Raw genomic sequence first — 72,089 nt, 5'->3', positions numbered from 1 at the left:
CATTTGATCCTAACCTAGAAAAATCACAAGCTTTTTGACTAGCAAGCAAAACATCATCCAAAACCATAGATCTATGATTACGCATTTTGATGCCTTTCACAATTTTATCAACTTCATTAGACAAACGATTGATTTCAAAATCTTTAGCAACAATCTCAATTTAAATTTTTTTAAAAAGAGAGTCAAGTTCTTCATTTCTCATCTTGAGAACTTTGTTATTGTTTGCCATCAAGCGATTATCTGAACATACTTTCAACCATTGATCATACATGTTTTTGTATGATTCTTTCAAGGATTCCTCATCCAAATTGGATTCATCCGAATCACCATGGGAACCCTCATCTATTGAAATAGTATTATTTAAACAAACAAGGTTCTCATTCACTTGCACAGAAAGAGGTAAGCAAGAAAAAATAGAAGTTAAGGCCAGATTAGAATTTTCTTCCTCATCACTACTTTCAGAGTCCTGGTCAAGTGACTGTCATGACCTTATTTTTCTTTAAGCTATTGGCACATTTAGATTGAATATGTCCAAAACCTTCACACTCCCTGCATTGAATACATTTTTTATTAGTCGATTCAAAAGGTTTTGAAAAATTATTACCTTTGGAGAATTTAGACATGTTTTTCTTGTTACCAATCTTTTTCATAAACTTCTTAAATTTTTTTGATGACAAGATCATCTCATCATCATCTTCCTCATCTGAGCTTTCCATTTTCTCTTTGGAAGATTTCAGGGCAATCGATTTCTCCTTCACAACAATTATTTTCTCTTGTTGGTGGATCTTTTGATTTAGTTCAAAAGTTCGAAGAGATCCCATCAATTCCTCAACTTTCAAGGTGTCAAAGTTTTTTACCTCCTCAATGGCTGTGATTTTGGATTGAAACCTGCAGGAAGAGATCTAACAATTTTCCTAACCAAAACAGAGTGAGACAACTTTTCTCCTAAAGCAAAATACTCATTAGCAATGTCAGACAATTCTTCATAAAACTCAGTGAGGGTTTCTATTTTAGACATGCGAAGGTTTTCAAATCTTATGGTCAACATTACAAGCCTAAATCGCGTAACATCAGCGGTTCCTTAAAATTGAGTTTGAAGGATTTCCCAAGCATCTTTGGTAGACTCACAAGATGAAATCAATTTTATATAACTCTCACCAACACCATTAAAAATTGCATGTAAGGCTTTATTATTATAAATTGACAATTTATCTTCTTCATTAGACCATTCAAGTTCAGATTTTACGTGTGTTGAATCTGTCTTGACAGGTGGTGTCCAACCGATAAATATTGATCTCCAAGCCTTTTCATCAAGAGATTTGACAAAAGCTTTCATCCCTACTTTCCAGTATGGATAGTTAGTATCATTCAGCAATGGAGGGCGAGTTATAGATACACCTTCTGTAAAGAAAGACATTTCACAAGAAACAAAACAAACGGAAAACCATAAAATCTCACTAAGAGTTTAGTGACCCTCTCTGATACCAATTGAAATTTCGTTTTTAGTAATTACCAAATTAATTAAACCATGTAAATTAATTAAAGTGTAGAATTGTAATTAAATGTTTAAACAGATTTCAGTTCTGTCGCGAAAGAATCCGAACTTATCACGACAGAAACTGAACACAATAAAAAGACATTGCAAAAACAATAAATAACACAACGAATTTTTACAAGGTTCTGAAACCCTTTCAGATAACCTACTCCTTGGGGCCACGCCCAGAGAATAAAACCAATTAATAAAGAATCACAAGTACAAAATATTGACTTAAACAAAACAAGACTCCCTCTTGAGATTTGCTGCAACTTTGTTGTACTTCTCTTCACTAATCTGATTCTGATTGAAACGCTCAACCACTTGAACTCCCTTCAATGGCCAGCGAGAGCTTGCATCCTCCTGACACAAGGCTTGTAAAAATCCTCTCCCAAAGACTATAAAAGTTGTGTTCAAATTACAATGTGTATTCACTCATGAACGTGGTATAAACTCACATTAAAAACTAAACACTCATTTTTCTACAAGATCACGTGAATACTATGATCTTGAATACAAATAAGGAACTCTCACAATTATTACAATACACTCACAAATTATGCACCAATGAGTTCACTTTTTTCTCAATGCCTTATAAGCCTATTTATAGAGTCCATTTCGTGTTCATAAAGGCTGAGAAAGAATCTCCTAATAAAAGCAAGAATATTTGAAGATATTCTTAATTGATGAAGAATTGCCTTTTTTAGAAGATTCAGATCCAACAGATACGATTTTGGTGGGGACAGCTAATACCTGTGTCAAATCAAATTTCTCAAGATAGAAATAATGATTAATTACATCAAAGATTCAGTTTTGTTGAATTTTATAATCTTGAGCTGCACGAAAAAATTAAAGACAAATATTCCAGAAACGATTTTGAGTAAGTACAAAATATTTGCTTTATATAAACAAGATACATTTTCCCTTTATAATCATATTGTGATAATATGAAATGTAATATCACAATAATGGGAAAGTAATATTCCGAAAATTACAATAGTGGGAAAGTAATATTCCAAAAATTACAATAAAGGGAAAATAAAAATTATCTTTTAAATAAAAATATATTTCTATAAAATATGCCAATTTTAGGATTTACAATATTGTATATATATTTGTTGCATGATTAATAGTATTTTATGATAATGTTTCTGGATTGTTTTCTTGGTCATATAAACTGTTTATATGATTAATGATTTTGTTTATTATTGTTGTTCTTAAAACTAAAAACAACGGGCCCACCACGCCAATTCCGCTGCGTGCTCTGAATGTTTTTCCAACAATTGGTACCAGACCAGGTCATTAATCTATACATATTATTAATTTTTGTGTAGGGTTATATGCATTTTTATATTATATGTGATATATGTTTGAATGGATGGATATTTATTTTTAGGATGATATATTCTTAAGGGTTGTTTATTATGGTGTTTTTGGGTTTAGGATTTGTTCTTAAAATTTCTAGATGAAATATGTAAAGCCATTTTGGGGCGTAGGAATTTTGTAATTTTTTGTTTATAAATTATGGGAAAAAATTATGTTGGAGCCCAACCTCGAGCCCCAGGCCTGAGCTTGACCCCGAGCTGCTTCCTGCGCACCAGCCCAGTCGCGCCCCTGCACGTGCCTCCCTGCTGCCTAGCCGCACCTCCTGCACACCTCAGCCACGAGCCGCCCCACTCCCAGTCGAACCCCCTGCTGCCACCGCCCCATGGTACAACTCCTAGTGTGTTGTTACCATAATTAAAATTTTTAATTATTTGTTTAATTAAAAATAAAAATTGAATTAACATGGTTTTAATTTAGAAATTTCTTTAATTGAAATAATGGTGATTATTTACCTTAATTAAAAATGTTTTAATTGTTGTCTTCCATAATTAAATTTTTTTAATTAAAATATCCAATATTAAAATTATCTTGAATTTTAATTTATTAAAATTAAATTGTTTGATTTTATTTTTGAATAAAAATTATCCAAATTCATATTGGGCCTTAGAAACTTTTGGGTGTTAAAACCCAAAATTTAATTATTTTAAAAATTTTGTTTAAAATAATCAAAAAATTGTATAATTCAAAATGGGTATGGAAAAAGGGCGACATTGGCTAAACAAGACTACATCTCAAGGTTGAAGATCAAAGTGTTCTTTATCAAGCCTTAATTAGTCTAGGTTACATTTTTCATGTATATTTTTGCAAGTGTTGTAATTTTTTCTAGAAATACCCAAAAGTTATTATTTTATTTTATTTATTTATTATAAATGTTTGAATGTGATTAAAATATTTAATATTCTATCATGCATTATAACATGCCATTCATATACCCACACAGTATGCAACTAGCATGCATTACATTCGTGTAGAAAACGTCCTATATATTGTTATATGCTTATATTTGATAATTCATATAATAATAAACTTAGTCTTAAATTAGTTAAGATGGTAAATCAAAATTTAAGTTTTTTAATTTGTTATTTTAATGAAAAATGTTTTATTAAAATAAAAATGATATTCTCTTAGTTAAAGCAATTAGAATTAGAATTAAGGGCACAATTTTGTTTTGTTTTGCATAATTGAATTAGTAATTATTTGAATATCATTTGGTAAAAATAATTAAATTTATTTTTACAACTAAATTAAAAAATATTGATTTTGTGAAAAACACACTTTTAAAAAAAAATGAGTGGGAGAGGGAGTTATGACAATAAGTCCCATGGTCTCGTGAATTTATTGTATATTTATATATATATATATATGTTACATGATTATAATATTGTATGATAATGTTTCTCGATTGTTTTCTTGGTCATATAAATTGTTTATATGATTAATGAATTTTTTTTATTGTTGTTGTTCTTAAAACTAAAAACGATGGGCCCACCACTCCAATTCGATGTGTACTCTGAATGTTTTTCCAACAGAATTACTGTAGCAACAACGACAACCTCAGCCAGCGACTCAAGCATCCCAACAAGAGCAGAATGGAGGATATCCGTATGGGGGATGGTCGATTGAAAATTACACTCTGTATCCAGCTTAGTACATATAGCCAGTCTACGAGTGTTTCCGTAAGTAGCACGCTCCAAATTTTGAAGGGACACCCAACCCCTTTGAGGCTAAAGAATGGCTCAGGAATGTAGAGCTGATTTTTGGCACACATGAACTTTGACAACTCAGATCGTATATCCTGCGTTTGTTCTCTACTAAAAAAGGTTGCCAGAATATGGTGGGATCTGGTGCATCAAACTCACGATATCACCACCATGACTTGGGCTAGATTTGTGGAGCTATTTCACAAAATGTACTACAACTCAGAAGTCATCGCTACAAGGGTGGAAGAATTTGCCAGTCTGAAACAGGGTGATTTGTCGATAGTCCAGTATGCTCGACAATTTGATCAGCTACCCAAGTTTGCACCAAACTTACTCCCAAATGACTTCTTGAGAGTAACCAAGTTCACTAGGGGACTCAGACCCAAGATTGAATTGGGGGTCAAGCTTGCAAACCCCGGAACCACTTCTTACACTGATGTTCTGGAAATGACTATAGAGGTGGAAAGGCTCCAAGAAAATGTTAGTAAGGAGGAGGCAAGCAAGTCAGAACCCAAGCAGCAGAATCAGACTCAGAACGGTCGAAACCACAACAACCAGCATAAAAATAATGGGTAGAAAAGAAGGCATCTCGATAATAAGCAGACCGACGCTGACAAAAGAGCATGAACTAGCAATGGTAATAACAAGCCAGGTTATGTGGAGTGCTTCAAGTGCCAGAAAAGACATATTGAGGATGTCGTGCAAACAGCAAGGGTTACTACAATTATGGCCAAGAATCAAATCAGAAAAGAGAATGTCCACAGCTCATAATAGAAGAGAAGAAGGACAACAAGATGGTTCTAGTAAGAGTCTTCGCCTTGACCTAGGGAGAAGCCAAAACTAGTAACAAGGTTGTCACAGGTCAGGTTCCTTTCCTCGATAATATATGTTCAGTATTATTTTATTTGGGAGCAACACACTCGTATATCTCGTTAGGAATGATAGAGAAAGTGCACAAACCTTGTGAAAGATTTAGAAATAGGTTTGTTAGGGAACTACCTTCGAGCAAAATCATTCTATCATCACGAATAGTACGAGGAGTGCCAATCAAAGTTGAGGGCACGGAGCTAGAAGGAGACTTGATAGAGCTAGAGATCAAGGACTTCGATGTAATACTAGGCATGGACTGGTTAGCAAGACATGGTGCAACCATCGACTGTCGACGCAAGCAAGTGACGTTCGAAACCCCTGAGGGTTAGAAACTATGTTTTATGGGAAAGGTTTCAGGATTATAGACATCATTTATTTCATGTCTCAAAGCTCAGAGGATGATAGAGAAAGGATGTGACACATTCTTAGCAAGCGTCACGGATGTGGCATAGGAAACACCATTAAGGGTTGGAGACGTCTGCATTATAAAGGAATTTCTAGAGATATTTCCCTATGACTTACCAGGGTTACCCCTACTCTGGAAATTGACTTCACAGTCGAACTAGTACTGGGAACCGAGCCTATCTCAAAGGCACCATACCGAATGGAACCTATCGAACTAAAGGAGTTAAAAATGCAGTTACAAGAGCTCTTAGACTTGGGATTCATCAGACCGAGCCAATCTCCATGGGGGACACCGCTTTTATTTGTGAAGAAGAAGGATGGAAGCATGCGGATGTGTATTGAGTTGAACAAGGTGACAATTAAGAACAAGTACCCGTTACCCCAGATCGATGACTTATTTAATCAACTTCGAGGAGCGACTGTATTTTCCAAGATTGATCTACGACCCAGTTATCACCAACTCAAGGTGAGGGAAGAAGATCTACCAAAAACATCTTTTAGGACTCGATACAGCTATTACGAGTTCCTAGATAGGTATTTTGGTCTTACCAATGCTCCAACTACATTTATGGACGAAATGAATCGGGTTTGTTAGGGTTTTATGCCCTAATTAAAACCCAATTTCTTTGTAATCTCATTTTATTATCAATAAAAGAATAGAAATAAATTTTTGACTTGGTCAACCACTTTGCTCGCAGGTTTTATTTTCATGATTATTTGTTTAATATAAACTTCTATTAAATCTCGAGCATATAGCTAATCGTATCTATAGTGATGTAATCACAGTGGAATATAAATATGATTATATGTTCAAAATATGTTAGTCCTAAGAATAGTCAGTGCACATGATTTACACTGACTTGCCAATCTACGATATGATCTACTTACACATTGTGGTGTTATGTTCTTTCCAGAACATTAGCAAAGTAGATAAGATCAAATGTATTTGTTACATTGGACTTGACCGATATTGACAGTCGGTAGGATAAGTAAACATACATTTATTATCTATTCTAGTCATATCATATAGTTGACCATAGGTCAATTCAATCTTAATTCTGAGTGGTTAGTATTCTAACTGATTGTATTATTTGAGTTCTTTGACTTGTTCGTTACCAGCTTACCCTACGGACTTGCCCATACTTACATCTTGGGAACTCGGTAATATAGTTGAGTGGGAGTGTTAATCATAGATATGAACATCTATAGCTTCTGATGAAGAAGTGAAACGATGATTTCCTTTTAGTTTGGTTCAAGGAGTTAAATGATAGAGATCTCATTTCAGTAATTAATAATAGTTTACTGAAATATCATTTACAAGGAACTAAGTGTTTTAATGATAAAATACAATGAGGGGTAAAACGGTATTTTAGTCCCATCTCATTGAAGACCGTCTATAGAGGATTGAGTGAAAATTATGGTCGTAACAATGGATAATTAATAGCGTGTGTAAATGTGGAAATATTTCCTTATGAATTCTATTCACGAGTGAAGCTCTATACCACGAGACATCCTAAAAAGGCGTTATATGATGATAGGAGAGTTGGGCTAAGAGGGCCACCCTCGCTGGGTGAGGGCCTTCGGCCGCTTGCCAACCCAAACTTCACCCTTGCTATGCGAGGGTCCCCCAGCTGGTCGTCCGCATGCGCCCCGTTCCATCAGGCATCAAGCCTCGCCTACACTCGGGAGAAGAAGGTCAGCCTCGCCACGCAAGGTACCCTCGCTATGCGAGGGTGAGGCTTTGTTGAGGCATCCGTGCCCCTAGCCTCGCGACGCCTGCACCCGGAGGAAAGGCAGCCTCGCTATGCGAGGGTGCTGCCTTGTTGTGACGCCCGTACCCCTAGTCGTACCTACACCCAAGGGAAAAGGGCCAGCCTCGCTACGCGAGGTACCCTCGCTATGCGAGGGTGAGGCCTTGCCATGGCACTCATGCTGCGAGCCTCGTGTCAATGCGATCCGCATAAGCTGGTCCTGACCCCTGACGTCTTGACTTCTCAGGACACGCATAGGTTGAGGCCTCCTTGACATAGGCACGGGATCACTTGGAGGAACCTTGTCGATATGCTAAACGAACATGGAGCATTGAACGGGGATTGATGAGGGCGACTGAGTATGGAACACGTGCGCTGACACGGGGCGTACGGTTATGGAGAGAACAGAGGCACGACCCTGTGATCTGCGTCTGAGGACTAGTGGCGGTACGACCTTGTACGAAGAGTAGTGGTACCACTTGGACACCCCCGACCATAAGCCAGAGCTGACAGTACTATGTCCTAGGCCACGACTCTGACACCCCCAGGGTAGACACCACTACACCCTGAGCCACAACACTATCAGAGTACCTGTGTACGTCCCTGGGACTTGTTTGTATTCAGGGCCAATAGAGCCCCCCCCCCCCTATAAATAGACTCCAACCCCTCAGGCTAAGGGGTTGGAAAACTGAATGTAAAAACGAGACTTAAGAAATACATGTTTCTGGTATTCATGGTTGCCTAAGTTTTCTCCTGTTGTTTAGAGTTCTTTCTATCTGATTCATAGCTTCCTATAGCATAGAGATCAAAGTTTTCTAACCATCAACCGTTGACGAGTTCTTACCGTCAACAGTTTGGCGCCGTCTGTGGGAAAGTAAGCACCAAGCTACTGTTCTACCATTACTACCGGCAAGGAGAAATGCCAAGACGTTCAAAGCGACTCAAAGAGCCTCGAGAGGTGGAGGTCCACCTTACCGGATTCCAGCTGAAGGCCTCCATGAAGGATCCACCTCCACCCCGAGACGTAGACCCCCTAAGGGACCCTGAGGTTCACGAGAATGACAGGGAGGCCTCGTCTCTGGCCATCCCGCCCGGTGAGAATCCTCCAAGGACAACTACTGCAACACCCGGGAATGCCAACGAGTTCCCTCCTCCCAAACCACCAAAGGTACCGAACTCCGGCCGGCAAGACCCGGGCCCCTCAACGCATAGACGTGATAAGCAACCTCGGGTCCATTCCGTGAGCTCGAGTTCTAAATCTCGTTTCTATGAAGAGGAGATTCGTGAACTGCACCGTAAAAATCAAAGACTGGAGACTACCCTGGAGAACATGCAGGAGGTGCTGAATGGCCTGTTGCAAGGTAAGTCGAACGTGACCCTGCCCAAGAGGAAAGAGAAGGGTCGGGAAACCACTGTACCAGTAGACGACGGGAGGACCAGACACTCCACCAGTAACACCCCCAAGGAAAAGTCACAAGAGCATCCTCGACCATCGATGCCACCCCAGGAGCCAAGGCAAGGGAACAATGGTGGCTCTCGCAACGACATCGAGGTCACCTCAAAGAGGACGCCCTCAGACCTACGAGAGGAGCTCAACAAGAAGAGGGCAGATAAGAGAACTACCCCTCCTACTGTTCCCCGGGACGGCAAAGGAAAGGAAGGTGTCAACCCGTCCATGTTGAGGGACTCCCTGAAGAAGAGGAGGCAAGACCTCGATACGGAGATGAAGAGCCTGCAGAGTAAGATTGTCACTGCGTCTGGAGGGCAAAGCCTTGAGGAAGAGTTCGACTATGAATCACCTTTCACCAAAGAGATCCAAGCCATTCGACTCCCAGCCAACTTCAAGGAGCCTCATATGACCCCGTATGAAGGAAACACCGACCCCAAGTACCATCTAGACGCATTCAATGACTTAATGAAGCTGAGGGGGATAAGTAGCGGGGCTAGATGCCACTGTTTTGCGGTCACGTTGAAAGGGCCCGCATACAAATGGTTTAAGAGACTTCGACCGGGGTCCGTCAGGTCTTGGCAACAATTTTCAGACGAATTTCTCCAGCAGCATCATGCCGTGCGTGATTATACAATGCCAGGAACCAGCCTAGCCAATGTAAAACAGGGCGAAAATGAGAGCCTAAAAAACTACATCCATAGGTTCAACATGGAAGCAGCTAAAGTGGGGAGCCTGACCCGCAGAGAGTTAAAAATGGCCATCACCGCCGGGGTGCTTCCGGGAAGTAAATTGTGGGATAATATGCTCAAGAGGGAAGCCACAGATCTAGATGACTTCTACGAGAGAGCGCAGAAGTATATTCGTGTAGAGGATGGTCACGCAAACTTGAAGGCGGGAATGGGCGAGTCCCCTGCACAGCCCTCAACCAACGAAGGGTCGAATGGTGCGAAGAAGAAGAGGGCATACGAAGGATCGAGGGATGATCAACATAGAAAGCCCAAGCGGGAAAGCGACCATAGGCAAACGGCTTATACTTTCTATACGGACCTGACGGATACAAGGGAGCATATCTACATCACCAACGAGAAGCGGGTTCCCTTCAAGAAGCCCCCCACCAATGAGGAAGGATCGGTCCCAGAGGGATCCCAATAGGTACTGCCAATACCACAAGGATATTGGTCACACCACAGCAGAATGTATCCATTTGAAAGAAGAAATTGAGGAACTCATCCGCAGGGGGCACCTAGGTCGGTATGTCAGGAGGGAAAGGCTGAAATCGGAGGACGAACCAGTGCTGTCTAAGATGCATAGAGAAGCTCCAGAGATCCAGGGAGAAGTGAGAACTATTTTCGGAGGTCCAGGGCTTGGGGGAGACTCCCGGAAAGGACGAGATCGGTATGCTAGAGAAGCTAGGCGAAGTCCACCACCCTGTGTTATGAGTTTAGAACAACGACCCCCGAAAAGCTTCAAGGGAGAAAATGACTCGATCACTTTCACTGAGGAGGACGCGCGGGGGGTACACTTCCCCCACAATGATCCGCTGGTGTTGACAGTTCAGTTGGTCAACCAGCGGGTGCATCGAGTCCTCGTAGACAATGGAAGTTCCGTAGATATCTTATATCGCCCCGCCTTGGAGAAGATGGGTTTGGGCATCAGGCACTTGAAGCCTTGTCAATCCTCCCTATACGGGTTCGCAGGGGACTCGATACAACCTTTAGGGATGATCGAATTAGCCCTCACTATGGGAGAACAACCTCGACAAACCACGATCATAGCAAACTTCATCGTAGTAGATTGTGCCTCTGCTTTCAATGCGGTATTGGGGAGACCATCCCTAAGAGAATTGAAAGCAATCACTTCGATATACCACCTCACCGTCAAGTTCCCAACTCCTGGTGGGGTAGCGAGTATGAAGGGAGAACAAAGAGAGGCGAGGGAGTGTTATAACACCTCCCTTCACACATCTGCGAAGCCATCAGAACCAACGGCGATGGTGGTGCATGGAGGTACAGACCCACAGGGACGAGACCCCAGAATCGTGAAGGGCCCAATCGGGTGAGACTAGCAGTAAAGCTCCCACGCCTGATACAGGTAGAAGCTATGTTTGGTTTGTTGCAAGTTATGCTATTTTAGTAGACAAGAATCAAAGAGGTTACCTAGATAACCTCCCAAGTAGATGTAAGCCTTTTATCTATTTATATATCGTTGTAATCTGACTACTATGAATGAAACTGTTTTCCACTTCGTATGTTATTTACTTCTTTGTGCAAGCATCAACTAAAGTCCCCGCCAAGATAAATCTCATCAGGTACTTGGGGGGGTAGGACGACAAAAGTAAAAAAAAAAAAAAAAAAAACTCTCTTATATTCAAAAGGATTAGCTACCCTTATGAATATCAAGGGAACAGTTTAAAAGGATGACCTCCAACGAAAGGTCGACACCCCAAGAGGTGAGGCTGTAAGGAGAGAATCACCCAATAAGTCTAGATCGGCCATTAAGCCGGCTAGCCCAAAAAGGGTCTTACAAGGAACCCTTGGAAAAAAATAGTACTATGTATAAGGACGAGAAGGACACTTCTCGCAAAAAGTAATAAGCGCGCGCAAAGAATATAAAAGGACCCCAACAGCCCAACGGGTTAAAGTGTCCTTACAAGTATAATCAAGGTGCACCAGAAATATTATCTCCATCAGATAAAAGAAAAATGTAATCCATGAACAACAGCAACAAGGGGGACTCACCAAAGCCCCTTAAGTTTGACAAAAAGAAAAAAAAGAGAAGAAATGGTACAAGGGATTACATAGCAAAAGCATACATAGACTGAGTACAAGGGGATCTACGAATCTCCACCTTGACCTTTCCACTCAGAAATCTTCTCGACGGCATGGTCCCCGAAAGGAGATAAGTCAACGGTGGGGTAAGTCCTCCAAACAGCATGCAACGTTTTCCCGATTATGCGATCCTCCACGTTCGTAAGCTCAGCCTCAAGCACAGCGATCCTCCCGTTCAGAGTTTGGATGGTAGCCTCCAGCTGAATGTTGCTCTGAGAAGTTGAGGCAGCCCGGGCCAAGGCGGTATCCCTCTGGCATACCATCTCGGCCAGTTGGCTGGACAAGGCATCCTTCGCAGTCTGGGCCACCGATAGGTTCCTCAGCGCCTCCTCAAGCTCGTGTTGCAACCGTTGGGCCGATGAAGAGTGGGAGGCGAGCAGCTGATGGTTCAAGATAGAGGCCTGAGTGAGGACGAAGACATGAAACAAAGCCTCAAGGGTCAGATGATACACCAGAAATAATATAAAAGGTATTTATATGGCCATCATAAATTAACAAACCAAGTATCGCGACAGTCACCTGCAGGGAGGCTCGGATATAGGCATTCTCTAGCTCAGCCTCGGGGACATCGTGCAGCGTCCCCCATTCATCCTTGGGAAAGTTTCCCAAGTGATAGCTCATGGCTTCCCCATATTGGCTCGCCAGGGGATGATCTTTGGGAATAGAAACAGGAGCTGGGCCGGGGGAGGCGTGAGTGCCTGCCGAGGCCCGCTTTGGCAAGGATGGGGACCGAGAAGGCCCTGACCCGTCCACAGTAGTGCGAGGAGCAGAAGAGTGCGGGGTCGTCTCCTGGGGTAAAGAGACGCCTGTGGATGCCCACCTGGAATGCCCCCTCGGGGGTGAAGGAACCCCATCAAAAGAGGGAATGACAAAATTCTTTCTAGGCACAGAGGGGCAAGGAGCAGGGGCATCAAAGGAAAACTCGCCGCCAGGCGCTAACGGCGACATCCGAGAGGTAGCACCACTAGTATGACCGTCATCGGCTACACCCTTAGCCCTGCCAGCAACAGAGTACAAGCAGGAGTAGTTCTCAGACACCACGGTCTCCTCAACATCCATATGGTCACCCGGGGAGTAAACATAATCCCTATTGGCTGCTTCATCATAAGTCCTTTCATCGTGACCATATACCCACGAACTCTCAAGTACGGGTACCACTGGGGGTAAATCAACAAAGTCGGGTGACGCGGGGCGTGGATCCTCAGATTCAGGGGAAATTGAGCATAAGGTAACTTTCTGGTCCAGGGTCAACAGCCCGCACGAGTGGAGATTGCTCTCCGTGAAAAGGGCGTTGGCTTGTTTGCGTTCCTTCGGCATAGCCAGGATTTGTATTACCCGGTCATGAGCTGCCCGTTTCAGATTAGGACCAACGACCCCTAAGAGACCTGCCATCGAACGAAAGGAAATAACCACAGTTACAAGAACTATAAAAAAAAAAAAAAAAGGTCAAATACTAAGAGAAATTTCTGGTATATGGGATCAAAGTGAGGATAGCCTTACGTGGGGTGTTGAAGTTAGAGTATCGGGTCTGCCCACTATAAGTATAGAAGTAGCCTGACTTCCACGCCCCCCTATTGGAAATAGATCCCTCCAAGAGGGAACTCCCTTTAAGGGCCGCGGCTTTCTGGAGTTGGTAGAACCCGAGGGCTGATGTATTCTCCCTCAGGGTGAAGAAGTAATGAACCTCACTTGTGGAAGGCCCCCTAGAGTACACCTGATGGTACAACACATACAAACAGCTGAGCATCACCCAGGAGTTGGGGGACAATTGTAATGGCGCCAATTCAAAGTAGTCCAGCGCTTTGATGAAGAAAGAGTGGAGTGGCAGAGCTCCACCAGATCAGATTATGGCATCACTAAATGCCACGAACCCCTTTTGCGGTGCAGACGCGCGTTCCTTGCGCTCTGGTATAACGAACTTGAGGTTCAAGGGTAACTTATGGGCTTTCAGCATGTTGCCCAATTTCTTCAGGGTAACGGTAGACCTTCCAACTTCATCAGAAGTGTCCAAGACTCTCTTCGGCATCTCGGGTACCTGGACAAAGTAAGGCAGTTTATGAGCAACAGACTTTCTTAGGGTCCTAGAAGATCCCCCACATGTCCTATGTCTACCAGCTCTTTGCTTGACCCTAGGGCGCAAGACAGGGGATAGGAGAGGGAACACAGGCGGCACCATGGAAAGGAACTCCGGCTCAACCAATTCATGTCTACCGCCTTCAAAGGAGGAATCCACGTAATCGGGAGACTCGTCACGACAAAAGGAAAAAGGCTCAGGGGGCAAGTTTTCTTCTAGGCAAGAAATTTCGGAAAGCCAATCCTGGAGGGTGGATTGTAGCTGGGAAATGTATGTCGCTTGCCGGGGGAAGAGATCAGAACCCGCGTCCCCGGGATGGGATTCTAGCTCCCTCTCTAGACAGTACGCCTTATGTCTAAGGTAAGATAGTCTCCTGAGGTAGAGCGCCCGCACACCCCCGCGGTTAGAGGGTTTACATGCGTCGACCTCTGAGTCGAAGGAGGACAACTCAATAAATTCAACATTAGACGGACCTTCGGGACATCGCCTAGACGCCATGGACAAGCTAAGACTCGAGGGCGTGTACGCATAAGGGCGACTCAATATCTACAACACGAGTGTGAGGGTATAAGAAAAGGGCCAGTGTATGGGTACTGGAAAGGCTATGCGAAGAAAATGCTAAACTCTGAAGGTTGAGTGTCATGCAACCATCAATTCTACCCTCATATAATCAATGCAAAACAAAAGGGAGAAGAGATGAAGGAGACATACCTGTGGGAATACGAAGCTGAGGGGACGCAAGGACAGACTTATGAAGGAGCAGGAGCAAGACCGTAGGAGCGAGGTAATGCCCAGCGTCACCACGAAGCTAAAGAAAAAAAAATTATTAAAACAAAACAAAAAAAAAAGAGAGAGAGAAGAAAGGAGAATGGAAATAAAAGAAGGGGTACCTCAAAAATGCTTCTATTGAGAATAGAACCTTGGAGCTCTTGGAAGAGGCTTAGAGGGAATACCACTAGGCTAAGAAAGTCTTTGTGTAGAGAAGTGGTTTCAAGCCTTGGAGTATTTATAGGGAAAGTCAATGCTCCCTAGCCCTTGGATCTATTTCCCAATAAATGGTGGAGATCAAGAGTATGGGTAACCTTGGGATCCGCGATGGAGGATGATTGGTCCTTATGCAATCTTAGGATCTTTCATGGATCCCCCAAGTGTTGGGTGACTTTTGTGTTTCTTTGGACACTAAAAAGAAACACAACCCCAAGCCTCACCTCATGCTTCTTCAAACGGCGTTGGAAAAATTGCCAAGGCAAAATCCCCCAAGATTGGCCGTGCATGTCAGGCAAGAGAAGTGGAGAGATTCTACAAACACACTTAAAAGTGTACTTATAGACTCGGGGGGAAGTGTAAATGTGGAAATATTTCCTTATGAATTCTATTCACGAGTGAAGCTCTATACCACGAGACATCCTAAAAAGGCGTTATATGATGATAGGAGAGTTGGGCTAAGAGGGCCACCCTCGCTGGGCGAGGGCCTTCGGCCGCTTGCCAACCCAAACTTCACCCTCGCTATGCGAGGGTCCCCCAGCTGGTCGTCCGCATGCGCCCCGTTCCATCAGGCATCAAGCCTCGCCTACACTCGGGAGAAGAAGGTCAGCCTCGCCACGCAAGGTATCCGTGCCCCTAGCCTCGTGACGCCTGCACCTGGAGGAAAGGCAGCCTCGCTATGCGAGGGTGCTGCCTTATTATGACGCCCGTACCCCAAGTCGTACCTACACTCGAGGGAAAAGGGCCAGCCTCGCTACGCGAGGTACCCTCGCTATGCGAGGGTAAGGCCTTGCCATGGCACTCATGCTGCGAGCCTCGTGTCTATGCGATCCGCATAAGCTGGCCCTGACCCCTGACGCCTTGACTTCTCAGGACACGCATAGGTTGAGGCCTCCTTGACATAGGCACGGGATCACTTGGAGGAACCTTGTCGATATGCCAAACGAACATGGAGCATTGAACGAGGATTGATGAGGACGACTGAGTACGGAACACGTGCGCTGACACGGGGCGTACGGTTGTGGAGAGAACAGAGGCACGACCCTGTGATCTGCGTCTGAGGAGTAGTGGCGGTACGAACTTGTACGAAGAGTAGTGGTACCACTTGGACACCCCCGACCATACGCCAGAGTCGACAGTACTATGTCCTAGGCCACGACTCTGACACCCCCAGGGTAGACACCACTACACCCTGAGCCACTACACTATCAGAGTACCTGTGTATGTCCCTGTGGTCTGGGACTTGTTTGTATTCAGGGCCAATAGAGCCCCCCCCCCCTATAAATAGGCTCCAACCCCTCAGGCTAAGGGGTTGGAAAACTGAATGTAAAAACGAGACTTAAGAAATACATGTTTCTGGTATTCATGGTTGCCTAAGTTTTCTCCTGTTGTTTAGAGTTCTTTCTATCTGATTCATAGCTTCCTATAGCATAGAGATCAAAGTTTTCTAACCATCAATCGTTGACGAGTTCTTACCGTCAACAGTATCTATATTTATTATAGAGTGTTCTATGAATTCAAGAGTGCAATTCCGAGTCTTTAGTGGAGTCACGAGGAATTAATAAGTTGGTATATTTATTTGTTAGATTTATGATAACTTAGTGGAGCTTGATTTCATAGGCCCATGGTCCCCACTGTACCTTGGATAAAATCATCTAGATAGTCTATATTAATTGATCTAATTATCAAAGTTGACTAGGTCAATTTTGGATAGTTTCACAAAGTTATGTAATTTAGAGAAGAAAAGAGAAAATATGGCAAATTTATTAATTAATATAAATTTGTATCCAAATTAATAAATAAGTTTAAATCAAGGTTCAAATTATAAATAATTAATTTGATAAAGGATTTAAATATTTATTTAAATCAATAAGAACTATTACAGGACTTGATTTTAAGTCCAATGGGCTTATAATCAAATGGGAAATTTCATGGGCCTAAAGCCCATGATAATTTGGACCTAATGCTGTTAATTGGATATTATTTTATTGCCTTTTTAATTAAATTAAATGACCTAATTTAGTCTATAAAATGAGTGCTAAGTGAGAGAAGAAAACCTAAGTCACAAGACGACAAACACTTGTTTTCTAATAATTTTTAGATTCTCTCTAAACACAAGTCATTTTCTATGCCTCTTTTTTATTTACTCTTCTTCTCTCTATATCTATCTCATGTGTTAAGAATTGCCCACTCTAGTCTAGGTGATTCTAAAGATACTTTGGAAGAATATGAAGATTATAGAAGATTGGTTCAGATTCTTGGTAATACTCTATGATAGAAAGGATACAAGGGTTAGAGAAATGGAAGGAATGACTCATTCATTCTGCTACGTATACTGTAAGTATTCTTATCATTGTTTCTCTGTGAATTCAATTTTAGAAACATGTTCTAGGTTATCTCATATGAACTACATGAAAATAAATAAAGATCCTATATGAGTTTCCCAACAATTGGCCTCAGAGCCTTTGGTAATGTTTATTTTCATGCATGAATATGTTAAAAATTAGATTATTTGATGCGTTTGAATAATTTGATGGAATTTCATGTTTTTATGAAGCATATTGATTTTATGTGATTATTAGAAATTTTTAGGTTATTTTGTAGTGTTTTATATGCCATTAATTTTTATATATACTTTATTTTGTGTAAAACATGTTAAAAATTAATTAGAAAATAGTTTTGGTTTAAAAAATTGCACAAAAAAAAAATTTCGAAAAAATTTGGCCTGCCTGCCATTGCGTGGGCACACACGCACGTTTGCCTGCACCTCTGCGCACGCACCCGTGCACTGCCCCTTCTGCACTCGCGTCCGTCACCAGGCCACTGTGAACAGTACCGTTCGGGTACTGTTCATCCCATATATTTTTTAATTAAAGAAAATTAAAAATTGTGAAAATTAATTATTTATAATCAAAACCAAAAATATCAGATTTGTTTTTGTATTTAAAAATATATTTTTTAAAATAAGATATTTTTGTTAGTTGAGATTTAAATAATTAGATTACAAAGATTCAAATCCAAATTTAAAAATAGACTAAACTTAATTTTAAATTTTCTAAAATATTAAAATATTAGAATTAAGATATCAAATATCAGATATTTAAGATATTTTCTTTTAAATACTTGATATTTTGTTATTAAATATTTATTTGAAAATATAAATATCTTTTTATTCTATAGTTTTTAATGTTTCAATTATTTGAAATTTGTTAGTTAGATATTTTATGGATATTGGAATTCGATTAATTGTTTTGAGATATTTTAGGGTTATTATAACTATTAATATTTTTTTTAAATGGTTAAAATATTAGCTAATAGTTCTAACAACACAAGGTATTTTTTGATAAACAGTTATGATATTGATTTTAAAGTTTAAAATTTCTTAAATTTTGAAAAATATCATCTTTTTCAATCAATTAATAAAATATTTTTTATAATAAATGAGATTTAAATTAACTTTGGTTAATTGTTGATAAATCCTATTTAAATTAAATTAATATCTTTTTTTTCAAATTAACCTAAACCAAGTTGATTGTTGATAAATGAAATTTAAATTAACTATTGTTAATTGTTGATAAATTTCATTTAAATTGACTCATTTTTGTAAAAATTTAATTAATTTGATTTTTTTTTATAAATTCTAGATAAATAATTGTGGTATTTTTGCAAATCAAATCAATTATGGCATTTTTGCATAAATTCATAGAATTGCTCATATAGTAACATGATTAGGCCCATCCAATTATAACATGTGTGTTTGCACTATATGTAGTATTTTTGCAATTGAGCTTAGATGCATATAATGGCCCATATGTTTGTTAGATATATGGATTTTGCCAAATAAAATATTCATAAAATGATAGGTTTTATTTGGGCCCATTAGAAAATGTAAAGTTAAAATTCCTCTCTTGTGAGTGATTCCACTTGTGACGGGCCATTTGCTTTGCATGACTATAGTGGACCTAATCAATTAATAACAATTAATAAAATGAAGGTTTAAATTCCTGTCTTTTGGACCTTGTATGGAAGATTGGGGGCCTTTGAAGTGGGAACGACATACTGGACCCAACCCTCCTCCATACAAGCCCAATTGTTAAGGCCCATTTACTTGAGTTAAACTTAATTGTATAGGTTAATTATATTAGTTAAACCTAAATATTGATTAGCAACAAATTAATTCTAAATTAATTGAATTTGTTTTAATGTGACACTTTATAATTAATATGAAATTATAGGACTTTGGTTTTAAAAATTCTAATCTTATTTTTTTTTAAGAACCATAGTCATTAATTTTCTAAACATAAATAATAAAAATACTATTTTTTAATTTTAATAATGAGCTTATTTTTAGAATTATATTTGATCTCCACCGTTGATTTAACCCAGTCTATAACTTAATGGGGCCTTGAGAGGCTTTTATTCGCCCGCCTACAGAAGATGTTCATTAGTTATTTTGACATGGTTAGATTTTGAAAGATAGATAATTATAGGTCAAATTCTAGTAGATTCACCCGTACGGTGACTACTAGGACTAAATCTATGATTATCAAAACCGTGGGTCTAGCTCATAAAATAAGAGATTTTGTTTTCTTATTTTGATCGAATAGTAGGTTGTTAATAATGGTGTTCATTATTAAATAAGTTTACAACTTTATTTAATTAGTGGTATTTTTTATTCTCGCCAACCGGGACAAGGATATCATAGATTAGTTAAAAACCTAAAGAAATAGAGATATGCTTGTTTTTGGTATTTTTTTTCCTCATATCTTACATATTTTTTGTATATGTTGTGCTATTTCTTGAAATTTTGTGAATAGAAGTTTTATTGAGCAAATGTGATTGATTTCTATTTTATTGATAATTTGTAGTTTTAAGTTAAGCAGTGTTTGTGTCTACTCCCATCCTTTCTCAACTTTTGATGGAGAAACCCACTGGAGAAAACTTCCTTAAGTGGAAGCAGAATATCAACATAGAGTTGATTGGTGACAACTCTGAATTCGTCATAATTGAGGAATCCCCAGAACGAGCACCGTCTCCACACATACATGATGACACCGTGTATGATCGAATGGCACCGTGTCTACACGTTCGTGATCAACTCAACTATGGTCTGACGCAACTCATGAACGAGCTTCAGACTTTTGAGCCTATCATGGGTGGACCTAGTAAAGAGAAAATAAGACTACTGCTATTGTTGCTGATCCAGCTAAGGCTGAAGCTAATCAAGCTTCATCTTCGAAAGCTGGAAACAAGAGGAAAGGTGGATAGAACAACAACCCCAAGCCTACAAAGGCTACAAAGATGAGTGCACAACCAAATGCACAAACACCTAAGGGGAAGAACAAGAAAAACAAGAAATGTAAAAATAAGTGTTTTCACTGCAAAGAGAATGGGCATTGGAAACAGGATTGCCTCAATTTTCTAGCAGCAAAAAACAAAGGTAATGATTATAGTTCATTTATCTTAGAAATATGTGTTTTAGAGAATGATAAATCCGTTTGGATTATTGATTATGGATCTACCAACCATGTTTGCAACTCTTTACAGCTTCTTGAATCATGGGAGGAAGTGGATGAAGGTGGCTTAAAGCTTAGAGTTGGGAACAGAGCGTTCATTGCAGTCCAAGCTAGAGGAAGAGCTCGTCTGAAGTTCAGAAATAAATTTTTAATTTTAAATGATGTATTTTTTATTCCAGATTTTAGTAGAAATTTAATTTCAGTTTCCAAGTTGCAATTAGAACAATTTGTTATGACTTTCACAAGTTCTAATATATCTATTTATTTCAATGGATCACAATTGTGTATTGCATGTTTGGAAAATGGGCTTTATATTCTGCGACCTAACGAACCCCTCACTCTTAACAATGATTAATTCAAAGTAGCTAAACCTAGGACCAATAAACGTCAAAAGACTGATAACGATAATATGACGTATTTATTTCACTTGAGACTAGGTCACATTTGCTATGATATGATTCAAAGACTTACAAAGGACGGGCCTTTGAGGGAACTCACCTTAGGTGAATTACCTGTCTGTGAATCTTGTCAAGATGGGAAACTGACCAAGCGTCCATTCTCTACAAAGGGTGATAACGCCAAAGAACCACTTGGACTGGTTCATTCATAATTTTATGGACCTTTGAATGTACAAGCCAGGGGTGGTATTGAGTATTTCGTCACTTTCATTGAAGATTACTCTAGATACTCATGTCTTTACCTAATGCAAAGGAAATCAAAAATATTTTCAAAGTTTCAGGAATTCCCAGTGATGGCTCAGAACCAATTAGGTAAAACGTTAAAGATCTTGTGATCTGATAGGGGTGGAGAGTATTTGAATATGCAGTTCCAAAATCATTTAACTAAACTTGGGATTTTATCACAACTTACTGCCCCAGGTACTCCACAACAAAATGGTGTGGCAGAATGCCAAAATAGAACTTTATTGGAACTGGTTAGATGCTTGCTTAGTTACTCAACTCTACCTACTTCATTCTGGGGACAGGCAATTGAAACCGCGAATGACATTCTCAATGTCGTGTCGTCTAAATCAATCCCCAAAACACCTTTAAACCACTAGAATGGTCGTGAACCTAGTTTATGCCATTATAGAATCTGGGGGTGTTCTGCTTACGTCCTGAGGAAAAAGGAAGGAAATCTAGAAACGTGAACTGAAGTTTTCAAGTTTTTTGGCTATCGTAAAGGTACTCGAGGTGGACTTTTCTATAGTCATTCAGAAAAGAAAGTGTTTACTTCTACGAATGCTACTTTTATGAAAAATGACTATGTCCAAAACTTCAAACCATGCAGCAAAGTAGTTTTAGAGGAGATGGTTAACAAATTTACTCCAACCAATGTTCTATCGTCATCAACGCGAGTTGAAGATGAAATTCCCACTCTTCATGTCCAACCGATGCAAGTCGATTTAAATGAAGAAAGTACCATTATTCCTGAGCAGACAGTCATGGAGCCTCGTAGTACGGGGAGGGTTTCTAGGAGCCCAATTCACTATGGTTTGGATCGTGAAACCAATATGGTTGTTGGATACACTAGTGATGATGATCCGTTGTCTTTCAAACAGGCAATGGCAAATCATGAAAATGAACTATGGCTCGTAGCCATGAAACAGGAAATGGAGTCCATGTACTAAAATTCCGTCTGGGATCTTGTGGAAGCACCTAGTGACTTTAGGGCCATTGGGTGCAAGTGGATCTACAAGAAGAAATGAGGTATTGATGGAAATATCGAGACTTACAAAGCTTGATTAGTGGGAACGGGTTATACCCAAGAGAAGGCGTGGAATATGAGGAAACTTTTAGTCCGATAGCCATGCTCAAGTCCATTTGCATCCTCCTATCCATAGCAACCTCTCTCGACTATGAGATCTAGCAAATGGATGTCAAGACAACTTTTCTTAATGGAAAGCTTCACGAAGTCATTTATATGGATCGACTAGAAGGATTTAAAGTAGATGGACAAGAAGGAAAAGTTTGTAAGTTGAATAGGTCAATCTATGGACTTAATCATGCTTCTCATTCCTGGAATCTTAGGTTTGATGAAATAATCAAAACCTATGGCTTTGAACAAAATATTGATGAGCCTTGTGTTTACCAACTGACGGAAAATCAAATAGTAGTATTCCTAGTTCTTTATGTAGATGATATCTTACTCATTGGAAACAATGTTAAGAAATTGTCAGATGTGAAGAATTGGCTGAGCACTCCATTCCAAATGAAGGATTTGAGTGAAGCAAGTTATGTTCTAGGTATCCAGATCATTAGGGATAGAAAGAACAGACTCTTAGCTCTATCTCAAGCAGCTTACATAGATAAAGTGCTTGAACGTTTCTCAATGACAAATTCCAAGAAAGGACGTTTATCGTCCCGCCATGGAATTCATCTTTCAAAGAAGCAGTCTCCCCAGACTCCTGAAGAGGAGGATGCAATGAGAAAATTTCCTTACGCATCTACAGTTGGAAGTCTGATGTATGCCATGTTGTGTACTAGACCAGATATCTGCTATGCAGTGGGAGTAGTGAGCAGGTATCAGTCAAACCCAGGACCAGAACATTGGATAGCAGTTAAGCATATCCTAAAGTATTTAAGGCGAACTAGGGATTATATGTTAGTTTACAAGGGTGGTGTTCTGAACCCTGTAGGCTACACCGATTCAGATTTTCAGACTGATGTCGATGACAGGAAATCTACTTCTGGAATGATGTTTACTCTTGGGGGGAGCTGTGATATGGAGAAGCGTAAAGCAGTCTGCAATCTCAGATTCCACAATGGAGGTTGAGTACATAGCCGCGTCAGAAGCAACTAAGGAAATAGTCTGGCTAAAGAAGTTCTATTCGGATCTTGGTGTTATTCCAGACATGGATAAATGGCTTGTGTTGTTTTGTGACAATATAGGAGCGATAGCCAACTCGAAAGAACCTTGTAGTCACAAGAGTAAGTATATAGAAAGAAAGTATCATATTATAGGAGAATATGTGGCCATGGGAGATGTGGAGGTTATGAAGATTGCATCTGAAGACAATCTTGCAGATCCGTTTACAAAGACACTACCAGAAGCTACATTTGATAAGCATATCAAGGAAATGGGATTAGTAGAATTAAGGCATTAGTTTCAATTAGTGCAAGTGGGACTTTGTTAGGGTTTTATGCCCTCATTAAAACTCAATTTCTTTGTAATCTCATTTTATTATCAATTGAAGAATAAAAATCATTTTTTGTCGTGGTCAATCACTTTGCTCACATGTTTTATTTTTATGATTATTTGTTTAATATAAACTTCTACTAAATCCCGATCATATAGCTAATTGTATTTACAGTGACGTAATCACAGTGGAATATAAATATGATTATATGTTCAAAATAAGTTAGTCCTAAGATTAGTCAATGCACAGGATTTAAACTGACTTGCAAATCTACGATATGATCTACTTACATATTGTGGTGTTTAGTTCTTTCCAGAACATTAGCAAAGTAGATAAGATCAGATGTATTTGTTACATCGGATTGGACCGATATTGACAGTTGATAGGATAAGTAAACATACTGTTATTATCTATTATAGTCATATCATATTGTTGACCATATGTCAATTCAATCTCAATTCTGAGTGGTTAGTATTATAAATGATTGTATTATTTGAGTTCTTTGACTTGTTCGTTACCAGCTTACCCTATGGACTAGCCCATACTTACATCTTGGGAACTCGGTAGTATAATTGAGTGAGAGTGTTAATCATAGATATGAACATCTATAGCTTCTAATGAAGAAGTGAAATGATGGTTTCCTTTTAGTTTGGTTCAAGGTGTTAAATGATAGAGATCTCATTTCAGTAATTAATATTAGTTTACTGAAATATCATTTACAAGGAACTAATTGTTTTAATGGTAAAATACAATGAGGGGTAAAATAGTATTTTAGTCCCATCTCATTGTAGACCGTCTATAGAGGATTAAGTGACAATTATGGTCATAACAATGGATAATTAATTGCGTATCTATATTTTTCATAGAGCGTTCTATGAATTCAAGAGTGTAATTTCGAGTCTTTAGTGGAGTCATGAGGAATTAATAAGTTAGTAAATTTATATGTTTGATTTATGATAATTTATTGGAGCTTGATTTCATAGGCCCATGGTCCCCACTGTACCTTGGATAAAATCATCTAGACAGTCTCAATTAATTGATTTAATTATCAATTAGAATTATCAAAGTTGACTAGGTCAATTTTGGATAGTTTCATAGAGTTATGTAATTTAGATAAGAAAAGAGAAATCATGGCAGATTTATTGGTATCCAAATTAATAAATAAGTTTAAATCAAGGTTCAAATTATAAATAATTAATTTGATAAAGGATTTAAATAATTATTTAATTAATTAAATCAATAGAAAATAGTATAGGCTTTGATTATAAGTCCAATGGGCTTATAATCAAATTGAAAATTTCACGGGCAAAAAGCCCATGATAATTTCAACCTAGGGTTGTTAATTGGCTATTATTTTATTGATTGTTTTATTAAATTAAATGGCCTAATTGAGTCTATAAAAGGAGTGCTATGTGAGAGAACAAAACATAAGTCACAAGACGACAAGCACTGGTTTTCTGATAGTTTTTAGATTCTCTCTAAACATAAGTCCTTTTTTAACTGTCTTTGTTATTTTCTCTTCTTCTCTATGTATCTATCTCATGTGTTAAGAATTGCCCACTCTAGTCTAGGTGATTCTAAGGATACTTTGGAAGACTATGAAGATTATAGAAGATCGGTTCAGTTTCTTGGTAATACTCTACGACAGAAAGGGTACAAGGGTTAGAGAAACTGAAGGAATGACTCATTCATTCTGTTGCGTATAGTGTAAGTATTCTTATCATTGTTTCTCTTTGAATTCAATTTTAGAAACATGTTCTTGGTTAAATCATTTTAATTTGTTTAATGTTAGATCTACAAGAAAATAAATAAAGATCCTGTATGAGTTTCCCAACAAGGTCTTCAAGGATTACTTTACCAATTCTTCATGGTGTTCATTTAGGATATATTGGTGTACTCCAAGGACGAAGTCAAGCACAAGGAACACTTAAGATTGACCATGCTATGACTAAATGAGCACCAACTTTATGCCAAGTTTAAGAAATGTGAATTTTGTCTATCGCAAGTAGTGTTCATTGGGCAATAATATCCAAGGATGGAGTCGCAGTAGACCCAACTAAGGTAGAGGTTGTGAAGGATTGCCCAAGACCTAAGAATGCGTCAGAGGTTAAAGGTTTTCTCGGGCTAGCAGGCTATTACCAGAGATTTGTAAAAGGCTTTTCTAAGATAGCCACTCCGCTTACCAACCTGACCTGGAAACAACAAAAGTTCAACTGGATGGATAAATATCAAGAAAGCTTCCAATTGCTCAAAGATAAATTGTGTTCAGCACGAGTACTTTGTGTACCGATACCCAACGACAAGTTTGTAGTATACTGTGATGCGTCCTAGAAACGTTTAGGCTCTGTGTTGATGCAAAATGACAAAGTGATAGCCTACACCTCAAGACAACTGAAGGAACGAGCAATGCTATCCAACACACGATATGGAATTGGCAGTAGTGGTCTTCGCACTGAAAATCTAGTTGCACTATCTATATGGAGAATGGTCTGAGATTTATACGGACCACAAGAGCTTAAAATATTTCTTCACACAAAAGGAGCACAATATGAGGCAACGTAGGTGGTTGGAACTAGTAAAGGACTATGACTGCGAAATCATATACCACCCAGGAAAGACGAATGTAGATGCAGATGCATTAAGTTGGAAGAGTTATGGAAATGTGGCAGCATTATCCAGAATTGGAAAGCCACTATAGCAGGAGTTGATTAATGATGGGATACAAATAGTCATGGGTCAATTGGCTAACTTGTCCATCTAGTGGAGTTTACTAGAGGATATACGGATCGGACAAGGGTATGATGACACACTATTATCGCATATGTTTGTAGTCAAAGAAGGCAAGACTATGAATTTCTCTATGTCAGGATAGGGGTTCTTGAAATATAAAGGTCGAGTATGCGTGCCAAATGGCCATGGGATTAAGACGAAGATATTAGAAGAGGCACACACTACCCCATACTCTGTTCACCCAGGGTCTACCAAGATGACTCACGACCTTAAGGCACTATATTTGTGGCTGGGAATGAAGAAAAACGTAAAAAAGTATGTGTCCAAATGCCTAATATGCCAGCAATTAAAGGCAGAACATCAGCGACCCACAGGCTTATTGCAACCGCTTAGTATTTTAGAATGGAAGTGGGAAGACATAGCCATGATCTTTGTGACATGATTACCATGAACAAGTAAGCAACACAACTCGGGTTGGGTTGTGGTTGATATACTCACAAAGTCAACTCACTTCTTGTTTTTTAAGACAATGTACACTACAGACCAATACGCAGACATCTATGATCGAGAAATTGTACGAGTGCATGGAATCCCTAAGACCATACTATCCGACAGAGGTTCGGTGTTCACCTCGAGATTTTGGGGAAGCTTGTAGCATGCCATGGGTACCAAGCTAAGTCTCAGTATGGCATTTCATCCTTAGACCGATGGACAGTCTGAGTATACCATACAAATTTTAGAAGATATGTTGCACGCTTGTGTACTAGACTTCAAAGGATCATGGAATAAGTATTTTCCTCTTATAGATTTCTCCTACAATAATAGCTACCAGGAAAAGATTGATATGGCGCCCTATGAGCTACTTTATGGAAGGAAATGCCGCTCACCATTACATTGGGATGAGGTAGGAGAAAGATAACTTCTTGGACCCGAGGCTGTTAGAGAGGCTCAAGACGCAGTGGAACTGATTAGAAACTGTATGCCCGTTGCTCAGAGTCGACAAAAGAGTTATGCAGATGCCAAGCAATGAGATGTGGAATTCAAAGGTGAAGATCAAGTCTTCTTAATAATATCTCCAATGAAAGGAGTGAAGCAGTTCAGGAAGAAAGGCAAACTTAGTCCCCGGTACATAGGTCCTTTTGAGATATTGGACAAGGTCGGACCGGTAGGGTATAGAATAGCCTTACCGTCAGCTCTGGTAGATAACCACAATGTGTTTCACACCTCGATGTTGTGTAGTTATGTGCCAGACCCATCCCACGTTCTCAAGTACGATACCCATCCCACGTTCTCAAGTACGATACGTTAGCACTTCAGAAAGACCTAAGTTACAAGGAATGACTGGTTCGCATCTTGGGGAAGGGGTGAAGGAATTACGGTCAAAGAGTTTTCCAATAGTCAAGGTCTTATGGAGAGGGTGGATGCCTCATTGGAGATGGTTGTGGCCTCCCATTATTTTGTCTGGAAGGTCCAGAGTTAGCCCGAGCACGCTCTGGGGTATTCCTGGCAAATTTTGGGTTATCATTCCGAGCTATCGAATGAGCTCGGTTATTCCTAGTTCCAGTAGGGGCGTTTCTCGTAGAATTGTTCCTAAAAGGGTTTGGAGCATTTTCTCCAGCTCGATCGTTGTTAGTGTTTGTCTTGGGCCTTGGCTGAGCCTGTTGGGCCCTTTGCTCGGCCATCCTTGTAGCCGTACACCCTTGGGGTCATCTTATGGCCCTTCGAGGCGGTACCTATACACCAATGACTTAACTTGCCAACTCCTTGTTTCTCCGTGTAGCCTCGCATGCAATCTGTGATTTTCCAATTCCCTGATCGGTATGTATCTTTCAGGATTATAATATAAGTCTTCATCAAGCATGGCGGTCTGATCAAGTCGTCCCCTAGAGGCCGATGATGCACTCCCCTCTTTGGGGCTCTGACACACCACAAGCTGCTTTCCATGCCTCCAAGGGTGGTTCTGAGTCTGAGTAATACGATCCTAGGGGATTTGAGGTAATGGTCGCCCACTAGTTCCGGGGATGTTCAAGGCGGCCATTGATGTTGTACAGGAGGTTTTCACTAAACAATATAATTAATTGCTTAATGCTCTCAATGAAAGCATCAAAATGTTGCCGTTGTTTTTTGTCAACTTAACTATGTTAAGCAACAAGCAACGATTTAGAAGAAAAGAAGAAATCAGAGATTTTCACGTGGTCAAGTAGTTAAAATTTGCCTATGTCCATGAATCACTATTATTATGAAAACTCTTTCAAAGTTTCGAATGAAAGCAATTTGGTAGAGTTTCTTCTCAGTACAAATTTCTATGTGAATACAAATGACCTACTCCAGGCTATTTACAGACCAAGTTGTAAGAATATCTTACCCCCCAATTCAGGGAAGTTATAATCAAATGTTTAAATTCAAATAAATATCTGCATTAATGATACAAATTAAATGTGTTAATTAAGTAATATCCCACAAAAATATGGATTCAATACACGGCTTAACGAATCCTTATGAAATAGGGATTTCCTAATAGCTTTTTCGTGTGGTAAACGCATCATTGAACTCGAACGATGTGTTAACACACTTTCGATACTAACCACACTTCAAGCTCATCATTCTAGTTATTGCTTCGTCCTTATTAATTTGGTCAAACTCATTCCCCAGAGAAAGTGTTGGTTTTTACATATCAAATCAGAGATTATACGCAGCAGAACAACAATCAAAATTGTTAATTTAATCCCACAAGATTTCTAGATCTACTTCTTCACATGCATATATATATTGAATCAAAGATATGAATAGAAAATTACCTCAGGTCCTTCCTCGCTGCTATCTTTTTGTATGGAAAAAATCCTTGAGATCTCACACCAAGATCTTCCAAAATGTTCTCAGCACACAAAGAATGAGTGTGGGCTCGCTATACAAAATAATAGGCAAAATCTATTTATCAGATGTTCTCAGCACATGAGATCTGATAAAGTTTGGACCTAAGTATTTGAAGAACAGTGACCTATGCTTGTATCACTGTTCTCTTTCTCTCAGAGACATTTCACGATATTTTTCTATCCCTGAAAAGTATCGTTCTGAAAAACTGATATCCTATATTTAATATATCCAATATATTAAAAATAAAATATTAGTTATTTTAAACAATTTGAAAATAACTAATCAGTTATCAGATTATGTTTAAATAATAATATTTTAATCATATTACAATATCTCATTATTTATTTAATATTTAAATAACTAAAATTGTGTAACCAAGAAACTACCCAGAGCCTCTTATGCGTGTAGTACAGTGACTATGCACTGTGCTACACGTGTACCACATGCCAGGGATGGCATGTGATTTTCCCAATTTTTTTCTTATTATTTAAGTACCAAAAATCCCAAAAATAAAGTTATTCAAAATTAATTATATTTTTGTTAAATCAAATAATTAATTAATTCTCAATTAATTAATTACACATAATTATACAATAATTATGTTTGGTGCATAGAAAAATATTTTTACTTATCAAATAAGTCCTTTTGCCCATTTTTGTATTTACCTTTGTCGATGTTTGTTTGAGCCATTTCGGGAACCATGGACCTATAAGATTAAGCTCCAATAAATTGAAACTAAATAATTCAACTCTTTAATTATAATAGTTAATTTATTAATTATAATATTTCTCCACTATAAATTCACAATTGCACTCTTTATGTTATAGATATACTTTTACAGAAATCTTACCTTAAGTCGTCCACTGATATAACCATCTTTCAATAGTTCAACCCTCTAATTAATTAGTTCATAAATTAGAATGGATGAATTACCATTTTACCTTTCTAATTTACTTCTTATTCCTTAAGTACCATTAATTCACTAGTGAATAATTAATCCAATTATAGATTTGAGCTCAAAATCATTCAGTTCTAGAATTAACCCTTAAGGGAACTAATATACGATCCGTTAGGAAATATTAGATTCTGTATTGTTGATACATGTTCCCAGCAATCCATGATATTAAATCTCCAAAACAAAAGTCATTAGCCTCATTCTATGAAGAGACTTCAAGAATGAATCAAAAGATTTAATAAACATGAACAGAAGTTCATGAACACTCAGGATTTAGGTTGATCTATAAATGATCATCAGTTATGATATGAATTAAAAGTCTTTATTGTTAAATGGTTTTTGGATAAAGACTTTTATTCATATTGGTCCATGTCATATATAATCATATTATATAAAGTACCTTTACCGAGATGTCTTACCACATCAATAATCCGAATCTAGATTATTTTTATCATCATGATACTCAGCAAACCGTACTTACAACCCCAATTAAAGAATTCCTTAACTTTAATAAGTTAATGTTGACAATTTTTATTCATTCATGTGATCTTAATTCCCTCGTACTAATACAAGATCACATCCTCAATAAAGAAAATAGAATTTTTCTGATATTTTCAAAATTATTCGAACAATAATTTAATAATCCAAATATAACAATAATAATAAACCTTTGTATTTATTTATTCACAGAAATAACAAATGTCTTTTACATGCTTTTAGGACACACTCCTAACAGAAAGTTGGTATCTTCGAGCCTCCAACTTATGCTTAGATGTTGATAGAAGATATGAAATCTTTTGTCATTTTATAACTGTATTGCTAACACTTGTTATTCTTGAGCTTACACATTACGATCCTACATTTCGAGGCTATTTATTTGATCTCGAAAGTTAGGTGTAACATATGGTAAATTTAATTAAAAATTTAAATACTTTTTTTTATAATTTTCTTCTAGAAAAAATATTCTATATAATAAAATATTAAGAAATTCTAAATAAAAAGTATGAATTTAAATAATTTATTTGATCAAATTTTAATTATTTAATTAAAAAAATTTATAGCGAACTAAATTTTATATATAAATATATATTATTCAATTAATGGTTAGAACAATTAAAATAAGTAATTTCTCATTAAAAACTAAAAGACAAAATAAGAAATATGTATATATATATATGTCTTATGTCTTATGTAACTTTTATATATATATTTGGATAAACAAAATATATTATGTCACGAAATAATTAATTAATAAAAGAAAGAAACAAATAAATTTAAACACATAAATATTTTTTGGTTATAGTTTTTAATGTGAAATTTAAACACATTAAATTTAAATACTTTAATGTGAAATTTTAAAACATGTGATGAGAAATTATTGTGACTTATTTATTATTTTTTATTTTTATTTTCAATTTATTTACCTTATTTGGATAAATTTATTATTTTTTAATCTATTTACCTTATTTAGATGACTTTCAAAACTAACGGTGTTGGAAAACAATAAAAAAAGTTTTAAATCTAACGAAAACCTACAATTTCCTTAAACTCACATTTATAATATATAAAGATATGACGATGAAGAAATATTTGAGGTTGAAATTGATTGATTAAGGTTCTCTTTCTTTCTATTCTAGGGTTTCATAATCCTTAGTTTCTTGAAATTTTATCACTCACTGCATTTGGATTCTCATTGAAATTAATTGACTAAAGAGTTTTTTTTTTTTTTTAAATTATTGCAGCCTACTTTGCAGTACATTTCGCATATGAATTTAGAGCATTTGCTTGAGGAACAACAACTCATGACAATTGAGAAGTTCAATCAATGGTAAGTTCTAATGATTATATATTTTTTCTTCTAATTATTTAATGATTCTCTATTTTATTTGCTAACTTTAAGAAGAAAATAATTTGTGTTCATTTGTGGAAAACATGGTTCTACTTGCATTTAAAAAGTATGTTTTGATATAAGTTTCTTTAAACTTTGGACAAATCCTTAGAAGCTTTAGTTCTAATGGTTCTTTTGTTGCACCTTTGCTTTAAAATATTGAGCATGATTAGTTGTTGTGAATTGTATCATTGTGTTTTTTATAAAGAGTTACAACTTTTGTTGTGTCTTAGGAACTAAATAGTGAAAGAGCGAAAGCAGCTGCTGCACTCAAGTCACTTCAAGATAAACATGAAGAGAAATACAAGACAAAGCTGGAAAAGTTGATATAAGAATACTCAACTTATAACTTGTTAACTAGTTGATGTAGCACATAACTGATTACTTATGAACTGAGATTATATATGAAGAAACAAAGTGCTATGTATTTTTATTTCTTCTGCTATGTAATTTTTATTATTGTAGTATGTAAATTTTGTTTATTTCTTGATAGTTGATTGGTTTTTGTATAATTAAGTTAGAAAATTTTTGAATGAAAATTATTTAAGTGTACTATAAATATAGGATACTATTGTACCCCAAAACTACATGCTGAATTGCTTAGCACGAGGTACAACTGGCAGATAAGCACATGAAGAAAATGTACAATATTTTCTTCACTCTGGAGTGAGTTGCTCTAGACTACTTGGCAATCTGTGACAACCCGAGTTTCTAGATCAACTCTTACACCAACAATTTAGTTTGAGATACATAATGTCCGGATTGCCCACGTGAAACTATGGACATGACCCGCATCAGTTAGCACTAGTCTTACAACATCCAGCTCGAGGAGTGTATTCAGCTTGCGCAAGCTTGACTGACTTACAGTGAAGGATCCCAAAACACTCAGAGATTCCTCAAACGCCTAATAAAAGGATAGAATTTACTATGTTTTTATTACCCAATATAAAAAATATACAATTATTAGGAAGTTATGTATTTATGTAACTGGGAGGTTACCAAAAATTTTCATTTACCATATTAATGAACGGTTACCCAATACTGGCCACCATTTTCCCTATTAATATAAAGGGAACAAATTGTAAAAGGGTGGGACATTCTGTATTCCAAAAATCTTATTAAATTGTCCTAAGCAATTTCATCAAGAGTTCATAATCAAATCAATAAGAGTGACTCGTGGATTGGTGCATTTCAACCACTGAACCATGTAAAATCGTGAGAGTGCTTCGTGTTCTAGATTTTTGTTATTTTCTAACACATTCAGTTGACAAAAAGCTGAATCTCTATGTCTCGAATTTCAAAATCCCCAGTTGACGAAAAAATGCTTCAAGAGATTGGTGCTTTCATTGAGAACAGATTAGGCTTAAATTCTCACACAAGTTTCAACCCAATAATCATCATGGTGGTCACTCATTCTATGCATGACAATGAAACGGAACAACCTGATGATCAAGGAGGTCACCATATGACCATCCCTGCTGGAAAACAACATGTGGAACAGGACGACTCTGGAGATAGAAAATGCCCAACTAAGGAACCTCCTTTCCCTGGCCAATAGGCAAATTGAGGACATTTTAGCTCGATTACCCCCTCCTGGAACTGATGCTAACATCGGAAGAAGGAAAAGTGGGTCCCACATGTCCCATAGGAATAATCGTCATAACATCAGTCTTTCAGTCAGAATAGCAACACCAAGCTCACTGCCTTAAGAACAGACTCCCAGGAACAAACCTTCTACTAATAATCGTAGGAACGGACAAACGACTCATACTCACAAAAACCAATCAGGCCATGCAGGGTGAACTGAGACCACATCGAGAAGGAGGGAGATCCCTGGGAATCCACCACAGCCTCAGCCAGCCGCTCAGGTCCCATGAAATAACTCCGTGTTGCCGCCAAGTTGGGAAATTATAGTAGATAACATGCATGCTAATCTGATCCGTCTAGATGGGACACATATTTCCTCACCTATAAGGCATCCTCCTTCACCCATTCGTCATCCAACACCACCACGCCCACAAAGAAAAGATCTAGCTTGAGGAAACAACAAGAAAAATCTTGCCTCCTCAGAAAACATTTATGTCCGGCGATCTCGCACCAATAATCCAACTCCTCGACCCCAACCACGAGCTATAAGTTTCATGGGTGGGGGCTATTGGGCAGGTCCGAGAATAACAACAACACGAATTTCCATATACATGAAAGCGACCTGAGAATTAGTTGGGTTCAGCTCAAAGCTTGCACTCCAATCCACCGACTGACTTGCGTGATCATCTAAACGCACAGAGATGACAATCAGCTTGTTATGAAGATCTGAGCTATACTCAGAATATGGGAGATCTGTCTCTCATACATGACAATGGGAACGTCCCACCTAACTGAGCTCAAGCTTGGGGGGATAACAACCCACTCTATACGCACAGTAGGATGGGAGCTGGTAACTAGCTCCCAAAAAACCTAGAGATGAAGGATCCAACCCTCGAACGTTGGCCCTAATTGAGGAGAAAATGGAGGGGCTCTTATCTGGAAAAAAATATATGATTGCGATTCAGATGAGGAGCTCGAGCCTTTTGCTCCTCATAATGCAGTAGCTGCGTATTTGGTTTATTTCAGGATGTCAACTATACCCACATATAACAGAACCACTGATTCGCTCAACCACATTGGGACCTTCAACACTCTAATGATGGCCCACAATGTGAGCCTTGACCTGCGATGTGTTCTATTCCCAGCTACCTTAACCAAACCAACCAAGCTGTTGTTCAACAAGTATAAGAAACAATTATCACCTCTTGGAAAAATTTATCCTCTGAGTTCAAAAGATAGTTCCGAGATGCTAAAGTGATTCGAGTGGAGGCCGACTCACTAGCCAACATTAAGAAACAACCTGGTGAGTCTCTGAAGTCCTACCTCAACAGGTTTACTAATTTAGCAGCCCAAGTTGGAGACGCTGATGACCGTGCCAAGCTCATAGCCATGAGAACAGGAATCACTATAGGAGGAAATTTATCACTACAAGAAAATGGGGTCTTTACCTACCAATTGTAAGTGTAGGTAAAACTAGCCTAATGGTGGGTAATATAGTTTACCTACCAATATTGAATTGGTAGAGACTGGTAGGTAAAGGTTAGTAGGAAAAGAGTCTTTACCTACACTTATTAATATTGGTAGGTAAAAGAATCAGTGGACCCCACTAAGTTATAAATCAATTGATGAGTCATCAAATGACGTGTTTGATGACATGGCATCCTACATGTATGCTGACATGGTTTATGTAGTTTTACGTGTCTGATGACGTGTCATCATATGTGGCATCCTACGTGGCATCCTACGTGGTGTCATTTTATTAGCCCACATAGCATTATTTTATTGGTCTGTTACACAATTTATATTTTGTTCAAATTTAATGGTTATGTGTAGGTAAAAGATAATAACAGTTATTTATAAATGTTCTATATTAGAAATAAACTAGAAAAAAACCATACAATAATAAAATGTTTAATGCTAAAATTCTTTATAATGTTCAATACTAAAATAAGTCATAAAGTTATCATTTTTAGGTTACCCCTACCAAAATAAAAAAAACTTCATAAAGTTCATTCCTTAGTAAATTAATGTAAATAAACTAAGAATCATCTTGTGACTCCCGAACTGAAAAAGATGGAGACTCTCTTAAATTTGCATCTGAAGCTTGGTCTGTTGGAGGTGGTGGAGGCGATGCCATCAAATTGTTATGACGAAGTATATCCACAACCACACTAAGTTGTTTGTTAGTAGCATTAAGGCGGGAAGTTGTATCATTAAGTCGTTCAACTAACTCTTCATAAGTTGGTTGATTACCCACAATATTTTCACGATGTGAAGTAGAATTTGTTACACTAGAAGACCGCCCCCACCCTCACAAGTATACCGAATCACGTCCAAGTACACGCTCCATAATCTCTTTATCAGACAATTCTTCTGGAGGGTGTTGACCCCTTAACTCCATCATTTTATCCTAATAATATATTTAATTAATTATTAGTAAGAAATATAATAAATAAAAATTTAAATTACTTACATATAATGGCCCGAGCTCTGTTCCAGTCCATCCTTTCTTAGCATCATAATGCTTTAGACGTCATGTCTCAATTTGACCGGTAGGAGAAGTTAACACCATTCCACGTCGAATGTGATGTCGTGGTGTGGAGACTGAACCATTTTTTGACTCCCATTTCCTTTTTGATCGATTGGTAGTATTCTTTAATGTTCTTTTCTGAAGAAATAAATCCAAATAAAATTTATTAGAAAAAATCTTACACAACCTTTTCTTTTGAACAACACAACTGTCTATTTATCACAAACTTTATTGAACAGTTAACACTAAAATCTGTAAACCAAAGACAAAACAAAATACTATAAAAAGAAGTGATTCGAGTCATGAACCCCAATAAGAGACGCAATGGGCGTGATCCGCTCCAACTGACATGGAACTACACTTATGAAGCAGCTGGGAAAGCCAACGAATTTGACAGGTTAAATTCCTCTAAAACAGTGGCCATTGTCACTGTCATTTTGTTTTCAGCAGCTGTAAGTAAGGAAGAAATAATCTTGTATTCCTCTGATTGGTCACTAGTGCTGATCACGTCTAGCTAACTAAGGAAGAAACAAAGAGCTTATATTCTCACTCTCACAACTCACAAGTTAAGTCTATCATCATCCTTTGTTTTTTTTCAAAATATATAAATGGAATGAAGTAACAGATTAATCAGTTTGTTTGAACATCTATCTCTAAACTCCTCAAAATTGGCAATTCAACATTTCCATTACAGAAGAGTGTAATACCACTTGTAAAACAAGTAATAGTGCAAACACCTTAACTACATCAACTACATAGTCAGAAAAAACTTCATTCCCACAACCTAAATGAAAGAAACACAACAACTGAGGGCATCATAGTCAAAGAAAGACAAAAATTTCAACAAAGAGGTCATCTACAGCCAAAACAGAAAAAAATAGCAAAAAGCTAGATGTCAAGAACAATAACAATATGTAAATAGTATGCCGAGTCTCTTGTTCCTATCATAATAGCAATATTATGATAAAAAAAATGTTACCTTAAATTCAGGACAACACCAACGATCACACAAAATCATCCAATCTTCTTGCTATTCTTCTTTTAAGTCTGGATGACGTTTGCTCTTGGCCATCTCAAGATCATTTTCTCCTCCAATTTCTTTGAAATATAAATGCAGCTTGTACTTATGACCCTTCCAAGCTTTTCTCATTTGCTCATCAATGCATTTTTTAGTTGTCTCATCATTCAAGTTGATGTCAAAATGTTCCTATAAAATAAAACAATATTAATTATAAATATTACAAATATAAATGTAATATTGTGAAATAACTTACCAAAAGATAGTGTCGCAGTGGAGTTCTCACATCTTCAGGGACCATTCTCCACTCTTTATAACGAAATGTACCATGATTCCAAATAATGAATCCAATCTCATTATTAAATTTCTTAGCATTAGTACAAATTGGTTGATGACACTCCGCATCAAAAGTCACTGACAACTTTCCAGTTGATGATGCGTTAGCTATAGTTGTAGTTGTCAAGCCGCGAGTAGCTCCACATGGCTTGAAGGAAGATGTTTGTCCTACAATATAATATAATCTTAATTAAAATAAATAGAAATTTAAAGAAATGAACATGAAAGACATTAAATTTACCAGTTGGAACTTGGGAAGATGGATTATCATCTTCGAAATCACAATGGGTCGTCACATTGAGTTGTTCGCCCTGTACAGTAGGGTGTGTGGAGCCTTGAGGGTGTTCTCTCTCTACATTAGATTGTGTGGTGGTTCTAGGTCGTTGACTTAGTACCGTAGATCGAATGGTGCGACAAACTTGTTGTTTCTCTAAACTCGACCAAGTAGTGCGAATAACTTGTGCAAGTGGAGCAGGAGGATCAATGACTGGTTCAACTTGTTGATTCTATAAACTCGACCGAGTAGTGCGAACAACTTGTGAAGGTGGAGCAGGATGATCAATGACTGGTTCAACTTGTTGACTTTGAGCAGTAGATCGAGTGGTACGACGACCAGGTGTCATGACAGAAATTCTGTGAAATAAAACAAAGAAAATGATCAGTAAATAAATATTTACAAATATTAAGAAACTAACTATGAATTAAGAATCTTGATGTGTCTATATATTGATATGGATGTCTATATATTTATACAGTAAACGAGAAAAGGACCAACCAGCCTTCAAGCTCAGAACAACAATAATTATTAGCACCCAATAGTGTTTAACAAAATAGAGGAGCAACTGAGTTGTGTTGCTGCCTTGAGGGTGTGACTTCTTCATTGATATAGTGCAAGACTAAGCTCTTCTTGAAGAGTTAAAAAGATGACGTAGACTCCATTCAAGGGAGTTGAACCTCTATAAAATATGTGCTTTCTTTTATTAAGAATCTGCATCATCATCACATTCTGATTCTGTAGAACTTTTAGTGTCATCACTTGAGAGAAATGTTTCATTATTACAGAATATATTTCCTTCATCAAAATCTTCATCTAAGTCACTATCCTTGTCAACATTTTGATTTTGGTTTGAAAATAAATCAACAACAAGTTGGTCTAAAAGAGTTACAAAAGGAACATCTAATCGAACTAAAGATGAACTTTCTATGAAATCCTCAGTTGGTTGAAAAGGTGGCAATTGAAATGATTCTTCTTCTTGAAACACATCATTATTTACTGTCTCTTCCATAATTTCAGGAATGTCATAAATAGATTGATGATTTACTTTTTGAACAATCCTCCAATTTGAACCATGCTTCATATCAAGCAAATAGAAAACTTGTTGTGCTTGAGTTGCCAAAATAAATGGTTCATTAGAATACCAATCAGTAGATGTATTGATGGAAGTCAAATTATGATCCACAACAATTGATCTACCTTTTGGATTGGAGTTATACCACTTGCAACGAAATAAGAACACCTTCCGATCTAAAATGAATGACAACTGAAAAATCTCAATCAAGACACCATAATATAGGATACTAATATTGTCATGATCACCTTCAGTGCAAATTCCAGAACATTGTGTCTTAAGAGTATCGTCACGCTCTTTACATCGAAATTGAACACCATTTACAATACAACTTTGGTAGGTGTTGTACCGTTCAAGTGGAACTTGAGATAAAGAGTACAAATCATAATTGGCAAGAGGTGATTTTTGAACTCGCATTTGAGACACCTATAGTATAAAAGAATTTGAATTATGATGAATGATGTTACAACTTAAGAATTTAGTAAGAAACCATTAATGATAATCTCTTACTTTATTCTTAAACCAAGAAGGAAATTGTTCTTTGTGCTCTAAGGCAACTTCTGAATCTGAAAGACCTTTTTCTTCCAACAACTTTATATGATCACTACATTCAAATTCATTACTATGAATAAGTAAATGATATTTTGTTGAGATAATTTAGAAGAAGAAAAGAAATTGTTACTTACTCGAGAAAATCTTGGATATCATCTACAAAATTGTTCAATATATACCATTGAGCGACTTTTCTCCAATTCTGAAGCAATTTGACAGTAGATGCCCCTAATGGACGAACATTGGAGTTGAAAACATCTAAATTATGATTTGGAGAAGGTATATCCCAATTACGCTCGGGTCTTGTGAATCTTGTCTCTATGTTAGAAACATATCTTGACAAGAAAGTTATAGCTTCATCTACAACAAAAGCTTCTGCTATTGAACCATCAGGCCGAGACATGTTTCTCACATATTTCTTGTACAAACCCATATGGCATTCTATCCCAAACATCCATCTCGAAGCAACTAGACCACCTAATAACACTTGATCGGGTAGGTGAACAGAAAGATGAACCATTATGGTAAAAAATGATGGGGGAAATATCTTTTCCAACTTGCACAAAATTATTACAATTCCATCTCTCAATTCTTCTATGTCAGAAATATGAAATGTTTTTGCACAAATTTTTTGAAAGAATTGGCAGAGTTCAATCAAAGTACCACGAATGTTGTCTGTTAGAAAAGGAAGTAATGCAACTGGTAATATCTTATGAAGTAAAACATGGCAATCATGAGTTTTCATTCCTCCTAGTTTGTCATTATCTTTTACACATCGACTAATATTCGAAGCATATCCATCTGGTAATCTAACACTTTGAATGAATTTACAAAAATCTTTGCATTCTTCTCTCGTCAAAGTGTAACTAGCATAAGGTTTTTCAAGCTTGTTATTAGAAGGGTCCTTCTTCAGCCAAAGCTCTTCACAAATATTAAGATTTTGAAAATCCTTACGAGCTTTTAAATTGTCTTTCGATTTACCTTCAATGTCTAAAAGTGTTCCAATAATGTTATCACATACATTTTTCTCTATATGCATCACATCAAGATTGTGACGCAGCAAGAGCTTTGACCAGTATGGCAAGTCAAACAAAACACTTCTATTACACCAATTCATCTCTTTCTCTCCACACTTACGTTTTCTAGAAGAATTACTTGGTGCGTTACCGGGGGTATGAATAGGAATTTCATCCAATTGCTTTAAAATGTCATCACTAGTAAAATTTCTAGGAGGGCCACGTAATTCAGTAGATCCATCATATTCTTTACTTTTTCTCCAAGAATGGTTTCTTTTCAAATAACATCGATGTCCCATGAAACATTGTTTGTCAGTTATTCTTCTAGATCTTGTATCTTCAAGACAAACGAGACATGCTAATTTACCAGCAGTGCTCCACCCAGACAAGTATGCATAAGCAGGAAAATCACTAATTGTCCACAAGACTGCAGCTCTACATGCATTGACCATACAAATCATATGCATTGACTCCATCCCATAACTCTTTAAGCTCTTCAATTAATGGCTTCAAGAACACATCATAATATTTTCCAGGAGATTTAGGACCTGGAATTAACAAAGACATGAGATAGTTTATTCCATTAGGAGAAGCCCAAGGTGGCATATTGTACGGAATTAATATCACCGGCCACAAACTATAGGTTGATGTCATATTAGAGAAAGGGTTAAACCCATCTGATGCCAACCCCGTTCGTACACTCCTGGAATCAGCTGCAAAGTCAGGATGAACATTGTCGAAATGCTTCCAAGCATCCCCATCAGCAGGATGACGTAAAATCCTAGCTTCATTTTTTCGTACCTCTTTATGCCATTGCATATCTTTAGAAGTGTGTTTCGAACTAAATAATCGCTTAAGTTGTGCCTTGATTGGGAACCATCTAAGTCGTTTATGTGGGATTTGATTTTGTACATAACGACTAGACTTGCATACAGGACATGACACTGCATTTGCATTCTCACCATAAAACAATGCACAATCGTATTGACAAACATCAATTTGCTCATAGCCTAACCCAACCTCACAAAGAAGCTTACTCGTCTGGTAATAATTCCCTGGGCACTGATTACCCTCGGGCAATATCTCTGTCAAACACTCCAAAAGACCGTCGAATGATTTATCTGTCCATTTGTTAAGCACTTTGAGATTCATCAACTTCACAATCGCGCTTAAGACAGAGAAACCTTTACAATTATTGTACAAAGGCTTATGAAGTGACTCAAACAATGCATCATACTTGTCATCCACATTAAGTGGAGATTCATCATTGAAGTCACTAGTTGGACCAATGTCAAAATACTTACTACCAATAGCATCATGAAGACCTGTAGCCAAATCATCACGCTGATCCGAATCTTCAACAGTATCCTTGGTTTCGAATAATCCTTCATCTTCTACTTCCTCTACTTGCTCACCATGGTGATACCACCTTGTGTAAGTACTAAGAAATCCATGAGTGATCAAGTGCAACTTTATCACATGCATGTATTATGATTTCTTATTCACGCATCGACAACAAGGGCATAGAACCATCCCATTAGAGTCCACGGAGTGTCTTGCAACACTAAAGAATTCATTCATTCCAGCAGCATATTCTGCTGAAAGTTTATTTGGTATATTTATCCAATGACGATCCATGAACCAACAAAATGGTGTCCCTTGTTGTAGTTCTTAGAGCTGATGATGAACCAAAATTCTAGAAAGAAGATAGAGGGGAACAAGAAAAATAAAAAGAAAGGATGGTAAATATTAAACCAGTAAAAAGAAAGGATGGTAGCCTTTCATTTGAGGATTCTGTAACAACAACAGTGATAATACAAAAAATAGACTAAACCAGTAAAACTACATCCAAATAGATTTAGAAACAAAGAAAACTAAATAAAAGGTTCATCTACTTGGGGCACCTAAATTGAGAATCATTCAAGTTGATGCTAGAAAAGCACCTTTCATGGAAGTTGCATTTTTTGGGGAGGTTCAATTTAGTAACTTGGGATTTGATCTATCTGACAAGGATTCATGAATGCATCTTTATTATTAATTCTTTCTTTTAAAAAAAAATATATTGAATTGAAAGAACTATTATCATTATATAGAAACATATAAATATATGTATGTAAATATATGTGGTGCAAATATTCTTGTAAATATTCAAAGGTTACTACTACTGCCCAGGAGGAGGAAACTGACCCCATTACTTACTAGATTTGTTTGGTTCCTTAAAAATTCTTTCCACCCTAGTAAAGAATAATAATAATATTAATTGCTAAAAAAAACGCTTATATTCTGATGATGTTTATGATGCATAAACATACATGCATATATATATAGTAGTGTAATATATGGCACTTGTACCCTTATAATTTCCAATTTTCCCGAGTGCTAATTAGGTAACTGCCAGATATTGCTACACATAACTCAGAGAGCACATGCCATAATTGTCAAAAAGATAATCAAGAGACATCTATATATTAATAATATATATTATTATATTAATTATAGTTGATCTCTTTTAAGAATAAACTTTTTACTTCATTATTGCTAATATTCCCTGCCTAAATAGCTGGCCAAGAACCCCATTTGTACTTGAATCTATCTGTATGTGTCATTCCACAACTACATTTTTACAGAGCTTATAGTTCCTATATATATATATGCATGTACGACTATTAAAGAGAAACTTTGTATGTGTCATTCCACAACTACATTTGGACAGAGTTTAGTTTCACAAACCAAATCACATTAACATGTTAATTAAAGCCTAAAGTCCCCACCTTTAAATATTGATCAGAAACAAAGGCATTAGCAATAAAAGTAATAGTATCATTCTTCAACCCAAAACATAGAACCGAGATAAAGCCAGAAAACAAATAATCAGCCATAGAATACTTTATCAGGACCACTTTCCCTTCTTCAATAACATTACCATAAGATTTCAAACCGTGTACAAGGACTCTCTAAATAGCAAATAGAGCTAAATCCACATGTATTACCTAGCTTGAGCTACTCCGAGGATGGAGTCTAACTTTTCAAGCTCAGTAACAATTGGTGTCTAAAGATTTGACTTCATGCATGTTTAGAATTCGGTACATTTTTTGGCAGAGTATTTTAAATCTAAGGTAGAGAACTCATGTTATTGGTACAGATGGACAAGGCTTTTGTTCTTGGGGATGCTATCAAGTACATGAAGCAGTTACAAGAAAGAGTGAAAACACTAGAGGAAGAGATGAGAAAGAGAAACATGGAATCAATAGTCTTTGTAAAGAAATTCCAACTCTTTGCAGATAAAGATAATAATTCATATTATTCTTCAGATGAGAATTGTTCCTCATTCGATGAGCCACTACCAGAAATTGAAGCAAGAGTTTGTGACAAGAATGTACTAATAAGAATTCACTGTGAGAAAAAGAAAGGTGTTATGGAGAAAACAATTGCTGAGATTGAAAAGCATCACTTAACAATTATCAACAGCAGTTGCATGACATTTGGAAGTTCTTCTGTTGATTTGACCATTATAGCTCAGGTAGTGTTTATCATCCATTATATATATAACAGTATATTATTTCAAACGATTAAATTGTATAGAAATTTTGAACTACAATCATTATTACTTTTGACAGATGAACATGGAGTTCTCCATTACAATGAAGGATCTAGTCAAGAATCTACGCTTGGCTTTCAGCTTGTTCATGTGAAAAAGCTTCTAACTTCACAAAGATGAAGAGAAACCCATAACTAAAGAATAATTACCTATATATACAACCTATCCAAGTTTATTTCAAACTATGTGTCTTCAAGGTCTGAACTGAAGTGCTCGACCATGTTAAAACATACCAAAATGGTTAATTAGCTCATTTACTAAATTAATATTTGATTATAAAATATTCATTATAAGAAAGAAGAAAAGAAATTAAACATACCTGGCTGTTAGAAAGTCTATAACATCAATAGTTTGGGCGTTTGGTTGATATTATGGCATCACAGTATAGTATCATCAGTTTTTCCCCATTCAATTGAGCGGCCTGGGCATTTGGTTGAAATTATGGCTTAAACCTACCAAAAGTCATATAAATAAAAAAACAAATAAATAATATATAGGAGCAAGTTTGGTTGAAATTATGGCATAAACTTAAAATGCAATCTGATACGAGTATGGGCGTTTCTTCTCATAAACCTTCTAATGATTTCTGGGCTTTAGGGGAGGACGGAAGAGGCACCCCGCTCATGCACATCTGGGTTTTTCTTCTCAGGTGGCGGTCGACGAGTATGGGTTCTTCTCTCAGGCGAGGATGGGCGGTTCTTCTCTCAGGCGATGGTCAGCATTGGGGCCTCGGGGGTACTCTCGCTGAGGATGGGCGCTTCTTCGACTGGTTTTCTAAGAGGGAGAGACCAGACCAGAGTTTTTTTTTTTTGTCTGAAAGGGTTAAATGATAAAATATATATTATTATGATTTTGTTTTTACTGATAGTTAGAATTAATTTAATTTAAATTTTTGTTTTTGTAATGTTTATTTGTTTTTAAGATTTGTACCATTTGTTAAAAATAATATGACATGTTAAAAATAAGTAAGATGACATGTAGGATATTTTTAACACATCATCACACAACTCAGCGTCATTTTTATTAAAAATTAAAATAATAAGAGGGAAACATTGGCGCCAAATGCAAAAAAAAATTCCCTCCAGTATATGTGTAGGGTAACACTCTTTACTTACCCATATTATTAGTAAATAATCATCCTTCTAAAATATTATAATATTGGCAATATTTCCCTACCAATAAATCTTACGAATAAATATTGGTGGGTAATGGTTCCCTTTACCTACCAATATATATTGGTAGGTAAAGATAAGATTTGTTGTAGTGTATGGAAGGAGCTCCAGAGGAAAGGTGTGAAAACTGTAGTTGAATTTTTGGCTCAAGCTCAAGAGTGGATAAACCTGAAAGATGTGTAATCTGTTATCGAAGGAACCAGCCACACCCTCATTAAGCCTGGTTGAGTGGTGACAGATGCTAGAGCCACGGCTCAACCCATTACCTAGAATAACATGGCAGTGGGTAATAAACGAAAAGGAAATGGTGAGGGCGACTAGAACGAGTCCAAGAAAAATAAGTACGAGGATAAATATATTTCCATCAAGACTGCCTACATTGATTTAACAAATATGCGAGAGTGAATTTATTTAGCTAATTCTACTCGCCTTCCGTGGAAAAAGCCCGAGTTCATGAAGCATCAAAGGGCGAAGAGAGATCCAGCAAAGTTCTATCGATATCACAATGACATCGGCAACAACACTAAGGATTGATGTCAATTGAAAGATGAGATCGAGACTCTCATTTAGGATGGATTGTTAGCCCAATACACTCGGAATAGGGTAGCTCCTAATCAACAGGTGTGGCAAAACCCTTTGCCGGTTCTGGACAACCAGGTCAATCCAGCACAATCAGCTCAGGAAAATTAGATTATCCCTCTTTCTATTGAAGGAAGAAACATATCCACCATTGCAGGCGGACCTCATTTGGCAGAGACGAATAGTAAGGCCCATAAGAGGTATATTTAGGAGCTAAACACGCATGATGGCATCGAGTGTATCCCGGAGCAAAGGTTATCTGAACAACATCGATTGGATAAACAACCAATCATTCTTATGGAAGAATACACAAGCCATGTCCAATTCCCTCATAATGATTCGCTGGTGATAACCATTCAGGTCGCTAACCGGAGGGTGCGCTGAATACTGATTGACAATGGGAGTTTCGTTAATGTTCTATTCAGGTCCACCCTTGAAATGATAGAGCTATCTGTAGCGAATCTCAAGGCGACCTCTAGGACCTTTTATGGATTTTCAAGAATTAGGATGGCATCCATAGGAATAATCGAGCTCGTAGTAACCTTGGGCAAGGAAACACGAGTTATCACCAAGATGCTCAAGTTCGTAGTGAATCACTGTCCGACTGCCTACAATTTAATATTGGGGAGACCTGCGCTGATGGCAATTGAAGCTATAACTTCAATTCACCATTTGGACATGAAATTCCTCTCGACCTCAGGAATATGCACCGTGAGGGGAGATTAACTTGCTGCCATGGAATGCCATAGCATTTCCATGAAGGGAAAATCACAACCTAGGCAGCAAGTCATGGAAATAACTAAGGAGAATGAGGAACCTTGGGCAATGGTAGTTGTCGGAGAGGTGGAAGAACCTCAGGAATTCAAAAATGAGATCGCCCAACCTGAAGAAATTGATATGATATTAGGCAAACACAGATCTGAGCTCCAAGCTTTAGAGGAGCTACAGGAAATCATCCTCGACTTAGAAGTACCTTTGAAAGTAGTAAAGGTTGGGAAAAATCTTAGAGCTGAAAGAAAGAAGGGATTGGTCGAGTTCTTATGGAAAAATCTTGACGTCTTTGCCTGGTTGCATGAGGACCTGGTAGGGATCAGTCCAAGTGTCAGGATGCACACATGAATATTGGAAAAACACGTGCCTGTGAAGGAAAAAATGTATGTTGTTAGGGAAGGAGCGAGGAGAAGCGCTAGAGGAAGAGGTAGCTCGCTTATAGAAGTGCGGGTTCATGAGAGAGGCTAAATATGTGATCCGGATAGGCGACCCCATTTTGGTCTCGAAGCCCAATGGAATGTGGAGGACCTGTATTAATTTCTCCGACCTCAACAAGGCTTGTCCTAAAGACTGTTTCCCAGTACCGAGAATAGATCAGCTAGTCAATGCCATGGCCGGCCATGAGCTCATGTCTCTCATGGACATGTATTCTGGATATAACTAGACCATGATGAACCCTGTGGATCAAGAGCACACTATCTTCATGACCGAATATAATGTATACTACTACACGGTCATGCCATTTGGGCTAAAGAATTTTGGTGCAACATATCAAAGGCTGATCAATAGGATGTTTGTTAACCAGATTAGGGAAAACATGGAGGTGTATGTTGATGACATGCTTGTTAAGTCAAAGAAATCCAATGACCATTTATCCAATCTGTAAGAATGTGTGCTGAGAAAATACAACATGAATTTGAACACCCATAAATGTACCTTTAGTGTTTCATCGGGGATGTTCTTAGACTTCATAGTCAATGCAAGGGGAATTGAAGCGAATTCTGAGAAGATCAGGTTGCTATTAGAAATGCCTTCACCAACATCATGAAAGGATGTACAAAGCTTAGTTGGAAAGGTCGCTGCCTTGAACTGATTTGTATCAAAGTCCACAAATAAATGTCTTCCCTTCTACAACATGCTTAGGGGAAATAGATGATTAGAAGAATGCAAACAGGCATTTCAGGATCAGAAGACTCATTTGGTTGAGCCCCCCCGTGTTATCAAAACCAGTTGTCGAGGAATTTTTTATACTTATACCTAGCCGTAACAGAAAACACGGTCAGCGTTATGTAAGTTTGAGAGAAAACCCGAATGAAAAAATCAGCGTATTATGTGAGCAAGAGGCTTTTGGGAGATGAATCCAAATATCCTCTTATTAAAAACTTGCATTCTGTCTGATTCTGGCCTGGAGAAAACTCAGGTCGTATTTCCAATCCCACACTGTACACGTCCTAACCGATCAACCTTTAAGGTAGTTCTTACAAAATCTTGAGACATTGGGACGTTTATTAAAGTGGGCTATTGAACTTAGTCGTTTTGAAATATTATAAAAACCACGAACAACAATCAAAGGCCAAGTGTTCATTGACTTCGTCGCTGAATGTATAGGGTTCTAGGACGAACCAATGAGAGAACTTGTACAAGTGTTGTGGAAACTCTTCATTGACGGATCGTCAAACGAGGACGGGTATAGAGCTGGAATAATTTTAATTTCACCTGAAGGACATCACTTCGATACGGCTCTCAAATTTGGTTTCGACGCTTCAAACAACGAAGCAGAATACGAGGCATTATTAGCTGGAGTTCGGGTAGCAAAAGAACAGAAGGCAAGATAAATTCAATGCTTTAGCGATTATAAGCTCATGGAGTTAACTATGATTTCATCACCTTGGACATTTATTGTATGTGGGATCGACTTAATTGGCTTGTTGCCTATTGGAAAAGGAGGAGTTCGCTATGCGGTTGTTTCCATCAACTACTTTACTAAGTGGATTGAGGTCGAGACCCTAGCAACTATAACCTCAAAAGAGTGCTAGATTTCGTCATGGAAAACATCGTATGTCATTTTGGACTTTCAAAAAGATTGTGTTTGATAACGAAATTCAATTTGACAGTGACCTATTCACAACCTTTTGCAAGAAATACGACTTAATGAAGAGTTTCTCTTCCATAGCATACCCTCAAGCTAATGGCCAGGTCGAGGTAGTAAACAAAACACTAAAGGCAAGCTTAGAGAAGCTACGAGAAGGTGCTAAAGGGTTGTGACCTGAACAGGTCCCACAAGTAGCTCGGTATTTTAATTCAAAAGTCAAAGGGCGTAGACTCGAGCAAGGGGATTTGGTGCTCCAACGACTATTTCTGGCTAACAAAGATCCTTTAGACAATATATTGGGGCTGAACTGGGAGGGACCCTACCAGATCGTGGAGATCTGACGGGAAGGAACTTTCAAACAAGCTCAGTTAGGTGTAGAATTGGTTTCACGAACTTGGAATGCTCTACGTCTCAAAAATTATTATCAGTGATAGGACATGTTTGTTATATTTAATGTGTTTTGTTCTTTGTAAGGATTATTTATAAAAGCCATTTCATTTTTGTCAAATTTAAATAATAAAGGGTTGCTACGTATTTTAAACGTGGTACCAGTTTTTCCCCCTATTCTTGTAATTCAGCGTTAGTTAATTATGTAAAAGTGATCTACAATATTTATAAATTGTGATTGCTTAGGGGGAATATAACCCTAAAAAAGTCTTTGAAAAATTAGGCAAAGTTTTTGCAACTTGAAATTTGAAAAATTGGTCACTCTACAACTTTTTAAAGCTCGGGTTTTCAAAGAAATTCTAAATACAAACTAACTTAAGAAAATTCAAAGCATAAGCAAAATCCTAGAACATAACTAGGTACAAAAATGCTGGAACTAAACCAGGTTTGAGGCATGATCCCTAATAGGTATACACGAATAGGTGATCAAACTCCTACAAATAACGAGATCATCATCCAGAAATTAACTAGGCGAGCCATCAAGCAACAATACCTCAATCTAAAATTACCTCCTATAACTATTTGGATGTATAAGGACGATGAAAGTTCACAAACATAAATACTTTATAGAAAAGGGGTTATATAAAAAGATTAGAGATAAACCAAAATATGTGAATTATATTGAGGTTAAAAATAAACTCGAATTAAAGGCCCAAGGGAAATTGTCTTGGCCTAAGGAGCCCACTTACAAACGGCTCCATGAAAAAAATAAATATATAAAAAGAGGTCCCCTTTCATCCCTTGACTCCGGTAACTTGCCCCTAGGATGACACCTCTTCCTCCTCGACCCCTACCGTAGCTCCTAAAGCCTTAGTTGTATCTGCAAGATCCATTGATAACTAATCCTGGAACTTGGCGAGGAAACATACCCAAAGTTCCGCGTCTAGAAATATGAAATACGCTTCCTGGTTATACGCCTAGACCCAATAAAACATTTCTTCTAAATATTTCTCCACTTCAACAACGTCCTCCTTGGCCTTGACCTCTACCTCTGCAAGCCTCTACTTAAGACAGACGACCTCACAAGCCTCTGCTTGAGACTGTCGACTTCTGGAAGCTTTTGCTTAAGAATGTTAAAGTAGTGTCCCACATTTCCTAATAAGGAGTATTGCCTTGATTAGTGGGCGAGGAGGGCCTAATTGAGTTTCTATGTGTTACTATGATTTAATTGTGATTATTTATGTGATTATGTGAATTATATGAGTTACATTGTGATATGACTAGTTATGCATGTTTATGTGTATTTAATATGCTTGGGGGGCCGTTTTTGTTCAAAAATGCATTTTCGTAATTTTTACTAGTTGAGGGTATAATTGTAATTATATGTGTTATGTGACTGATACCATATTATTATGTGGTATTCGGCTTGAGTTGACCCTTTGGATCAATTTGGAAAAAAATTTCGAAATGGGGATTTATACCTGGCTTTGGTTGAGCCAAGGGGTATTTAAGTAATTTTGCATATGTGGGGAATTATTGGAACATTATTGGAGGAAATATTAATACTCGTGGGATTACTAAATTATTTGGGAATTTAGGGTGTTAATTGAGGTTTAGTGGCAAAATGACCAATTTGCCCTTGGGGAATGCTTTGAATATGATTACAGAGTGAGGGTACTATGGTCATTTAACCAAAAGAATAGACCAAATGGAAGTACCTCTTCACCTCACGCCCAAGACTTACCTTCCCTCTCTTAGTTTCTCTCTTGAAGCTTAGCCAAGAAATCAAGGATTTCCAAGCTAGGTCTAGGGATTTCTTTTGAGGATGTCAAGGGAATTGAAGCATCTGAAGGAATTAGAAGTGTTTTGTGGTCTGTAGTTTGCTGGAAAAAAAATCCTAGGATCGATTTTTGGGTCAAATTATGCAGGGAGAAATCATAACTTAACAATTGGGGAAGAACACTATGATTTTTGGGCAATTTTTATTTTCTGGTGACCTAGCGCGACCGCCCTAGGGTCCCAAAACCTTAGGAATTGGGTTTTGATTTGGGGTTTTGAGGTACGAGGCGCGACCTTGCTAGTGTTGGGGTTTTATGCCCTAATTAAAACCCAAATTCTTTGTAATCTCATTTTATTATCAATAAAAGAATAGAAATCATTTTTTGACTTGGTCAATCACTTGGCTCACATATTTTATTTTCATGATTATTTGTTTAATATAAACTTCTATTAAATCCCGAGCATATAGCTAATCTTATTTATAGTGACGTAATCACAGTGGAATATAAATATGATTATATGTTCAAAATAAGTTAGTCCTAAGATTAGTCAGTGCACCGGATTTACACTGACTTGCCAATCTACGATATGATCTACTTACACATTACAGTGTTATGTTCTTTCCAGAACATTAGCAAAGTAGATAAGATCGAATGTATTTGTTACATCGGACAGGACCGATATTGACAGTTGATAAGATAAGTAAACATACCGTTATTATGTATTCTAGTCATATCATATAGTTGACCATAGGTCAATTCAATCTCAATTCTGAGTGGTTAGTATTCTAACTGATTGTATTATTTGAGTTCTTTGACTTGTTCGTTACCAGCTTACCCTACGGACTAGCTCATACTTACATCTTGGGAACTCGGTAGTACAATTGAGTGGGAGTGTTAATCATAGATATGAACATCTATAGCTTCTGATGAAGAAGTGAAATTATGGTTTCCTTTTAGTTTGGTTCAAGGTGTTAAATGATAGAGATCTCATTTCAGTAATTAAATTAGTTTACTGAAATATCATTTACAAGGAACTAAGTGTTTTAAGGATAAAATACAATGAGGGGTAAAACGGTATTTTAGTCCTATCTCATTGTAGACCATCTATAGAGGATTGAGTGACAATTATGGTTGTAACAATGGATAATTAATAGCGTATCTTTATTTGTTATAGAGCGTTCTATGAATTCAAGAGTGCAATTCCAAGTCTATAGTGGAGTCACAAGGAATTAATAAGTTAGTAAATTTATTTGTTAGATTTATGATAACTTATTGGAGCTTGATTTAATAGGTCCATGGTCCCCATTGTACCTTGGATAAAATCATCTAGATAGTCTCAATTAATTGATTTAATCATCAATTAGAATTATCAAAGTTGACCAGGTCAATTTTGGATAGTTTCACAGAGTTGTGTAATTTTGAGAAGAAAAGAGAAATTATGGCAGATTTATTAATTAAGATAAATTGGTATCTAAATTAATAAATAAATATAAATCAAGGTTCAAATTATAAATAATTAATTTGATAAAGGATTTAAATAATTATTTAATTAATTAAATCAATAGAAAATAATATAGGCCTTGATTTTAAGTCCAATGGGCTTATAATCAAATGGGAAATTTCACAGGCCTATAGCCCATGATAATTTCGACCTAGGGCTTCAAAATGGCTATTATTTTATTGATTTTTTAATTAAATTAAATGGCCTAATTGAGTCTATAAAAGGAGTGCTTAGAGAGAAGTCAAAAAAAGACGGCAGATAAGTCACAAGTCAGATTTTCTGATAGTTTTATATTCTCTCTAAACACAAGTCCTTTTCTAAGCCACTTTGTTATTTTCTCTTCTTCTCTCTATATCTATCTCATGTGTTGAGAATTGCCCACACTAGTCTAGGTGGTTCTAAGGATACATTGGAAGATCGTGAAGAAAATAGAAGATCGGTTCAGTTTCTTGATAATACTCTGCGACAGAGAGGATACAAGAGTTAGAGAAACTAAAGGAAGGACTCTTAATTCCGCTGCGTATACTGTAAGTATTATATTATTTGTTTCTCTTTGAATTCAATTTTAGAAACATGTTTTAGGCTATCTCGTATTAATTTGTTTAATATTAGATATACATGAAAATAAATAAAGATCCTGTATAAGTTTTTCCAACAGCTAGTGCCCTAGAAACTTCAAAATTTTGGTGGGCACGACGTGCCTAGTTCCCCGAAAAAGGGTTTTGCTAATTTTTAGGATTAGGGCTTAGGGAGCTCGGGAATTTGTTTGGGGGCCCACTTGGGGGCTCGGTATACATTTCTAACCCTTGATATATTGGAATAGTAGCTCAATAAATTGGGGTTCGGAGTGAGCCTTGCGATTTGGATTCATTCCCTAATAATAGTATGTTTATGTTATGACTAGATTTTTCTGAAACACAGGATCGAGATCGCATTTGAGCTCGTATAGTCATTCACACAAAACTTGTGGTAAGAATACTGCACCTGTGTTGAAATTAGGGCTTGAGCCCCTGTGATTGAAAATGGCTATATCTCTATTTTGAAATGTTTGTTTGAGTATGAATATCTATGATTTACAGAGTTGTGTTATGTATGTAATGTATGTCTATTTATATTTGGAAGTGCGGTAGATAGGGAGTCGTTATACCTTTATTTGGCCGTGTCCGAACACGTCATTAGCGCCGCACTGGTGTAGGAAAAGGGAAAAGTCCAGCTCCCAGTTTATTACATAAGCAAAAGGTTATTAGGCGCGGAGTCCAGATACCCGCTAATTGAGAAATTAACATTTTTCTTACTAATTGCGTCGCAAAAGCTGAGGCCTTATTTTCAAGCCCACGTCACAAAGGTACTGACGAACCATCCCCTATGGCAAGTCTTACAGAAACCCGAGTCATCGAGAAGACTCCTGAAGTGGGCCATAGAACTCAGTCAATTTGACATTGCATATGTCCCCAGGATTTCAATCAAGGGGCAGGCCCTGGCCGACTTCATCGTGGAGTGTACCGGGATCACTGAAGATGAAGATCTGATCGCGCCTCGATGGAAGGTCTTCGTGGACGGGACCTCAAATGAAAACGGGGCCGAGGCCATGACCATCTTAATATCCCCTCAAGGACATCAGTTGCAAAGCACCATACGATTCCAGTTCAAAACATCGAATAACGAGGCTGAGCATGAGGCCATGTTAGCTGGATTACGTTTGGCCCGGGAGGTAGGAGCAGTAAGTTTAGAGTCTATAGCGACTCCCATTTGGTGGTCAAACAAATCTCGGGGGATTACCAAACGAAGGGGGAAAGGATGGCCGCTTATGTGACGCGAGCCCAGGAGCTACTCCAATCCTTCAAGAAATATTCCATTCGCCAAATCCCCAGGGAACAGAATGTGTTTGCAGAAACATTAGCCAAGCTAGCCATGGATGTTGAAGCCGGGCTCTCTGGGCTTGTCCCGATCAACCACTTTCCTGCACCAAGTATTCAAGCCCCCGCAGTCAATGCCATAGACTATTCCACGTCCTGGATGGGTCCTTTCATCCACTACCTAATTACAGGGGGGTTGCCCGTTGACAAGGTAGCCACCAGGAAGCTTCAGTACCAGGCTTTCAGATATGTCATGATGGATAGAAAACTCTATCGCAGAGGGTTGTCCATGCCATACCTCCGGTGCATGTCTGGGGCAGAAATGAGTGCAATCATGCACGAAGGTTTCTGCGGAGATCACATAGTCAGACTTAGTCTGTCCAAGACAATCCTAAGGCAGGGCTATTTCTTACCAACAATGAAGAAGGATTGTGTTCATTACGTCTGCAAGTGCGAACAGTGCCAAAGGTGCGCGAAGATCCCACGAGCCCCTCTGAGGGAGATAACCTTGATGACCAGTCCCTGATCCTTTGCAGTGTGGGGAATCGACTTGGTAGGTTCGCTCCTGACTAGGAAAGGTGGTGTAAAGTATGCCATCGTGGCCATCGACTATTACACCAAGTGGGTCGAGGCGGAGCCAATGAACACCATCACCTCCCAAAAGTCCCTGGACTTCATCATTAACAACATTGTGTGCCGATATGGCCTCAATAAAATGGGCAAATAGAGGCCGTGAACAAGATTTTGAAGGGGACATTAAAGAAAAAGCTTCAAGCCTACAAGAGCAAGTGGCCGAAAGAACTGCCCCACGTCTTATGGGCATACCGAAGCACAAGAAGAACGTCTACCGGACACACTCCCTACTCAATGGTGTACGGATGCGAAGTGGTCATCCCAGTGGAAACAATTGTCCCGTCTCATAGAAGAGACACATATTATCCCGCCCAGAACCACGCCTTACTCCAGGAATCTTTGGACCTCGTTGAAGAGATCTGGGAAGAATCCCAGGTTCAGATGAAGATGTATCAGGGAAAGATCGCCAGGCACTTTACCTGTAAAGTTAAAAGTCGAAAGTTTTAAACCAGTGATCTAATCCTGAGAAGAGTCTTCCCTGTAACCCAAGATCCGGATGTGGGGGTTCTAGGACCAAACTGGGAAGGACCTTATGAAATCCAAAATGAAGTATGTCTGAGAACATATCACTTAAGGAAACTAGACGATCAGAGGTCCCAAGGGCTTGGAACGCAGAACACCTCCGTCAATACTATCAGTAGTCGGGAGGGCATGGTTCCGTTCTCAGTTTCTCTTGTAAACAATGTATGCCCCAGGGTGATTTCTTATTTAATAAAAATGATGTGTACAAAACATCATAAATAAATATTGTAAGGAAATAAAGTTTGCATCCTTTTTCATCCTTTTTACGAACAAGTGACCCAATACTACAGTCTTCTCTTAGTTGAGGGGGTATGACCATCTATACGAACAAGTCTAAGAATAAAAACAAAACAAAACAGGATGCAAAACGCAGAGTTTAGTCCTGGTCCAGACCGTAAAGATTGGGGGTGAAAAACCCAACTCCCAACAAAATAGGATGCAAGTCTCAAGCCCAGTCCTAACCCGAACGCTCAATGTTCGGAGGGTAAGAAATCCAATAGGACGCAAGGCTTAGGCCCAGTCTTAACCCAGACGCACGTGGTTCAGGGGGATACAAAAAACCCAATAGGACATAAGGCCCAAGCTTAGTCATAACCCAGACGTATACTGTCCGTGGGTACATAAACCCAATAGGGCATAAGGCCCAGGCCTAGTCCCAACCCGGATGTACACGGTCTGGAGGGTAAAAGAACCCACTAGGAGGTAAGGCCCGGGCCTAATCCTAACTAGGATGAACATGGTCCAGAGGTATAATACCATGTAGGAAATATGACTCAAGCCCAATCCTAACTCGGACATGCATGGTCCGAGAATACGAAATACCTAAAAATCAATTGACCTAATGTGGTCTCAAATAACCAATTACCTGTCCATGTTTCCTCTGTAATAGCCCAGAATCATTGGAACTTGAGTCTTAGGTTTAAGTTGTTTAGAAATTAGTCTTATAAATGGCCCAGGCCATTGGAACCTCACTCTTAGGTTCAAAATAAGCTAGTCAACAAAACTCTGATGACCTAAGTCGTTGGAATCTAAACACCAAAATAAGGACAAATAAATGTGATGATAATTATTAGCAGCCTAACGGTCCAGACGTTGGAACCTGGACGTCAGGTTTAAAGCGAGTTAATTAGTTAAGTCACACCAAAAAGAAATCTTTAACGGTCCAGGCCGTTGGAGCCCAAACCATAAAATCGGGGTGAAAAAGGCTAAGTTATATTGATAAGTCCAAAACTGTCCCCAGACAGGCTAAATGTCTTCTACAACTTTTCTCTAGTGTTCCTGGCTGTTGGAATCGGGACCAAACATTCGACTCATGCTCATGCAAAGTGGTAAAACATTTAGTGAAGCTTTGAGAATAAAATAAACGAATGAGAAAGGGAAAACTTTGTGCAAGAAATAAGTTCAATAAATAAAAAAGCAGATAAAGAAAAGTGTTTCGGACGCACCCGCGTCCATAAAAGTGATAAACATAAATACAAATAAAAAAGGGAAGCCATAAGTGCAAATTGAAGGCCCAAACCTAGGTTTCGATGTGCTTTGGGGCCTCTGGAACATTTTAATCCTGATCGTCCCCAGCCAAGATCTCTGCATCGGCTCTTTCCTTGGCCTCGAGTTCAGCTCTCTTCACGGTAGGATCAGGGTAAATAAAGAGGTTCATTCTTTTGTCCTGGTGTCAGGCCATATAGATGGCATCGTCAAAAGTGGCCTTCAGCAAAGCATTCGCCTGCTCCTTTTCTGTGAGAACCCTTTCATTTTGCTTCACCTCCAGCTAAAGCAAGTCGTCCAGGGCTTGGATCCGAGAGTCAAGAGTTGCAACCTTCTCCCGATCCTGGCAAGATTGGGCCTCGTCCGCCTCCAGGAGGGCCTTGGTCAAAGCCTCCAAGCCCAAAACACAAAGAAGTTCCACCTCCAGACTATCCACCAAATTTTTGTGGTCGGCTTCCTTCCTGGACAGAGTTCCCACAACTTGGAACATAACCCAAGCGGCCTCTTCGCGGTCAACCTAAACTCGAGCAACCTCCTTGGCCAGGGCCTCCCTAGCGGCTTCCCGCTGGTTCATGACCCTCTCAAGCTCCATTTCGGCCGTCTCCAACCTCATCTCCATCTCCGCCACCAAGTCAGTGTTCCTATGGGCCAAACCAATGTTAGAAAACATACGAGGAAAAAATATGGTAAAGTAAAAGATCATGTGAACATGTAACTTACAGCAGTGGCTTGGTGACGGATGGCCGAGAAGATGAACAAGGCGTCTTGATTGGCCAAAGTGGCGTATCGCTTCAACTACAGTTTGGACATGGTCGTTCCAACCAGGGCCAATAGATCCGTGGCCAGCGGAGGCGTTTCTTGTCCCAACATGGGACGAAATCCGGTCTCAGCAACGAGTCGATCCACAATTGGTTACGGAGCGCTAAAGGCAGCCGGGCGCTCGGTGAACTCCACCTTTCACCGGATAGTTAAGGCCCGATAGACCTCCTCCCATTTGTCCCGTCCATCTTCCCAAGCCCGGGACACTAACCTTGTCCTCTCCTCCTGGTAGACAATGTCCCCCTCCTCGGGGAGGGCCAGATTGACGGGGAGCACGGGAGCCCCCGGGATCTCCTGAGGGACAATAAGGCTCTTCCCAGAAGAATTCTCCTCAGGGCGAGATCTTTTGTCCAAGCCCTCTTGGCCCGACTCGCACACTCGCTAGCAGCTGAGTCCGTGGCTCTTTTCTCTGGCACCCGATCTACCAAGGGCTCCTACTCCAAATGGATGATCGGGAGATGAGCGGACGGAGATGGAACGACTTAAATGCGCATCATCGAGAGAACAGTCGTGGCCGGGGTCTTCTCAACTACCTCCAAGTCCGGCCTCAAATCCCCAAGGACAAACTCCAGCACCTTACTCTTGGGCAGGCCCTTGGTGGCCTTCTTCCCTGCGGCCGCCCGAGCCTCCATCATTTCTTTCATCTTGGTCACAGAGTTAGACATGTCTGAATCGTCTGAAATGGACAAATAGAAAGAAGTCAGCAAGATATATGAATGGGGACAAAAACTAAAGAAAAATAAGTTAGTCTAAGGTCCTTCGGGATGAACCCTTATCTAAACCACGGGCACGACTCAACTCCCCTAAGGTGAATGAATGAATGTAGTACCCCATGTCGTCCAGGTCCAGAAAGTTACCTTATTGCAGGAACCCAGACGAATGCATGAGGCTTGAGGTATCCACGACAATGGGGCAGGGAAGCCTCATTTCTTGGATGGCCCCGATCAGATAGTCTCGGTATATTTTCCTATCCATAACTGGATCTAGAAGTCTCAGGGTCTTCGACAATAGTGTCGGCAAGATCTTGACTTTGAATCGGCGCAAGCGATACAGGAGCTAGTCCACTGGTTGAACTAGGATCGGATTGTGTAACAGTGGTGCAAAAAAGATGTGGTCCAGGAAGAAATAGCGACGGAGGTGAAGCAGTCGTCGGAGAATCTCCTCAAAAAACTCGCACATAAAACGCTCTCTCTCTCTCTCAGCTCTGATTGTTAAAATGTGTAAAGTGACAAATTAAAATCGGGGGGTATTTATAGGGAAAAAACCATATTGCTTGATCCAACTTTTTAGAATAACTTCCCTCATCTAACGGTCCCAGATTGCGCAGAGTCTTTAATTAGCCCAATCGAGTATCGGAACATGGATTCGACAATTGGCGATCCGCATCCACCCAATCCAACGATCCACAATAGGAAATTTTAGAAATTTCCTCATCTGACGGTCACAGTTGGTGCATAAATATTAAATGACCCACTCAATTACCCTATCAGCATCACTCGTACAGACGGGATGCCTTGGAAATCACATTGATGTTTGGTTGTCAACACGATAATCGATAGATTCTCTCCAAATTTGTGAGGCGCGAGTCCTGTGGATGCTCTAGTTATAGGGAAACAAGTACGTATAACATGATGAATTTGAAAGGACAGGGGTCACCTAAACGTCCCTTAAGTAAATGAGCCCACCTTCTGGGAAACAAACCGAGTTGTTGGGATTCGATCAGGGACATAGGATTAAGGCTTAGGGAGCTCAGGAATTTGTTTGGAGGCCCACTTGGGGGCTCAGGGGACATTTCTAGCCCCTGACATATTCGAATAGTAGCTTAATAAATTGAGGTTCAGATTGAGCCTTGCGATTTGGATTCATTCCCTAATAATAGTATGTTTATGTTATGACTAGATTTCTGTAAAACTCAGGATCGAGATCACACTTGAGCTCGTATAGTCATTCACATAGAACTTGAGATAACAATACTGCACCCGTGTTGAAATTAGGGCTTGAGCCTCTATGATTGAACATGACTATAACTCTATTTTCAAATGTTTGTTTGAGTATGAATAACTATGATTTACATACTTGTGTTATGTATGTAATGTATGTCTGTTTATATCTGGAAGTGCGGTACACACTGGTACAACCCTATGGTCGCTTGAAAAGAGACTAGAGCATGAGTTATGCTTGTCTGGCTCTGTATCTATCTGAATGAAGCAAGTGCGGTGCACACTTAGGTGCCCTTATGGCTGCATAAATAGATTGAATATTTTTTAGTGTTGTTTATAATTCTTAAGCAGGCTATTTATAATTGTAATTTTTTGATTGTCTGTTTGTTTGATTACATTTTCTTGCTGGGCCTTGGCTCGTGGGTGCTACATGGTGCAGGTAAGAGCAAAGGGAAGGGGAAGCTGGACTAGCAATGAGTTGGAGAGCTTCGGGGCGGCGTGTACACAGGCAGCCTGCTTGACCGCCACAGTCGAGACTTCTTTGGGAGATCTAGGGTTTAGCAGTTTTGCCGCTTAGGACGACTATTATGTACCTATCTTATTTTCACTTGTATAAAAAAATTTTGGGATCCCATGTACATACCAAATCATTTGATGAAAAGTAGAATTCGTTTGACCAAAAAATTTTATACCAAATTTTTAATTAACCCTAATTACACATTTTAGTCCAAATGACTCGATTAACGAGTTGAGCATAATTTTAATGACATAGTGTAATGATCTTGGTTTGGTAGGGCGTTACAACAAGGTATCAGAGCTGCTAAGGTTTAATGATTCTGGCTGGGTATGTACAATCATCGCTAAAGAAAAGTTCAAATCATGATTTGAATATGTGTTAATGGCTTTACTGAAATAGAAACTACAAGAAAAAACAGTATTCATAACACTTAAAAACTGCTAACCGGAACTATTGATAACACTTCTGAAAATGCTAACATAGCCCCTGTTATTAAAAGTCCAGTGTTTTCTATAACAGTATTTGAATGTTATGTTCTGTGTTATCTTAAACTATTCAATAACACATTTTTAGATGCTATAATATTCAAATAATAACATTTAGATAGAGTTTTTGGTTATAAATTTGAAGTTTAATCTTATACTTTTTTCATAACACTTTTCAACTGTTACATTTGATTATTTTGATAACATTTTTAATTTGTTATATTATATAAACCATAACGATTTTTTACGCTTATAATATGTTTTTAAATCATAACATATAATAATAAAATTTTAAATTTTATTTTGATAAGTATACTTATATGGTTTTTTTTTAATTAAAAGATTTTCATTATTGTATTTTGATAAAAAAAAATTCAAAATTAATCATAAAATGTAATTCTCAATAGATTGATAAACCATAAGTATTACATTAAACAATAACTATTTCAAACCATGAATGTGTCTACCTTATGAGATCTTAGTTCGAACTTAAGTTTGAAAGCATAACATAATAAAGTTTTATAATCTTGAACAATTTTTACTTCAAAAATGAAAAATAGAAACATTACAAGATACACAAAAGTAAACGAAACTTGCTCCATCCTTCAATTCATCATCCTTTGTGCACTTGTCTTTGTTGTGAGTCCATTTGCTTAGCTACAACAAAATTTAAATAATTAATGCTTCAACTTAAAGTTATAGTAAACTAAAAGAGTACATAAAAAAAACTAATTACTTAATTATAACTTTATCAGCAGACCATGCAATTATATATTATAACTTTATTTTGCATCTATCTTGTGTTTAATATAAGAAAATAAAACCTAATAAGTACCAAGAATTTGAATAAATATTTATGACAAACAAAAGTCAGTTGTCATCGAGACAATACCTGAGGCCTGAAGCATCAGACTGTAAAGAGGCCTCAATAGCAGCATCATTGTATTCAGTAACAGGAGAAATTATTGGCTGGGTCTGGGGTGGAGTAAAGAATGGTACACTGCTCTCTTCTCGAGGTGGGAATTCAACTCCAGCAGCCTGTGATATATATTTATACATAGATTACTTAGAATACTTTATTATAAAAGTGAGTTAAGAAATCAAAATAGGTTCCTTTCCAAATACTGTAGTAGCACATTAGCAATAAAAACTCTAAACAGAAAAAGGAACACATAGAATTAATACAACCCATCCAAACACAGACGCAAAACATTAATCATAACTTAAGCATCAAGGACAACACTAAGGGATTCAACTTCAGCATATATATACCTTGTAGGCTAGTATAACTAACATTCACATTCATCTGCAACCCATGCTATTGCATATCTCACATAAAGCAGAAAGCAAAAAAAAAAGGTTGATCATATGATATTTACACTTTAATCAACTTAAATAAGCTTTTGCCCAAATGCCTTGGCTGACGAAGTAATTAACAAGAGAAAATTGTGTATCAAGCTTAACATGCTAAAATAACATTTAATAAACTAACAACCTTCAGTTCATTATATGCGGCATAGTATTGAGTATATCTCCCCTGATGTCCCCCGAAGGCTTCTTGCCATGTGTCAATTAGGATTATATATTTTCCCTCACATTCAAGTCTAGCTGCAGAATTTAAACAATTGCATCAGACAAGTTAGATTTACTAGGAATGCATAGGAGAGATTCACAGTGAAAGGACAAGTAAAACTAAACCCAAATTCTCTTCTGAACTAGTCAGTAATGAGGTCAAAATTAGTAAAGAAGGTGAAAATCACTTAAGGAGTTCAAATGGCTAAGAGCTTAAGGAGCTATTCTAATTCTTAACAGTCCTTACATTTTCATGGCCAATATGGCATAGGAGTTCAATATCTTCCCCAATTTAGTTGAAGCAATTGCATATGAGCAAATAAAAAGAAAAGGCCAATTAAGCAGTGGCTGGACAAATTTAAATATATGTAGGCAGCAAATGAAAATAATATGAAGTAACTCAATTTCTTAATTGAATGAAGGTGGAATAAAAAGCTCAACACCTTGAATTTGATCCAGACTAAGTGTTTCTAAGTTATAATATAGTGGCCAAAGTTATAAATAAAAAGTATAAGAATCTATACACACATGTTAATGAAATTAACACATGCCTACAACCAAACAAGGTCAAAAGGCCACTAGAAGTACAGGAAGCATTGTGCCAGATCCATATATATGTAGTATTGAAAAAGAAAGATTCACTAATAATATTACTGAATGTGTTTTTATTAATTGTTGTACATAGTATTACTCACTATTATAAATATGCCTTAGTTTCTTGATCTTGTACTAGTTACCTGTTGGTGTCTATAGCCCTTGTTCTAACCCAAACTTTAAAGCCAACTTTAAAGCTAGATATAAGCCACAGAGAGGACTTTAGTGCTGCTGCAAAGAATGTGAGACACCATTAAGGATTCCTTAATTATAATATACTTAATAAGCTAGCTATAACAAATAAAAACACTTAGTGACACTATAATAAATAAGAGTTCAAGCAAATGTTTTACAACTGTTAATGAGACAAGAAAACAACAACAGAACAAAAACCTGAACACCAGGATGTGTCTCATGCATGAACTCAAACAATTTGTTCACAATAGTTTTTAGGAACTTCCAGTGAGCTCTTAGAAACCTCGGGTACTGTCCAACAACATACCTGCAGAAAGAGAGGAGGATTATGTACAAGATTTGAAAAAAGTACTGGTTGTATACCTCCAACCAAGTTTCTCATAGTTCTCAAATTTACTCAAATTTACACATGTGACTATCTTTGATCAGAATAAACATTTTTTTGTAGTCAAAACAGAAATGCCAAGTAAACTATTATCACAACTAGGGAGGTGGGACGTAGACAATATCTCGAGAAGTAAATGATGAGTTTATAGTTGAATCAGAAAGTATAAGCAGTGACCACAAATAGAAAATGAGTAGAAATAACATTTATAAGGTAAGTTAAAAATGTACCTGTTCTTCCATCATCGAACCAGATATAGACCCTATTGCCCAACATAATGTGTAAGTTGTTCCAATTCCAATCCTCGCAACTTAATTGTTTGCTTAGCTTCTTTAGCATCTGCATCATACAAGAAGAATAGACAGCATAAGATAGAAATTATAATGAAAATAATATATAACACAATCAAATGACACATTTTCTCTGCAAGTGTCTGACAAGATAGAAACAAGGTGTTCCATTATAATTATACATGCAGAAAATAATTTCAATTGAATGGCCAATAAAAGAAATTCCCCACTCATATTTTTCCTCAAACTATTCACTATCAGCAGCCCCCAAGCTGCAGCCACATGACTTGAAAGAAATTTCCACTCAAAATAGGTCTCATCATAACAGAAATATTATTAGACATAAAACAATTATCAATTGATAATGGAGTTAAAAAAAAAGGAAGAAGGGGAAGGGCGTTCCCTTAATTCTTCTGCCATTGAAGCCCCCAAAGAAAAGAGAAAAGATTATTTTTCATCCATAAAGAAGCCACATCCAACTCTTATCCTTACAAAAATGGAATTTCTTTCCTACATATATAATATACATACATTTATATATACACTGATAATTTGGAAGAAAAAGTACTTAAGGTTCTTATTTTTCCTTCCAAAACATCAATGAAAACAAATGTCTTTGAAATTATGTAAACCATGATGAGAAAAAACATCATGAAGTTTCTTCATTGAGAGAGAAAGCAAAGAATATAAGTTTTATTTGATTTTTTCCTAAACAAAACAACACTACTTGTTGTTAATGATATTTAATTAATCAAAGTACACAAATCTGAATCATATTTACCTGAAGTGAATTAGCATCTGTGGTAATCATATTTGTTATCTTTCCTGTAGAGAAACTCTTGCGACTCTCATGAGTCAATCGTAATGATTTTCTAAATATAGCAGCCACCTAAAAAGTTGACAAAATTAGACACTATAACATAATTCACAGTATTAACATAAAAGAGGACTTTACCAAAGTTGATCTCAGCCGGAAACCAACGCGCATAACATTCTGGAAATATTGAGATTCGGTCAACACCCCAATTGACTGAAAAAAAAAATCAAATCAACTAGTCAATAAACAAGTTAATCTTTGCGAATTTACTTTTTCTAATCTGAATAAAAAGATCATTTAATTCGTAAAATGAACACAACCAGCAACTCTATTTTCTTTGTATTCTTTACTTCTATGAATTAAAACATAAGGAAGTCAGAAATCTAAAGATATTAAAGGAACATCTATGTCGGTTTTCCAAAGAATAAGCAATAAAACTTTGCTATAGAGGGGGAGAAAAGCATTTAATATCTAAGAAAACATCAAATTGCAGTATAAGTTCTCATGTGTGCATGACTTAAGAAATCAGATATTAAATTTTGCAATTTCGCAATTACATAATTTAGGCTTTTGTCTTTCAAGTGTATACACAAACTTTTCAAGAAATTCATACAAAAGTTAATCATATACAAAAACTTGTCAAACCCTGTTGGCTGCTATAATAAACATATTAATGAATTGAAAATTTATAACTGTCCTAAATAACTTATATCTCACACTACAACTTGATTCATTCCAATAATCTCCTTGTAGTCCATAAAAGTGATTTAAATATTAAGATTTCAACTTGCCATTAGTTCTGTACAAAAGTGTTACAATTTTAAGCAGAAAGCACATTACTTTATTTGAGTTCTTGAAAGATAGAAGCCATACCACTCCAGAAAAGATTAAGAAGGCATATATATAACCAACCCAAGCTGGATCGCCTCGTTGCATGGACTGCAGATCGGAACAAGATAAATAGAAAGTCCATGATTCAAATTCAAAAACTACACTCTACAATGCATAAAACAAATTTAATGGTAAAAGTAGATTGAAATAGGTTTCATTTCACATTGAGCTAATTTATTGTTGCTATGTCGAATATATAGCTTCTATAATGAACATACTAAATCTTTCTCGTTATTGCAGTAAAAATGTCAAAAATCATTAGCTTCAGATCCCAACCATAACCTTTTCTCACTGCAAACTTGGGCTAATAACAATGGTATCAGTGCTCAAATCATCTTTAAACCATATGAAGTATTAAGACTTTGGGAAGATTAATAAACATGGCCATGTTAGTATATTCTCATCTTTCAAAATTAGAAGCTTCTGATTTTAACATTATTAACACAAAATAAAGATGCCATTTTTTTCTCCTTTTATTATTAACACAAAGTAATTTTGAACTTCGTGCCTATACAAACCAAAATACAGAGAAAATGGGTCAAAGAGGGTTGGTCAACATAGAAGAAATTGGAATATGGAATGTCATAGATCAAATGGGAAATATAACCCTGACAAATTTTCTTTGACAAATTCCAACGCAACCAAAACTCTCCTGAAAGATAACCCAAAACAATATATTGAAAACAACCAGACTATTATTTCTTTATAACAGAAATAAGTACAAATTGTAACACAAAAAAAAACCATATAACAGTTAATCATCAAGACCAAAAACAGAGATAACCACAGCTAAGAAAAGAGATTATGCACATCATAGCAGGCAGCAATGGACGAAACTGGTATGGGTGCTCATCACTACTTGAATTAACTTCTTATGAGTGATCAAAGTTCAGTAACTTGTAATTTGAGTTGACAACTCAAGTAGTGTTCAGCATCATATGTTAGTTTATAATTGCTTATTATTATTATGGGCACATGATATACATTGACCTAAACTGGTATGGGTAAACTTTGAATTATTGCTACATGTGAAAAATATTAACAAAAATCATAAACTCTTTGTCAATGTCGAAGGAGAAATAAAGATTACCCTTTTTATTTTGCTATTCTTCAACGAAGGAAAAGAGTGAGAGAAAGTTCAAAAAGAAAAAAGCATATGCAAAATAATCTAATGAGCCTCAAGTCATCTCTTTTGCCAAACAAATTGAAACAAAGAATGAAAAAATCGCTTTCTAAATCAAAGAAAGACTCACCTCAACTACTGCGTGGAAGACATCAGCCCTGAAAAAAATCCCACCGACCCTCCAAGAATGGCGACCTGATTAGCTTGAACAAGTAAAAATCCCATAAAAATTGAAGCTTAGAAAAACCCCCAAAATTCTTAAACTGAATAAATAAATAATCCCAAATTCAAAGCTCAAATGCTAGGTCTTATCAACTACAATACACAAATTCTTAAAACTTGAGACTCACAGCAAGAAGAAGGGATTCTTTAGCGATTAGCCTCTCCATTTCTTGGGCGTAAGCAGCTGGAGCTCCTCCCTGTACAGCCTGCTGGACCATTGCTCTGCAAGTCAATCTCCGTTGGAGTCGGCGAAACATGGGGAGGGAAGTTGTGGTAGATGAGACGGAGGAAGACAACGAACAACGGGAACAGATTGTAGAGACAACAGATAGCTGGTACAAGACCGACCCACGACTCGAGCCACGCTGTAGACCCACCGCCGCAAGCACCGTCACACCCACGAGCCAGCCACACCGTAGACCCAAGAGTCGAGCCTCCCTGTCACACGACCCAAGCCGCAGGCCCCATCACCTTGTTACACACCTGCAACAAACAGAGAGAAAGAAAGAAAGATTGAACGAGTGAGAGAGAGAGAAAGAGAGTTACTGAGTGTGAGAAAGAAACAGAGGAGGCTTGTAGAGTAATTAGGGATTCAACCTTAGAGATTGCTTTTTTGTTTCATTTGGCGCCTGTGTATTTCATTTACCGCCCATTTTCCGTGTCTTTTATGCGACAATAACACTTATTAAAATATGCTATATTTTAATGTAATATATGGGCATAATTGTTGTAGTGAGATATTCTTTATTTGCATGTTAGCATAGGAAGTATGAAATATACTGATATGACCTAGCCCTTGATTGCTATGTGTACATGAAAAGGCATGCATATTAGCATTTGCTACTGTATGTTAGTGTTGTTGAAATGCTTATTAGCATTGTGGTTTAATGTATTTGATTAATTGTTGGTGTTGGACCATGGGGTGACTTCTAAAACCCGTTATCATTGCCTGATAATTTGAGTCCTTGATTGCAAATATACTTGGAGAGTTAAGCCTCCAGGGCGATCAGTTCGACTAGCTTGCGCTGAGATCAAGGATTAAGATGATAATCAGGGCCAAAACCCTCTGCCAGCCCCTGAGAACTAGTAGCTAGTGCTTGCGGGTATGCAAGATAGACTTCAGAGTTAGGAGGATGAGATCCAAATATTGAGACAATAAGTTCCATCAGGGAACGCTGCACCAGTCATACCACCCGCTACAGTACAAGTGGTACAGCCACGAGAGGTTGAAAACAAGTGGGAACCACTGTATGAAAGGTTCAAGAAACAACACCCTCCAATCTTTGAAGGAGGACTGGATCCACTCAAGGCTGAGTAGTGGATAAGCTTGACTACCTCCATCCTGGATTTTATGAGGGTTATAGGTAATGATAGAGTGGCTTACGCCACCTTTATGTTTCGAAAAGATACCCGTATTTGGTGGGAAGTGGCGTCCTAAACACGAAATGTTGTTACTATGAGTTATGATTAGAGCGAGGCATGCTATTTATGTGGGTGGTTGGACATCTCAAGAAAGAGTGCTCGAGCTTGAAGAGAAGGGAACCAAAGAATATGGATAGCTTGAGTCCAATTCGAATGTTCACCTTGACACAGGCATATGCTGAGGCTAGTCCCTTAGTAGTGACATGTCACCTTGATGTTTTCTACGTGGTGCAGGTAAGGGCAAGGGGAAGTGGAAGCTGGACCGTCATTGAGTTAGAGAGCTTCGAGGGCGGCATGTACATAGGCAGCCTGCTCGACCACCATGGTCGAGATTTCTTTTGGAGATCTAGGTTTTATTGGTTTTGCCGCTTAGGATGGCTATTATGTACCTTGCTTATTTTCACTTGTATAAATTATAAACTTTTTCTGGGATCACGTGTGCCTACCAAATCTTTTAATGAAAAGTTGCATTTATTTGACCAAAAACTATTATACCAATTTTTTAATCAACCCTAATTACACATTTTAGTCAAAACGACTCGCTTAACGAGTTGAACACAATTTTATACACACAGTGTAACAGTCATGGTTTAGTAGGGCGCTCTAGTTAACCTCGAAGGATTGTTGCCCTCGTCCAGGGTGACCTTCGTGGCATTGGCTTCCCCCAAGGCGGCCCTAGCCTCATCAACCTCACCTCGGATCGGAGCGATGCCATGGATCTGAGCCATGTAGAACTGCAAACAATGAATAAAGAGGGGTCAATTTCTGAAGGCATGGGACTGGAAGAAAAGGATGAGTATAGTACTAATCGTCAGAGACATCTCTAATGCATAGTGGAGGGTGGTCGTTGATGGTCGCTACTCAATAGCATGTAGCTCTTTGATGTTGACCACACTCGGGTGCGTCATCACGTGGCTCACGATTTCTTGATATGAGCCATGCAAAGGCTCAGGATATTTCTCCGCCTCGAGGAGGGGAACTGGGATAGCGACTGTCGGGGCCTCAGTTTGGATGACCTGCGGAACAAGAGTAGGGTCACGAGGAGCTGGTGGAGTAGTTAGTAGGGTTGTGACAACTATGGGTTTAGGCTGCTGCTGCTTCTATGTAGAGTTGGCACCCTTGTTTTTTGTAAGAGACCCGGTGGCGACTCCAGCCCTTGGAGTTATTTTCTTCAAAAATCGTCGCCTCTCTACATTCACTACTACAAAATACCCTTTACTAGGCACCTTTTTAGGATACACATCTAAATATAAGTCCTTAAAAATGTCTTTGGAGTTTTTAGGACTCTCATTGAGAGTCCTTAGAAAACATATTTTAGGACTCACAATGAGTGTCCTAAAAGACATGAATAGAAAATTAAGAGTGAGCCCTGAAATTTATTAAGTAAAATTGGGTGAAAAGCTATTGTTGGGGTTGAAAATTGGGGCTGCCATTATATTTTCTCAGCAAACAAGAGAAGAAAAAAAAGGACATTTCGGATTAGGGCTTAGCTAGGGTTTTAACTGCGGCTAGGGGTTGGGGTTTGAGGGCGACGACGGCGGGGACGGCTGGTGGCTGGGTTATCGGCATTTGGGGTTCTCAGCTGTTGGAGGGTTCTCTGGAACGGCAGGGTCTTAGTTCGACGCCTGGGTTCTCGGCAGTTGGTGTTCTCGGCGGTTGAGGGCAGCTCCGGCAGTGGCGGTACTTTAGTAGAGGCGGCGACAGCAGGTGTTTTTGCTTCATTGCTTTGATTATTTAATTACTTAAATATTATATCTAAAATATATTTATTCGTCTTGTATTTTAATTAGTGCATGTGTTAAAGCTTAGGATAAATTTGAAATATCAAATTTTAAATTGAAGTCTCTTGTTTATTTTATAAATAATTATTTTTATTTAATTAATGTGTAAATGATTTCTCTAAAACATATTGATTTGTCTTGAATTTTAATTTGTGTATTTGTGTAGGGTTTGGATAAATTTTAAATTTCTAAATTCAAATTGAAGTCTCTCTTATTTTCTAATATTGAGTGGGTAAGTCTTTTATTTGATTTTCTTTATGTTAGATGAAATTTTGGTCAATTGTTGAGTGTCTATTACTAAAAATCCGAAAAATAGAGTAATTATTTATATTAGATAGGTTTCTTTGTTTCAAATTCTTCAAATCTTTATGGATATTACAATCTAATTACAATCTTTAGTTATAATAGACAGTAATTGATTGAGGATATTTCTTTGTCTTTTTATCAACTAATTACAATCTATAGATATATTATGAGTTATCTTTTTATGCGGTTGGTTTAATTCTAATGATATATGATAGGATGATTCTTCATATTTTATTCTCTTTTTGTCTTTGGAGATATTTTTAATCTAAAAGATTTGTTTTTTTTTAGTTTTGTTAGCTAGTTTTTAATTCTAAATTGCTTGACTAAATTATATTATATATATTTTTAGGCCACATGACTAACTATGCACATTTTTTTTTCTTTTGCTTGGAAATATTATATATTTAAAAACTTAACTCTTCATTCATGTGTCGACATGTATAATATATATTATCCCATTATTGCTTACGTACACATTTGAAAGATTTGTTTAATCAAAATTGTTATCACTGTTTTCCCCCAGGACACGTGGCACGACACACTAGGTCCATGGGCTATTTTAAAGAGATCCAAGGCCCAGGCTGAGCCGATTGGATGGGGACAGAATATGTCCGGATGGCCCAATTACCAGCAAGCCCAGCATTGTCCACTAGGCGCCCCCACACGAGGGAACCGGGTCCATGACGTGGGCCCGATTTGTCCTCTCGGACCCAGCCTAATGCGTCATCCAAGATGCAATAAAAGGTGATGGACTCAAGTCTAAGAATGGACCAGGACAAGTCCAATGCATCAAATTGCCTATAATTAGGATAGTTGTGCACTATAGAGAGGATTTAAATTTTCTTTTGTAAGCACATTCTCTGCTCAAACTTACAGAAAAATCCATTGCTAAAGCTCTCTAAGCTCTAATACAATAGTTTCGTGGAGTAAGACTCTTTAACACCCCAACCACATAAAAACCCTTGTGTGATTCTCTTTAAATCCTTTCTTTTTGCTCTCTTATCTTTGATAATTCTAGTTTATGAAAATCTCGGTAAACAAAAACTATTAGTGTAGCAATATTATATAATTATAACTTCTCTTTATACATAGTTACTAAGTATACATATGGAAATATAGATATATAGATAATACAATAACTTAGACATGATTTTCCTTGCTATGTGTATGTATATGCATATATATATATATTAGAAACTCATATCTATATATTGAGCATTTTGGAAGCAATAACATGACTTAGTGTAATAACATGATATGGAACATACATCTAACTTTTTTTTTATTTTTATAATGTTGATAATAAAGTTTAGGTTAATATTTGATTGGTCTTAAAGAATTGGATCGATAGCTAATTTCAAGAGGTATGTTGCATTTTACATTTTTGAATGATAATTGTATTACTTTAGTTGAGTTTGAATATGTTAGATATTCATTCATAGTTAAGTAGGTTCTGGTAATTTTGTGTGCTGCGGTGATAACGGAAGGTTAAGAACTTGCATGTCTTAGTGAAGTAGGTTCTAAGAATTTTGTGTGCTGCGGTGATATATGGATGAAAACATGTGTGTTGTTTGATTTTGACATGTTGGTGTGGATTGTGACAGATGTCTAGGCTAGTAAATTAGAAGATATGCTGTCGGATTTTCTACAGATTTTTTTATAGTTAGATTTTGTTTTGTGTGTTTATTTTATTTTCCTAATTTCTATTTTTTATTAAAACAAATAGGCACAATATGGAAAAGGAATGGATGTCAGGTGATAGGTTGTCAGTAGAATATATAAAAGGGGTCGATCAGTTTCTTAAATTTAGTTTGGATCATGCCAAAGATCCAAACTTGTAGAGTCCCAGAAAGTTTACTTAGTTAGCTGGTTAGTAGTAGT

At 37.7% G+C, this 72,089-nt stretch overlaps 3 protein-coding genes and 1 long non-coding RNA gene across 4 annotated transcripts; 1 reads left to right on the top strand and 3 right to left on the bottom strand.

Moving 5' to 3' along the window:
- Nucleotides 1-38,535: 38,535 nt before the first annotated feature.
- Nucleotides 38,536-41,957, bottom strand: LOC133792082 (uncharacterized). The gene is made up of 4 exons (XM_062229991.1): nucleotides 40,957-41,957; nucleotides 39,591-40,907; nucleotides 39,415-39,508; nucleotides 38,536-39,330 (listed from the first exon to the last, which is right to left on the bottom strand). Exons 1-4 carry the CDS (start codon nucleotides 41,955-41,957, stop codon nucleotides 38,536-38,538), a joined length of 3,207 nt encoding a protein of 1,068 aa, XP_062085975.1.
- Nucleotides 41,958-43,614: 1,657 nt separating this feature from the next.
- LOC133789846 (transcription factor bHLH25-like) lies at nucleotides 43,615-44,293 on the top strand. The gene is made up of 2 exons (XM_062227556.1): nucleotides 43,615-43,992; nucleotides 44,090-44,293. Exons 1-2 carry the CDS (start codon nucleotides 43,615-43,617, stop codon nucleotides 44,162-44,164), a joined length of 453 nt encoding a protein of 150 aa, XP_062083540.1. The 3' UTR covers nucleotides 44,165-44,293.
- A 16,811-nt stretch (nucleotides 44,294-61,104) lies between these two features.
- LOC133789845 (uncharacterized) lies at nucleotides 61,105-62,137 on the bottom strand. The gene is made up of 3 exons (XR_009873733.1): nucleotides 62,106-62,137; nucleotides 61,503-61,648; nucleotides 61,105-61,267 (listed from the first exon to the last, which is right to left on the bottom strand). It is a non-coding gene; the product is annotated as an uncharacterized LOC133789845 (long non-coding RNA).
- Nucleotides 62,138-64,357: 2,220 nt separating this feature from the next.
- On the bottom strand, nucleotides 64,358-66,917 carry LOC133792081 (ABC transporter C family member 12-like). The gene is made up of 4 exons (XM_062229990.1): nucleotides 66,828-66,917; nucleotides 65,337-65,459; nucleotides 64,602-64,676; nucleotides 64,358-64,535 (listed from the first exon to the last, which is right to left on the bottom strand). The coding sequence occupies exons 1-4, from the start codon at nucleotides 66,915-66,917 to the stop codon at nucleotides 64,398-64,400; spliced, it is 426 nt and encodes a 141-aa protein (XP_062085974.1). The 3' UTR covers nucleotides 64,358-64,397.
- Between the last annotated feature and the right edge of the window lie 5,172 nt (nucleotides 66,918-72,089).

This window comes from Humulus lupulus, chromosome 7, assembly GCF_963169125.1.
Source record: "Humulus lupulus chromosome 7, drHumLupu1.1, whole genome shotgun sequence".
Lineage (NCBI taxonomy): Eukaryota > Viridiplantae > Streptophyta > Magnoliopsida > Rosales > Cannabaceae > Humulus > Humulus lupulus.
This window is presented reverse-complemented; position numbering and strand designations above follow the sequence as displayed.

Excerpts from the sequence above, each read along its gene's own strand:
- LOC133789846 (XM_062227556.1), top strand. The coding sequence starts at position 43,615 with ATGGACAAGGCTTTTGTTCTTGGGGATGCTATCAAGTACATGAAGCAG. Across the intron at positions 43,993-44,089 it reads ATTTGACCATTATAGCTCAG|ATGAACATGGAGTTCTCCAT; the intron begins GTAGTGTTTATC and ends TACTTTTGACAG.
- LOC133792081 (XM_062229990.1), bottom strand. The coding sequence starts at position 66,917 with ATGGTCCAGCAGGCTGTACAGGGAGGAGCTCCAGCTGCTTACGCCCAA. Across the intron at positions 65,460-66,827 it reads AAGAATCCCTTCTTCTTGCT|AGTGTAGTTTTTGAATTTGA; the intron begins GTGAGTCTCAAG and ends TATGCATTGTAG. Across the intron at positions 64,536-64,601 it reads TCCGGCTGAGATCAACTTTG|GTGGCTGCTATATTTAGAAA; the intron begins GTAAAGTCCTCT and ends TCAACTTTTTAG.
- LOC133792082 (XM_062229991.1), bottom strand. The coding sequence starts at position 41,957 with ATGCATGTGATAAAGTTGCACTTGATCACTCATGGATTTCTTAGTACT. Across the intron at positions 40,908-40,956 it reads TTAATTGAAGAGCTTAAAGA|AGCTGCAGTCTTGTGGACAA; the intron begins GTTATGGGATGG and ends CAATGCATGTAG. Across the intron at positions 39,331-39,414 it reads CTTCTTGGTTTAAGAATAAA|GTGTCTCAAATGCGAGTTCA; the intron begins GTAAGAGATTAT and ends TTTATACTATAG.